General features: G+C 39.4%; 2 protein-coding genes across 2 annotated transcripts; both read left to right on the top strand.

Annotated features, from left to right (window-relative positions):
* Positions 1 to 317: 317 nt before the first annotated feature.
* obi1 (ORC ubiquitin ligase 1) lies at positions 318 to 7,787 on the top strand. The gene is made up of 6 exons (XM_028441595.1): positions 318 to 514; positions 747 to 882; positions 5,092 to 5,183; positions 5,293 to 5,514; positions 5,608 to 5,696; positions 6,035 to 7,787. The coding sequence occupies exons 1-6, from the start codon at positions 443 to 445 to the stop codon at positions 7,362 to 7,364; spliced, it is 1,941 nt and encodes a 646-aa protein (XP_028297396.1). The 5' UTR covers positions 318 to 442; the 3' UTR covers positions 7,365 to 7,787.
* A 1,634-nt stretch (positions 7,788 to 9,421) lies between these two features.
* On the top strand, positions 9,422 to 11,088 carry pou4f1 (POU class 4 homeobox 1). Its single transcript, XM_028441600.1, has 2 exons — positions 9,422 to 9,749; positions 10,011 to 11,088. The coding sequence occupies exons 1-2, from the start codon at positions 9,627 to 9,629 to the stop codon at positions 11,010 to 11,012; spliced, it is 1,125 nt and encodes a 374-aa protein (XP_028297401.1). The 5' UTR covers positions 9,422 to 9,626; the 3' UTR covers positions 11,013 to 11,088.
* The last annotated feature ends 49,860 nt before the right edge of the window (positions 11,089 to 60,948 follow it).

The raw sequence follows: 60,948 nt of genomic DNA, 5'->3' as shown, positions 1-60,948 counted from the left end.
TGGCAAGGAAGAATCATACATACAGAACTGAAAGAAAAATAAATAAATAAATAAATAAATAAATAATAGAGGTAAATTAGTCATTATTCATTCATACTTTCTTTAATCACTGTACTTGTTGTTTTTAAACTGTAAAGTGTCTGAGTGTCAAGAAAAGCGCTTTTAAATACATATTACTCCACTTCAAAAATACTATTGTATCGTCACGGTTTTGATGCTTTTTTGGTATTTGTAAGGGATATAGTTTGCAGTGCTCGGCCACCTCTGTGACGTCATATCAAGGTGCCGTCCAAATCTTTTCTTTGCGACAGTGCAACTCTTTTGGCCACGCTCGCTTTCCGTAGCCGCGTTTGTGCTGCTAAGCGGCGGTAGCACCACAACCTCTGTGTGTGTGGCGCCTTGGTGGGAAGTTTGAAATTTATTGATCTTATCACGCTTTGACATGGCTCTAAATATCCAGTCATCGACTCTCTCTCTGACTTTACCGATTTCGTGTCAGATATGCCTCGGAAAGGTAACCGCCGCGCACTTTTTTTGAAAATCAAACGACGTTTTTTTTTAACCGGTAAACAACGGTTTGTACATCCTGGGTTGGTGTGTGTGTGTGTGTGTGTGTGTGTGTGTGTGTGTGTGTGTGTGTGTGTGTGTGTGTGTGTGTGTGTGTGTGTGTGTGTGTGTGTGTGTGTGTGTGTGCGTGCGTGCGTGCGTGCGTGTGCGTGTGCGTGTGCGTGTGTGTGTGTGCGCAGGTTAGACAGCCGGTAATCTGTGATAACCACCACGTGTTCTGCTCGTCCTGCATGGAGATGTGGCTGAAGAAAGCCAGCCAGTGTCCCACCTGCAGGGTCTCCATCACCGTAGAAAACCCCTGCAGGGAAATCATCGGTGAGTGCCAGCAAACGTTGATTTATTCAGTCAAAGGGATCAGATGCAACTAAAGGCTTCACATCACAGTGAAGGCATCATGGCTTGGTAAACAAAGGATTTAAACAATGGGTTTTTGTGTTTAATCTGAGTGGATATTAGGGCTGGGCAATATATTGTGATTCAAGATACATCAAGTTTTCTATTTTGGCAATACAGAAATTGAAAATATTGCCTATACTTCTGAGATGCATTCATATTGCACAATCACACAGTACAAATCACATCATACAAGTATTTAATATTATTCATAGAGTACAGTCAAAAGGTGTCCTATACAATTTTCCATATTTTGGAGATATATATTTTATAACTTATTTTGTATTGAAATACTATATTATATTTCTTCCCCTAAACAAGCCATTCTACAGAACTCACTCACACGTGCTGTCCCTCAGAGGAGAAGTAGCACATTGTTGTGCAGCTGTTTGTTAATAAATATGCCTGTGTGGCATTTTTCTTCAGCAAATCTCACCCAGATTTGTCTTTCTGGTAAGACTTTGAGTTATAGAATATAGAGATGAATATTATACATCGTCATTTTGAGAAAAAAAATTGATATGAGTTTTGGCCTATATCACCCAGCTCTAGTGGATATGTGGCCTTATAGCAACACACGCTGTAAAGTGCACCTGAGCAGAGGTGTAAAGAGTATTGATTTATCCTCCTCAAATAAAAGTACTGTTACTTGAGTACAAGTAAGTCATACATAAAATACTCAAGTACAAGTAACAAAGTAGCTCAATTGAAGAGTATTCAAAGTAAAAGCTACTAATTACTTTCACCTTCATGTTTATTATTGGTAATAAATCTTGCCAAAGTTCCCTTGCATACAGTATATATCGCTAGGGATGCACCGAATATTCGGTGGCCGAATATTGCAAAAAAAAGCCACATTTGGCCTTCGGTTTAGTGAGTTAAAAGCAAGGCCGAATAGTAGCGTATGACACAATCAAACAGCGTGCAGTGATTTAGAGTCAAAAGTGTGTGCGCGTTGCTGCTGAACCAGAGGAGCAGCAGCAGCTCCCCATTCCGCACACAAACACAGCCAGACTCTCTCCTTTCTGCTTACAGCTCTCCGTCGTTCATCACCGCGTAAAAGTTGGAAGCCGTCCAATTCCACAACCGAGTTGTTAGCGCTATGAGCCACAAATCCGTAAACATCTCCATCGTTTCCTCCTCAGTTCACAAGCGATGTCGGGTCTCGCTGCATAGACTGGTGTAGCATTAGCACAGAGTGCTAACAGCTGATGTGTGTGAACAATGGCCGTGGCTCCAAGCAGTGACTCCCAACACGATTGGTAGCAGAAAAAGTAGTGCAGTTTGCAATTACATATATGACAATAAAGTATCATATATATTCTATATTAAAGTGTTTGTTTTAGCTGTTAGATAGTTGGAGAGGGAGGAACTCACATTCTAGGAGGCGTATATTATGTCCATGGTAGGAGGAGAGAGGATTTCCGTTAGGTGACGTCATCTGCCAACGCCGGCAAAATCCAACTCGTCCGTTTTGAGCTACTTTTTACAAAATGTGGAATAACAAGGGAGGGAGGAAACAGAACTTTAACTTTGTCCCTCTGAATGAGGCTAAAGGCATGTATATCACTGTAGCAAAACCATTATAGAGTGATATTTTTTTCATCATACCTCCCCTTTAATGCACATTAGTTTTTTTTTGGAATGCATGTTTTGTTTTATTTGAAGGCCTAATATAAATAAAAAAACTTTGTTTTGCTTTTTTTGAAAAGCAAAGGCTACTGGAATATTTAAAAAATGTCAGAATATTCAATAAACATTGACTTTCTTTTAAAAAAAAAACGTCTAAACATTTATTATTTATGCACTGTTAAAAAAATAATGAAAAACTTAACCGCATTCGGTATTCGGCCAAGCGTTTATATTTTATTCGGCTTCAAATTTTCATTTCGGTGCATCTCTAGATATCTCATGTATAAGCTTTAAAAGGAAGAGACCAAATCTTGCACAATTAGAACTTAATTTATTTTCCACAATGGCATTGTACAAAATATAGTTTGTCAAAATTTCCAATTCTCTAAAAAAAAATAATAATAATTTTTTGTGTTTCACAATAATTTACTTAGTAATGGTTGAGTGTACAGTAGAAATATAACAAATTACTTCTTTTAAAACGTACTTGAGTTCAAGTAATATTATTGATATTGATTTAGAAATATACTCAAAAAAGTACAAGTACCCATAAAAGCAACTCAATTACAGTAACGTAAGTAATTGTAATCCATTACTTTCACCTCTGCATCTCAGTGATTACACCTGTTTCTACACTTATCTAAACACTCTGCAACAAGCTCTTGGAAAGTTTTCCTTCCCCTCTGGATCTTCTCTGTTGAATAATTCATTGCTTTTATGGAGCTGCTTGTTTCTGGACATGACACCAGTCACATAGGAGCAGACAGTCCCACGGACACACCATAACATCACATCACAGCACTGCTTCCTCCCACACCACCATATGCTTGCAAGCCTTACTATGAGGCAGAAGTGCAAACCATTGCAACTTGGTGAAAAAAAGAGTTCCCAAACCAAAACAAGACTGAAAAATATATAAAGGAGTGAACTCTGTGCTTGTAGGTTAGAGTTTTTCAGCCAAATAATACTGTATATTGTCCTATTGATGGTTAGCAGTGGCATCCATTTTAATGCCGTCAAGTCCCTGATTATTACATTGTTGTTTTTTTGTATAGATTGTGTTGGGGATTTGTGTTTTATTAACCCAGCTTTTTTTTGCTACCTTACAGTTGTGTCTTGTTTGGTTGTTGGCTGCTGTATTTTGTCACATTGATTTGGCTCAGTTTGCATTCACATTGCATTGCATTTTTTGATTCGCTTCAAAGTGAAAACAATGTCAGTTGTTGGCGGTAAAAAGCAAATCAAGGCCTCACTCTCTGCTCCTCAGTGCGCCACAGTCATGTTGTCCCTGCAGGCAGCGCTCAGGGCAAACTCTGCCGCAGCATCTTCCTTATGTTTACACCGGCCCAAACAAAGCGAACAATGTGCTCTGCTAACTTTTTATTTACAGAAGTATTTTATTCAAGAAAGAGGTTTGGAGGAGACTCTTTATTTATATTTTGAAAATGTATTTTAAACAAAATGCAATATATAGCTATTAGAGAACTATAAAGATTTTGAGTTTTGCTAAAGAGTAAGATGCAGTGCACGTTCATGCCATGTTGCCCTGGAAGTTGTGGCATTGTTTGAAAAATGTCATTATTGCTCTTTTTTCTTCATGTTCAGTGTTGAGAGTTCTTTGTTATTGTGTTTGAAAATGGTGCAGCTATTAATGTAATATCTCCTTTCAAATTGCACATTTTTATTTTATTTTTAACCAAAGAACAGCGGGCACTTTAATACCAAGAGGCAAATGGGAGGTTTAATAAAATCAAAACTTGTTCTCAGACATCTTTCATCTGTAATTTGTTTTCTTTTTTAAAAAAATGGGAAAATTTGTTTTATGATTGTATTTTGGGGTTGTATCAGCGCAAGCAGTTAAAATGCTGCAGGATTCTTCTACTCGTGGTTGTTTTTATTACTGTCAGACGAGGACTGTTACCAAACCACTATTCTCGTCTTCGATTTCTTTCTTTTTTTTTTTAATAGACTAGTCCATTACACTAGGTTTTTCTGAAACCATTCAATTGTTGGACAAATGAATCTACAAGGGAAAAATATTGTCTTTAGAAATATTGAATGCACTGCACACTGGTGAGGTGTGCACACTGTGAGACAGACTGAAGGTATCTCCTCAGTGCTGAATCAAAGTAAGCAAATAACACTGAAAATAATTAAATTAGCACTGGACACAACATGTGGAATTTATTTAGTTTAAAGCACTGAACAACAAATGTTAAGACAGTAAACAGTCCAACATGTCAACAGGCAGTAGCAACATAATGATCAGTCTGATCAACAATTGCGTTAAACTATGGGAGCTCACTATACAAAAGGCAAGAAAATAAAGTATATTTAAACAATAGATTTGCCATTGGAATAACTGTTCTTTCAGCTGTAGATGAAATGGTTTAAATTGAGACTGGAGATTTACTTCAATGTGACATTTGTTTGAATATCACATTGTGTTTGTTACCCAGTCTGTTAAGTATTAGATGTATTTATATGTATCCATTTCAGGAGGAACTAATGAAGGAGATCATAGTGACAATCCTTCAATGAGGAAATGTCTCAGAAAAACCAGAGGAGAGCTGCTGCTACGGGAGTACGAGGTATTACCGTAATTCCTCAGTGTTTAATTAGGAGCATCAACAATGTAGTACTGTTGTGATAAACATACAATAACTGTTTTAATACCACGTGCTGGTTTTTCATTGACAGGATGAAATCGAAGGCCTCATGAAAGAAAATGAAGAGCTGAAAAACAAAAGTCAGAGTCTGGAGGCCCAGCTGAAGACGGCTTTGGATCCCTGCAGCATGAGTACAGTGCAATTGGATGATAAAAGTGTTTCTGCCGTTGTCCTTGAAGAATGGACAAACAAGTTGCGAGCTGCCACAGATGCCTGTGATAAAATAAAGCAGGACATGGATAAGCTGAAAGAGGTACAAACATGATTTAGTTCCTGCATTAAAAATGTTGAACAATTTACGACACAATGTTATGATAAATGAATTCACTTCCTCCGTCTACTATAGGCTAACACGGCCTTGCGGTCCCAAAACGTTGACCTTGTACGAGAGAATATGAGACTAAAAGCAGAAGTAGCTAGCAGGTCTCCACAGAAGTAAGTCACCGTCATTGATAAACCTTGTTGTTTTTCTGTTTATTTACCACCACCTTGTTTCAGTTTTGTGTTATTTGAAGTATCTGCTGCTGACATACATTTCCTCACAAACAGAAATATGCTCCTGTTTTGTTCTTTAACTCTTCTTTGTGGTTACTAGATGTGAAATTACAGAAAAGATCATTTACAAAAATGTATTATGGATTTTTATATATTTAACAATTTTTGAAATACAAAATATTATGAAAAGAAATGTTTAGCTTTTTATTGGGTAAAAAATGTGAGCCACCCATTGGTGAACCAATGTTATTTTAAAAAAACGCTATTTTATTCTCCAGGTTTGGTCGATTCACCGTGGCAGCACTGGAAGCAAAAATTCAGCAATATGAGCGTGATGTTAGCCAATTAAAAAGAGCTCTGGAGCGCAGTGACCAGTATATTGATGACTTGGAGTCTCGGATTACAAAGTCAGAGAAGAAGAGTCCCGAAGCAAAGGAAGTGTGTGGGAAAAGTAAGACTGCAGCGGAAACTCTTACACAACAGCAGAAAATCAGCATGATGATGAGGAGTTTAAGTGACAATGAGAGGGAGTTGATCTGCAGCAATCCAGAAGCAGAATGTCCCACCTTTGCCAGAAACCCCAGTGCTGTGTCCATTTCATCTCCAGATCACAAAGATTTTAACAGAAACGTTAGTGAACACCACAAACAGGATAACTCCGAGAGCACTTCCTCTGACTTTTTGCCCTCGACTCCTTCTGATGCCTTTCGTTCCCTGACTCTGAGAAGCCCAGGAATTAGGGAGAAGAAAGTTGCGTTCAAAACTGGGTCTCATCTAAGAAAGCTGGATTTTGACGCAACTCCTGAAAGCACCTGGCCTACTTCAAAGGCTGAGAACCCTTTCAGCTGTTTCCAGAGGTTTCCCACAAGCTTCCCTGCAAACTTTGTGGAGTGGTCCAGCCTTGCCCTTTGGGGTACTTTACAGAGACCCATCTTTTTTGACCCGTCGGGTCCCGGTCCAAGCTGGCAAGGGTTGCATTTAAAAGCCTCATCTTCTGACCTTAGAGAAGAGGATGTAGAAACAAAGATGTCCAGTGAGGCCTCTATGAATGCAGCCTACCATAATAAAGTTTCTGAGTTGGCTTCAATGATGCAGGAAGGAGAGGGCTCTCTAGGTATGGGGTCTCACATCTCTTTGCCTTCTTCTCCTCCAGAGTTGGAAAACACTCCTTCCCCAGATGCACAAACATGTCCTGATGTGTTAACCAACGTAGGGGGGCATTTAATACAATACACGCCAAACAACCAGCCACCATGTGACATTGTCGGTGGTATTTTGAGTAATGACAAGAGTCCTAAATGTTCAGCTGAAGATGGTTTTGCTAATCTAGTGTTAGGCACGCGTCTAGGAGGAGGCTGTGCAGGGCGAACTGAGTCTCCTCAGTCTGATGAAATGTCCTTTGATCTGCTGTTCGATCCACTAGATGAGAATAAGGCTGATGCTCCTGCCTGTCTCAGTTCAGCAGGCCACGACTATAGTCACCCCGTCTCTTCCTCCTCCAACTGGACTGGTGCTGATCCTGTGAACACGAGGGAGAGAAACGTTAAAAGAAAGTCTTACAGTCCCTTTACTGCTGGTAGCCCCACTAAACTTTCTAAGCTAATGTGAGTGTGAAACAGCCTGCCTTTTCACTGTAATGTGGTGGATTTGGTTACGCTTCTTGGCTGTATTGAAACGGATATGAATTTACATTTGCATCAAATTTGTATTTTGTGATGCTGAAGTTGGTTGTGCTCTATTGAAGCCAAACGTGAGCTTGATTGTCACTTCTCTGAGGTATTTGTAGATTTTGCTGGCAGTTAAATAGCTTTAAGGCCAGAAGATCTGTCATGTAATCACTTAAGTGCTTTTTTTTTGTAATACTGTTTTGCATTTGTCAAAAGTAACATGATTTCAATGACTTGAAAAGTCAAATGTTAGTGTTTAAGAGTTATCAACTGATTCCACCGATTGGTTGATGCTATCGTAAAATGTCAGAAAATACATAAAAATGCATAGTATGTTTAGAAAATAAAGCAGATATGAAAAGTTTATATTTGTGTATTTTTGCATCTCTAAATCACTGTCTTTCATATAGTGTTATTATCAATTAAACAACCGTACATTTTAAACTTGGTTGCAAATGTTTGTAGTACGTAAATAAATGGCTGTCACTAAAAAGCTGTTCATGTCAGTTTAACCAGGCGGCCTCTAATGACACACTCTAGACTTCTAGCATGAGTGCACAAAGCACCGTATTTATTATGCAAATTTAATGATATCGTGTATACTTCACATACCTCTAATCGTAACATGAAATTTTAATTGGGGGGGAGACCATTGTGGATTGAATCAATGGAATGTTAATTCATTGGGATTAATTAATTTAGGTAAAGACTGTACCACTAGGTTATGGTGGTGTATTAAATCAATTTGTTTAGTGCTCATCTGGTGATGATTGGTTTTAATGATAAAGAGGCGGAGTCATTATTTTCAAGGGTTGATATGGGGGTGGGTGCAGGGTAAGTACATGGCAAACCTAAGACATTTAACCCTTTCTCAGGTAAGTGGATACTGGGGCACTTTCTTGGATAGAATATTAAATCCACAACTTCTGATTTCCTCGCGTAAATTAAAAATTTTCAAAATTTCAAGTGTGAAAAGACAAAAAACAAAGTGAATCAGGAAGAAACATAACCTCATTCAAAACGTGCAAATGTTCAAAATCAATCTGTTTTGGTTACACTTAGAGTTCTAATAACAATAATACACTTATCCTTTTAAAACAATACAAGGAATTTCACTTGGTAGATGGTGTGGAAAAAAAAAAAAACCAGTAACATTGTAATAATAAATATAAAGGATGGGTATAACATATACAAGTAGCGCATTAACTGCATTAATAAATGTCTAAAAAGTCCCTTAAACAAATCTTCGCCTCCAAAAACCAACACTTCACATTCGGTTTTTGTTCCAACATAAAATTCATGTCTTGAGTTGAAAAATGTTTGCCTTTTCTTGACAGTTCACAGTTAAATATTTAGCATTTTTCCACCATACACATGCAACATTGTCACCATATCTATAAAAGAAATCATGAGCAATTATAGATTATGCAGAAAGCATTCTTGGTTATATTGAGAACTTTAAAAAAAAGAATTGTAATGTAAATATGATGCTGCCTTTCATTTATCCTCTCAGTGGATCAGAACCAACAACCTGCTGATCATCTTTGTAGTATTACTGTATTAGTTCACATATGGCACAGCACACAGACAGACAGTATTTTGGTTGAATGTGTTGCTCTTACTCCTATTTACTCAATTTATTTGCAAACACCTACATATTTTCTGTACTCTTCCGTATATTTCTGAGATCATGTGAGTGAATCTCAGACTAAAACAGAAAACCCTTCGTTAAGTCACTAGTTTGCGGCCTCTCAGTTAAAAAACAATGGCCCCCTGAAGGTATTGGGACCAGATCGCTTCTCAGAAAACCCTTAAAAGCACCAGGCGTCATGTCTCCAGATGTTCCCTCCTGCCCTGCGAGCACTGTTACATCTGTCAGCCACGCTCACTCTTTTGGCAGCTTATGTCTCGCGAGAGCAGCCGAGCACGGGCTTGACGAGATGTGAGGCGCTCAGGTGTAAGGGGCTCTCTCATCCTCAGCAGAGGGAAACAGTAGACGGATAAGTGCGTCTGAGACTGGAGGCATCCGTGTGATCTCCGCGCTCAAGGCTGCACCGACACCGGCACCAGGCAGCGCCGCACATAGCGCATCTTTACCGGGAGGATCAACCGCGTGTCGATGACTACTTTCTAGCTCTCCCCCTCACCCCCCTTTTCCTCTCCTTCCATCCCATTGCACTTTAACTGAGAGAAGCTCGCCAAGATGATGTCCATGAACAGCAAACAGCCGCACTTCGCGATGCATCCCTCTCTGCCCGAGCACAAGTACACCACCCTGCACTCCAGCTCGGAAGCTATAAGGAGAGCCTGTCTGCAAACTCCACAGGTAAACCATCCACTTTTAAACTTTCTCTGCTTCTTTTTCTTCTTGTTGAAGCGTCTGCGCTGGAGGCACATTCAGACAACTCTTAATGTGGTTTTCTTCTTCTCATGTTTTCCACACTGTGATCTTTTTTCAAAGCATGCTCGAACAAAGCCTTTGTGTTTCTAATTTTGGATATTTTATCTTTCTTTTTTTCAACTTTCTGTTCATTTTCTCTCCACATTCCCCACCCACCCTCCTCCTCCACCCTTTTTTTGATCGCAGCTGCAGAATAACATCTTTGCCAGCCTGGATGAGACGCTGCTGGCCCGGGCGGAGGCTTTGGCCGCCGTGGACATCGCTGTGTCCCAGGGCAAGACGCACCCGTTCAAACCCGACGCCACCTACCACACGATGAGCACCGTGCCATGCTCGTCCACCTCCACCGTCCCTTTGGCTCATCACCATCACCACCACCATCACCACCACCACCCGAACATGGAGCCTCCGGACATCATGGACCACATCAACTCACAATCCCTGTCCCTCATGTCCAGTGCGCACGACGGGGCAGGTGGAGGTGGAGGAGGCGGTGGAGGTGGCGGTGGCGGTGGTGGAGGTGGAGGTCTGATCTCCAGCTCCTCCGGTCACCCACATGCCCACATGCACGGCCTGAGTCACCTTTCCCATCAGGCTATGAGCATGAATTCCCCGCTCACCCACCACCACGGGCTCTTACCGGGACACCACGGAGGAGGTCAGGGGCCCCACGGGCTCACGAATAACGGGCTACCGTCTATCAATGACTCGGATACAGACCCCAGAGAGCTGGAGGCTTTCGCGGAGCGTTTCAAGCAGCGGAGGATCAAGCTTGGAGTGACACAGGCGGACGTGGGTTCGGCCCTGGCCAACCTCAAAATCCCCGGAGTGGGATCACTGAGCCAAAGTACAATTTGTCGGTTCGAGTCGTTAACTCTGTCCCACAACAACATGATAGCGCTCAAACCCATCCTGCAGGCCTGGCTGGAGGAGGCCGAGGGCGCACAGAGGGAGAAAATGAACAAACCGGACATTTTCAACGGAGGGGAAAAGAAACGCAAGAGGACGTCCATAGCGGCCCCAGAGAAACGCTCTTTGGAGGCTTACTTCGCGGTGCAGCCGCGACCGTCGTCTGAAAAAATAGCAGCTATTGCTGAAAAGTTGGACCTGAAAAAAAACGTGGTGCGAGTGTGGTTTTGTAACCAAAGACAGAAACAGAAGAGGTTGAAATTTTCCGCTACTCACTGATGGACATTAAAAAAAAAACACACACACACACAACAAAAACATGAAGATACAAAAAAACAAAAAGAAGAAAAAAAGTTGTGTGGCGATTTGGGACCAAGAGACACTATAAAGACACATTTTTCAGCCTTTTGTGTCTCCAGTGATTTTAAACACTGGTGCGCATTAGGCTCCAGACTTCGTATAACTTCTTTATTTTCACGTTATTTGTGAATGTGAAGTATGCAAATAACAGATTACAAGAATTTCGCTCAATTGAGGGAAAAAGTTTTGCGACATCGACTTTGCCTTTTTAAACAGGTGGACAGAGGTAATTTGCTTATGCTATAGCGAGTTATTTTCTCCCAATAGGCCTATTATTTAAAATATAGCCATTTACAGATTACCTCATTGATTGTTGAACTGTGTTTTGTTTTCGTTTTTTTTGTCACTGTCGGCATTTAATACTTCATAAATTATTTATTTATGTATTTATTTATTTACTTTTCGTGGCTGCTATAAACTCTGAGTTGCAAACTTTAATTGCTAAAGAAAAATTAATCAGGCCTGCATGAGATCCTAAGGGCATAGATCCAGCTACAGGCTGTCACATTTACAGATATATTTGTTATGAATTTGCACAAAAACTCTTTATTAGGTTTACAGATCGGTCCTGTTGAAATTATTTTGTATATAGACAAGATTTTATCACATGACAGAGGGGAGCTCCCGTGTGTTAGAAATGATCATGTTGGAGTCCATCGCTTCTATTGGCATCACTAGAAAAATTAAACTTCATCAGATGACAAAAATAATTGCAATTAAATACAAAAAAAAAAAGTATAATTTACTTTGTTTCATTTTGCAGTACAAACACTATGCATTGGGAGAAAAACGTATCACAGCGTTCAATGGAAGTCTCTATGATAGACCTTTTGTATGTGGATGGTGTCGTCACTGTTTAAATGCTTGTTTTCACGTTAGGATCACCACGTTGTTTGTCGTGTTAATTGTTACAGAATCGTTGTGTGTAAGTAATGTTTTTATTTATTTATCTATTTTTTATTTTGTGCACAGATATGTTTACAAAACTGCAGTGACGTGTGCATCTTTGGACACTTTCCCACTGTCTCTTTCTCTCTCCCTCTCTTTCACACACACACACACACACACACACACACACACACACACACACACACACACACACACACACACACACACACACACACACACACACACACACACACACACACACACACTGTCCTCTGTTACCCTCTTACTTTCATTGGTACTCTTCTTCATGTATAAGCCAAATTCAACAGGGAGATGTGTTCCAGCAATCTTACTAATAAATCAAAGAAAGACAGAAAACATATTGTTTGTGGTTGTGGCATGCACACTCTATTATGTATTTTTTTTTTAGTGGTGCAAGCAATGGTCCAACGTATTATTTATAATAACTTTATAGCAATGAAGAGGTGGTTTGCCTTGTTTAAAAATAATGTAAAAAAACAACTAAAAAGTCCTGGTTTGGAAAATAGGCTTATTATATAAAATCTCCACTAATACTAATGTTACTAGTACTGAATGCATGCACTACAACAACAACTACTACTATGAATAAAGTTGTTAGCTTGTCGCGGATAACTCAACAAAATTGTTAAAAAATTATATTTAGGAATACAATAAATCAGCGAGGCCTTAACTTCAGCAAATTTGACAACTTTAATTTCTGCAGTGTATAAAAACATGTTTTCATTTATCTTATTTATCTATTCTTCATTTACACACACACACACACACACACACACACACACACACACACACACACACACACACACACACACACACACACACACACACACACACACACTAATATTAATCAAATGCAATATATTTGTTATGTTTTTTAGCTTTTCATCTATCTATCTATCTATCTATCTATCTATCTATCTATCTATCTATCTATGGTATCTATCTATCTATCTATCTATCTATCTATCTATCTATCTATCTATCTATCTATCTATCTATCTATCTATCTATCTATCTATCTATCTATCTATCTATCTATCCACACGCATTGCCCCACACGCTCTACATGCAATCATTTTCAGCACCGCGGACAGCTCCGTTGGCGGCTATAGGACTAATGCATTATTGAAAGCCTGTATCAAACAGCTCTGGGGTGCTTTCTCTCTGCACAGGGGCCCAGGATAAAGTCGGACTGTCTGCTGCACAATAGCCTCTAATATGTTAATGGCCGTAGGGGAAGCCCGAGGTACCGTCCCCAGCTGCTTCGCCTGCCATATGTCAGCGCTACGACAGAGCCCTCTATTAATCGGGGAGGGGTGGGGGTGGTATTCATCAGGATCCTCACCGATATCATAACCCAGCAATATCAATAGTGGGCCTCAGCACAGTAGCACACATCATAGGCCTGCTACTAATATCTATAGGCCCAAACAGGCCTGCGTCCGAGTGACCCTTAAAACTCCCATGCTGTTCTCAGGTTGAGCCTTTTTTTTTTTACACTGGTAATTGACAAAAATCATAATTATTATTATCATTACTCACACATTCACTTCCAAAGCCTATACTAATTCAAAATTAATGAAACACCCTTTTTGGTGAAAACCAGAGGACCATGAAATCTGCACAAACGCAAGAATTTGTTTGTTCTCCCTAGAGAGAAAACATGGTAGTACCACACAGAGTAGGTAGTGTATTATTCATTAATTAGTATAATTATGAATAATAATAATAATAATAATAATAATAATAATAATAATAATAATAATAATAATAATAATAATAACAATAATAATAATAATAATTACAAATATAATAATATAATATATGTAATAATATATAATAGTGATAATAATAATAATATGTTCAGGGTTGCAGGATTTGTTGGAGTTTAACACAGCGCAACACAAGGTAACATATCTTATACATGTCACTCATGCATTCAATTCCGATGCCCTTATAGCAACTCAAATTAATAAAACATTTTTTTTTTTTTTTTGGGTGAAAACGAGAGGACCCTGAAAATATGCAAGCATGTTCTTTCTACAAAGAGAGAACATGCAAATACCACACAGAGTAGGTAGTGTATCAATGATAATGATCAATTATTTATTATTATTATTATTATTATTATTATTATTATTATTATTATTATATCCGCAGTACATTGTATCGTCCCTGCCACTCTTTTTCTGCACAGACCGTGATGGATTAATCACATACCAAAATATCTCATATCTTAATTCCTTCAGGCTACTGTCCGAGGGAGTAATTAATCTACACTGTGGATGTAAATAAAGGGAAATTGGTTTCCTGACAGACGAAATGAAAGAGTCTCTAATAATGATTTTATCACACGTTATGGTAACGCAGGCGCACTGAGATTTACGAGCGCTCGACTTTTTTTTTTTTTTTTACTACTTCTCTGAGCGGGAGAAAACGGGCCTATAACCTATAGCTGTTAGACGTTCAGGTTAATGATGGATATTAGATCATTCTCATTACAACAGGAGGAAGTTAAAATAGGAAAGAGAGAGGAATCACACTTTTTTTTTAAAACGCTATGTTCTTTCTTTGATTTCGTTCAATTGAAGGTATGTTTTAAAAAAAAAAAAAGTCCCATGGAAGGCTAGGTTGATCTAACAATACGCAGGGAGTTTGGCCTTTGGACGGAAATGTCAACCAGAGATGTGGATGGTAGATCCCCCAGATCTGCTCTCATTTCCTACTCATATTTGCTCAGTAATCCGTGGTGGCAGCCCTCCATCGCCCGGGATCTGGTTTGAGAGGCGATGCTGTTGACACAAGGGTATATTTCAATCACAGAGGGTTCAGAGTCAGACGCACAGCTTATTTGTCTAATAAATCCGTCATTTAGTAAGAAAAATATTTGATCTTGAGGGGCTGACCTCTTGTCATGTCGCTACAGACGGACAGAAATGGTATAGGGGTCTATGGCTCACTGGATATGCATGCCAAAAAGCCCCACAATTTGAATGTATGTGGATAGCCTACATAAACAGATCAAAGTCTGCCAGTGTAGCTGTGGCATTTGTTTAAAAAAGATGGAGCTGAAAGATAGTCATATGTTTTTTTTTGTTGTTTTTTTTTTTTTCGGAAGAAGGAATTGAAGATGAAAGTAGATGTTAATGCAATGAAAAGCAACATCAAATATTCATTTCAGCTGTTTAACACGCGTGAAGCTTTAAGCATCACATTTTACTTGCTTTTGATTACATTGATGGCTCAAAATTTTTACATCCCCAAAAGAGAATCATGTATTAGTTATTTGATCACCACACAATAAAATCTGATCAGTTGGAGGTCAAATAAATTATCTTTTAAAAAATTTTTTTTGTTAGATTGAGCCTTGAATAAATCCTCCATGGTTTCTGAATTTTGTATTCCAGGAGGGATACATTATTCCAACTTTTATTTATTAATTAAAAAAAATAAAATAAATCTAAGATACGATACAGATTACAATAAATTTGTTTAAAAAAAAAAAACAATTTACTTAATAAATATATATTTGCTATAAAGTTTGACATCTGATTGGGATAAAAGCGCAACACTTTTATTTTGAATAAAAAAAGGCCTTCGACGCAATAAACTTCCGGTCCTTCAAGAAACAGTTTGATAAAGACGTTGATCAAATGACGTTTTTCACAGATCCTGAAGCACACCTGCCGATAACTACCAGCTGTTTTAATTCTCAGGTTATTTCTAACATCTGGAGCAGCTCAGTATCACTGCATAGGCCATCAAAGACACGGACTCCACCAGTATATCTGCTGCTTTTTGATGTGTGTCCCCCCCGTTGGAGTAAAAACGGGGGGCGTAAATCAAAAGACATCTTCAAAACAAAAGCTGGCAGCTCTGTGTAACCCCCTCATTGTTGCGTGGCCCCGCCGTTTGACAACCGTACCGATAAAGTGCAGCAACTAAAACATCAAAACACTTGTCAACGTCCGCGCAGGCAGGCACGTGGCTGGGTGTTTCACCTCGTTTGGAAATTAACGGATAGCAGCTTAAATGTCACGCTATGTAAAACCGTCCGTGCTGCCTAAATGTCATTTATTTCCCTCATTTCCTCATTCCTCCCCGCGAGGAGCAGCGCGAGCCCCCCGGGTCGGCCTGCTCTTTGATCTCTGGGATCGCCGAACCCATTTTTCCTTCAGTCATTAGACCCACGCGCCGACAGGGACCGGAAATAACGTCAAAGAAAACGTCAGGAAGTGAGTTTTGTCACTTTGTACCTTTTCATTATTTATTTCACCCGCGTACGTAGCTTATCTGCACTCTGTCGGTGTCTATCCCAGTTTAAATAATGGTTATACACCCGGAACACTGCACCAGTCTGTCACAATGGTTCACACCATTAGAATCACACACTTTGTTTCCTCCTCAGGGCAAATTCACACTCCTCGTTCGAGACATGTGAGAACATGCAAAGTCCACACAGACAAACTGACAGGAGTCATCCTGAGGCGAAACCACTGCACCATTATTTTTCTATTTAAAAAAAAAATGGAAACGTTTTCAAAAGTTTGCTTTAGATAATGATGGGCAGCACAAATCAGAGTCATTAACTTTCATACACGCTCAATAAAATACATCAAACAAGGACTCAGAGAGAGCAAACCTTCACTAAGCGCTAATTACCCTCTTTGCCAGATATTGGTAGCTATCTGGATCAGTGATCCATGATCATTCACACTTTAAAGGCTTGAAAGAAATTTCTATCCTGATACAGAAGCTCCAAATGTATTTTTTTCCTCCTAAAAATTGCAATGAAATGCACAATCCATTTTTGATCCAGAAGAAACTTGGTGTGAATAACTGAGGAAATAACCAACTGAGTCAAATTTTTAAAGAAGAACCAGGTTACCCATTTTAATATAGGGATTTAATAATAATAATAATAAAAAAACTGATTCAGAATTAGTATATTGATACGGATCCTCTCCAAAATCTAATGAAAACTTCCATACTGTAAGGTCTGTCTTTGGTTAAAATGTTGTCAAAATCTGTTAGGCACTTTGACGTAAACCTGCTAACAGACAAACAAATAATTAAAAAAAAATGCCGATCAAAATATTACCTTTTTGTGTAGAAAAATACCTCCCTTACCTACAGTATACACTTTTTTTTAAATTATTTTTTTTGAATACTGCTTTAAGTAGTAAATATCAACTTTAAAGCTATTATTCATATTCTGCCAATGCATACTGTATCTGCCTCGAGGCCTTCAGAATCAGCAGTTCTAGTACCTGTAACCAATAAAATAGAAAACATGGAAACAGTTTGCTCTAACCTCGGGCTAAGGTTCTATTCATGGTCTTCTGTTATTAAACTCTGCCTTTGTTACTTGTTGCACTTAATAATTCTGTTGATGGAAAGAAACTAATGGAAGCTATCGCTAAAATGATAGCAATGGTGAGCTTCCTTGTATAAGCGTTTACTCCAGTTTTTCTATGTGGAAAGAATAATGTGATTATTTGTTGCTGGCCATGGTGCTGAGCATTCCTGTACATCTATCCAGGAAATGGCCTTCTACGCTTCCTATTCCACTTTTGTATTTATATGTTGTAAATTTAAAAGCCCAAAATGAAAATGATTGATTAAAAACAAGGATTATATATATATATATATATATATATATATTTATATATATAGTACATTGAGAAGTTAGTAATATGCAGTCACAATGAAGTCACAAATGCAGCAACAGCCAACGTGCAGCCTCCTCTTCACACATTATTTAGAATTTCATTCAAGTGGACTTTTTCCCCCAGTTAATGAAACTTTTTACAGCATCAAATAAGATCTGCTTTTCTCCTCCTGGAGCAGTTGGGGCATTTATTGTGGCCGAGAGAGACCATTTCCCCATCGGTAGATATTGAATATCTTCCTCTGTACACATGGACTCCAATAATGAGGAGAGTGTTGGCCATTGCTTGCCCGCCACCACGGCATCAAATATTCATCACTGTTGATTAAACAGCCGGCAGCTGCTGATCGGTTGGGTGTCAAATTTGTACCCGACTCCTTCAGCACCCAACCAGTCTGAATACATCGCATTAGAACACTGAGAAATCCCTCATACAGAACCGTGAAGGTTAGAAGCTCACCAAGTTTTTGAGCTTCATTTGCTAATATACACGTAGAGCTGTTGCCATTTCAACAAAAGCACATAAATAGTACAGTGCACACTTACATTATCATCCAGTGACTATATCAGTTAGAAAAGGGTGTGTGCGTGCATGTGTGTGTATGCATGTGTGTGTGTGTGTATGAGAGAGAGAGAGAGAGAGAGAGAGAGGTTACTGTGAGGCACATTAAATATTTCATGAGTGGTTGGAGGTTGGAGAGATGGGGAAAGCTACCCAGCTTGGAAAGACTGGTTCAACTCATGTGCTTTTGAGCTGAAGAGCAGGGGAACAATTGTTGATGCACACACACACACACACACACACACACACACACACACACACACACACAGGCACACACAGGCACACACACACACGCTCTTTATTAGCTCAACAGGTACCCCCATTGAATGTCACTGACAATGTAAATAATCAAAGAGCAGCAGGTTTCCACACTTTTCACAGACCTGGACTCAATTCTCTGCACCACTCCCTACAACCATGGTTCAATAAGTGAGACGATAGAAATAGGTGTGAAATAGGGTGTCCTATACAAGTTTTTTTTAAATCTTTTTTTTTTTTTTTTTACTTCCGACACAATACCAATATTGCACCCTTGAGGATGCATAATCAGCACGAGTCATATGAACTTTTAATACTTATTATGTAGTGTGGAACGTTAGAAAAGGCTAGATGAAGTACTCAAACAGAGAACGATAGTCAACAAATGTGAGAAAAAAAATGAAAGCACAGCGTCTAAAATGGACCGCTTGTATAGGAGTGCTTATACTGTGTCAGATATTGTGGATGCAAGGCCATATAATCCCATACTTATGTTTTTTGCTGATATTGGACCAACATCCAATCAGGATTCCCCTGAAAATTAAAAGTCTTATTAAATTAGTGTTTCTCAAATGGAAGTACGTGTATGATGGAACTACAGGGGGTACTTGAGAGGAAGAGAGAGAGAGAAAGTGGAACAATAACAAAATTAAAGTATTAAAAAAGTGGGGTTTAATCATGTTTATTTTTAGGGTAAAAATGTTAATCATATCAAAGATGATAGAAATGATATTGATGAGAACATAAACTGAAAATACAAGGGTGAGTCTTGGTCCCACACCAGGTGGGATTGACCGGAAATGATAAAAACTATAGAAATAAATCTATGAAATACTGTTTCATTTTAAAATTAGATTCTTTAAAATGTGCATGATCACTCATCCATTCCATCATTATGCTCTATAGTTGGTTGATCCACAGTATTCTGAGCAAAATGTAGTAGTCAGACAAAGGCGGTACTTATAAAAGAAGAGAAAGGGGGTTGAGAACAGTCAAATCACAGTTTGTTATTCTTGCATATCTGTATAAAGACTGTGTTGCAACTAGCTAGTGTAAATCCTTTGATACTACCAAAACTTTATTAAAGCCCTGTTAACGACACATTAAATGGTGTCTTATCAGTTTGAAATCAGTGTCAATACAATAAACAGATTTAACTATTGAGTGGTCCAAGCCTTGAAGAAGTGACTCAAACTACATTTAGCAAATCTGAGACTTCACAGAATTTTATTTAAATTCCTAATAGTAATTCATACTGATTAATATCGACAGTGTTTTAAGACCACAGTAAAGGAGCAGCTTGGCTCCCTTATCAAGGCTAGTGACTGGTGAGTGCTATTTAGAGTAGTCATGCAAAACCAGGCACCAGCCAAAGGAAGTGTCTCAGAATGTGGGCAGCAAAACAAAAAGCGAGCTCATGTGACAGCAGGTCATTGATCTTTATTCTGATCTTATAAGCTTCTTGTTACCCAGACTGGAATATCATCCTCTAGATCCTCTTACTGGAATATCGGACTCATGGTAAAACTGTCAGATCAGATGCTCAACCTCACTATCACCCATTGACCAACAAACATACTTGTGCTCAGGGGTGGACCGGGACAAAAATGCAGTCCTGGCATTTTCTGTCCAGACATTATCAGTGGACACAAAGTAGAAGTCATTATTAATGCTCAACATGGCTCTTTATGTTTTGATTTCAATTATTATTGCCCCAGAAAACTTTAAAAGGGGGAAACTTTTGAACCCCTTTTTTACTTATTTCCTTTGGCCATTTTGCAACTTCCTTAGTCCCATTTTTCCCCTTTTGACACGTATTTCAGACTTTAGCTATACTTTTGATAAATATCCCTTTTTTCATATTTATTGTCCATTTTTGCAAGTTCCTTTTTTGACATTTTTATCCAATTTTTGTCCTTTCTTTAATTTTTGTGGCCACTTTTCATCCAAATTAGATACCTTTTGACCATTAAATACCACTTGTTTCCTTTTTTCCCTACATTTTGATGCTTTTTGTTAAACATTTTGGCCTTTTTCCACTATTGTTAGCCACATCTAAGCTACCCTTCGCCATTACATACCACCGGGTTCATCTTCATTGGCCCATTTTTTGGCCACTCGACTGCTTTTGGCCCATTTTAGTCACTTTTCTCTTTTTTCTTGCCACGTTTTTGCCACTTTTGGACCATTTTTGACCACCTGTTACCATGTCTGCCTCTACTCGCTCCTCAAAAAATCAAAAAATGTAGCGCACCAGACCAGCCCACTTCACTATAGTGTGGAAGTTAAAGAAACAACTGTGGTCTGCTATGAGGAGAATCCAGGATTGTGTAAATTGTCAGTAACTATATCACTTCTGCACAGACGAACACACAGCCCTGCAATGCACAATGTACTGTATAATCATCTGAATCACACCCCAAGAGAGAGCCACAGAGCGCCTCCAACTTTCAATGTAAATTCCACATGTTCTAAAATTGATTATTATGTCCTCAGTGTCCTGACTTCACACTTTGCAGGTCGTATGTTGTGTAAAATCAGCTCCAAGGTTGATTACACAGGGGACGGCCTCAGCTCCTCAGAAGACTGACAGCTTTGACAGGTGAAGCTGGTTTCTACTGTGCTAAAGCACTTATTAGCCTGTCACTCAAAACGGAGAAAAGCCACAAATTATGTCAAATTCATTCACTTGGTCCCAGTGAGATGGACACGTTAGCCGCCTGGGCACATCCTCACACGGCGTTAAATACATTGTGATGGCTAATTGAACTTGAACTAAAACAGTCACGTTGATGAATCAGTGCAGCACTTTGGGAGTAGTTTGGTACAAGCCATGTAGTTAAATAATGAGTTATAATTATCAAGCATATTAACAACGTGACTTATCAACCTGTCCTCTAAACGGCCACCATTGTAAAAGCTCATTTGTGCATTGTAGTTGTTGAGCTTGTTTTACATGCTCGAACATAAATTATAGTGGCTGCGCAGCAATGGTCGGGGCCAGGCAATTTTAGGCAAAACAAGACAGCAGCTGTTGACGTGTCAGGGCAAGGTTTCAAACAACTGTTGAAAATTCACTGAAGACAAAAATACAGTAAAACACATATAGTTCTCCTTGTGTTTGTGTAGTTTCTCTCCGATTAGTTTGGTTTCCAATTAAAACTAGATGAAGAATATTTACCTCTGAAGAAACGTCTAAATTAGAACAGAACTAAAAGGATGACGGTCAAAAGTCTTCATTTTACAAATTCATTGGACACAAATTAATTGATTAATTAATAAATCCACACCTTTACAGCAAAGTTCATTCATCTACAAATGGGGAAAATTAAGTGGTCCTGAGAATAGCATGAACTTCAACACATCCTTTACCTCAACCCTCAGAAGACCAGACTACTGTTGATACCTGCTCTAATTACCATGATTGACTGTTGTGCAATATTATCTGTCTGGCCCTCCCTTCACTCTGTCCTCTCTCCTACATCCTGCGAGTAACCCTTACCCACTCAGTCAGGATCCAAATATCACCCACTTATTGACCAATGTGACAAAATGCTGTGTGGAGGGGAGGTGGTGCAGTAGTCTGGGGAGGGAAGAGAAGGTGAGGAGATAAAGTGTACTGCTGAATAATTTACAACGAAAACACCCAGGAAATCAATTGCAACACCAAAATCTGATATTAATAGCAAAGTACTAATGACAGAGAGAGAAAGGGAGTCACTGGGTCGACTAATTTAGTGTCGCTTGCATCAAAGTCACTCCGTGAACCCAATTGCCTTTTATTTTACGACTTTTAAAATAACCATTTGCAACGTAGTGTGATGTCCGCGCTGTTAGTTGGACACTTAGGAGTTGCAAACTAATTAGCGGTACATTAGATTTATAATTGCCTATCATGGGCTTTTATTGGTCAATTATCCAGTCCAATCGAGTGACTCAGCCAAATGTAGCAGTCTTATTATTACTCAATTAAAACAAATGCTCTCTGTGGTAGGTGGTCTGAGACTGAAGGAAGGAGGCCGGGGGTGGGTAGGTAGGCTTCTCCAGATTTCCAATATATCATCAGGTAATTAATATTTTCATTAACTCGCTCTCTGTTGAGCAGCGACCTGCCTCTGATCATTTCATTTCCCCTCTATGGGTTCGATACTGTAGTGGCTTCATAATTAGTTTGATTTATACCCACCTCCGATAATGAAGTACAGCGCTCCCTCGCTCCTTCCACTTCTGCCACTGCTGAGCTCACACTCTGCTAATGCCCAATGAATACAGTGAGCTGGATGGCCATAGGGCCTCCCTAACCAACAGGCCTGAGCTCATAAACAACAAACACAGACCACGTTTATGGAAAATTACCATTTGGATCTGTAAGTTCAAAAAGCAGGGCTAAAATTAAAAAAAAAATCTGGCACATTTAAGATTGAAACACAAAAATGGTGAAACGTCAGGCATTGGAGCAGACATGGGCAACTGGCGGCCTGGGGGCCACATGTGGCCCTCGGTTTAATTTTTTGCGGCCCCCAAAGCTAAGCCCCAAAAATTGTAATTCAAGAAGCTGGACGGAATATGAAGCCCAAAGTACACAAAAACACACAAAACATTCCAAAAATACACAAAATGAGTCATAAAACATAAAATGACAACAAAGACAGACACAATCACTTAAACACAATAACTACAAAAATCAAATTTCATAAAGATCGGTCAATTACCAACCAAGATATTGATTTTTGAAATTTCGCCAATAATGAAATATAGGAATTTTGGGATTTTTCAAACTGATCCAGAATCAGTATATGGATCTGGATCCTTCATAATTTAATGGAATCCTCCAAAGTGTAAGGTCTATCTTTAATTCAAATTTTGTGGAAATCTGTGTAGGGCTGTTCATGTAAATCTGTTAACAGGCAAAAAAAAAACTCAGGTGAAAATATTACCTCCTTGGCCGAGATAATGAACTAATACACTTTACAAGGAACATAAATATTGTTATATGTTTATGTAAGCGATGGGTCAGAACATCCATCTTCCTGTAGGTTTATGTTATAATATAATCCAGTGGATGTAAAGCTGTGCAAGAGCTCCATGACTGTTGTGGTTGTAGAGCTGGAGAGCATATGAATGATTTCAGCATTAATAATGCTCCATTGATTATTGCTCTACTGTTTAAAGGTGAATGGCAACGCTTTCAGAGCAGCAGGGAAGGAGAATGCCTCTGTGTGTCTCTGGGAAAATCTCATTTACATTTTGAGAAGTGCAACTTATTCCCTGAGGCTTTTGTGTGTTGTTTTCAGTCAATAGTGAATGAGAACTTTCTTTGTTGTGAGACATCCACTGCCCCCTTACTCAGAGGCAACACACATGGTCGCGCCTGTGAAATTAACACGTCGACTAAAGTGTAGCTTCCAATGCATGAGGAAAATATTAAAGCACAACGCGGTGTTTAATCATTATCTGTGGTTGTTTTTTTTTGTTTTTTGTTTTTTTGCCGAACAAGCTGTTCAAAAGCATGATTGTGCTGCAAACGATTTTTGGCCTATTTCAGAGGCACATTTTCTCTCCTCGAGAAAAGAGCAAAAGCTGTTGCCAACAACAGCCCTCCAGCTAGCTCTGCATTAAGGTTATCTCAGGCTCAGGATTTCTGGAAAGGTAAACGTCAGCATAATATACATAGTACAAGAGAGGAGGGAATAAAGGAGAAAGTTTCTCTTGATGTTTGCTGCAGGAGACATGGCCTACTAAAATTGTGCAAACGTAAACGTTTGTATTTTTCTATAAAAACATGAATAAATGGGTAATAGATAGTCTGATCATTTCAATATAAGTAGTATTACTGCAGACTGATATATATTTAGTTCTGGTTCCTGTTGCATCAGGACAATTATAGCATTGTTCATGTGCTCTATTAAAGTCAGGTGCTCTTATCCATGATTAAAGCTTGTATGCCCAAAAGGACGAGGCATGCATTTTACTTAATGTTGTTTTGATGCTCTTTGGGATCGATAAGTGCCGCCAAACGAGTGATAAATGGCAATGACAGGCACTATTGTTTGCTCTCTTCCCTTGGCTTCATAATAGCCAAAAGCTAAGCGGGTGGAAACATAAAGATAATCTTCAGTGCCACATAAAAAGGAGCCAAATTAGCTTGCTAGCCAGACTGTCCATCTCAGCATCTCTCAGGCACATTTAGTGAGCACTGAATGCAGCTCTCTGTACCATTTCCCCTTACTCAATTATTGATGCTAATTATCATGGCATGCTTAGCTTGCAACATAACAATATATCCTTAAGAAGACAAGTCAGTGGGCATTCTATCAAATTTTTAGTGCATTTCCATTGACACTACTTACTCTGTACTGCATACTGGTTTTGTCCTTTTCCCGTTGACCTAAAGTAGGTCAGAGTGGTTACTTTTGGGTACGATTCCTTGTGCATTCTTGCCGGCAGAGCCAAGTATGGCCGTGTGATGACAAAATGTGACCATTGGTGCATTCAGAGACACACACAACGAGATCAAGCTCTTGCCATTGTTTAAAGCTGGAAGCCTCAGTAATGTTTGCTTCTATTCACCCAACACAACTGAAGGCAGGAAAGTTACTCCATGGTGATGATTTCTGGACTTTCGTCACATTGGTCACTGACAGAAACCTCCAGCGAAAGCTTGACCATTCGAGAAGTGACAGTGGTTTTATACAGGACTGGAATAAACAGTGGCTGTTGTTCACTGTGTTACTTGTCATTATTACCCCATGGATGGGTGTGTGTCCGAGCGCGTGCATCAAGGCTGTAGTCGAAGCAGGATGTTTTCATATTAAAACTGCATTTCCTTGCGACTCGGCTCAAAATAGTCCATGGACCAGTATCGATCCACTGCAGCCCAGTGATTGGGGACCCCCTCCGGCATATAGTCCCATAAGGCCACAGTTTGATATTGTGTAGTAGCAAAGCAATGATTAAAAATCTATGAATAATTTATTCATACAAAGGTCCATATTTTGACAAAAGAAATGCAAAATACAGTGTCTTTTTCATTTATTTTCTAAACCGTTTTATGTGTCTCTGGTGAGTCTGCAAATGCATTTTATGCCACTATGACAAAGTGACAGCTTTAGTATTAGTGTAGTTTTTTGGGAGATGTAAAAGTGATGGAGACAAAAACTACAAATGGTGTTTGTCGACAACAATCAACACTAATTTGAAAAAATCTGATTAGTCATAAATAATCATTAATTGAATATAATAAATTTATTAAACAAAAATAGTCTTATATATTTTATCTGTGTATTTGGTATATTTGCCTTTTGAAAGGCTGTGTTATGGTGTTCAGGCCTTTTTATGTTATTGTCATTTGGTTTCATGTGTCCTATTTAAGTGATTTATGCAAATATATAAACAAAAAGCATCAGCACAGGATAAATATCTGCTTACTTTAGTCCATACCATTTAGTCTATTTAGTCCCATTATCTATCAAAGGAAATCCAATCCAAGATGGCTGCCAGCACTGTCCTTTGTTTCTCTGCTTGTCAGTATGCTCTGAACTCACATCTGTTTTAGTGTGTTTTTAATAATCTTAAAGGCACACCATGGACTTTTTGACCTAAAGAGTTGACCCATATGAGTTATTTTAAATGATTCCTCAGCGCTTGACGGTATCAATGCTCCGAGCAGGGCTTCCGTCTTGAAATACAGACTATGTAAGTTTGGAGGAGATGGACCGTCTTTCACCAGGTCATGTGACCTAGTGAATGCCTGGAGAATGTTTCACTTTACGACAGTCACATGACCACAGGCTCGGATACAGTATATATACGTGACGTCACAACATACGGGCATTTCCCAACCTGGCGCCATTGTTGTGGGCAGCTGAAATGAGTTAGCTTATGTTTACAGCCAAATTAGCACAATATGGCAGTTTTGTGTTGGGTTAATAGTGCACTAATCGCCGCGATAGTTCAGTTAAACGTGGATTCTTTAGTAAGGGAAGTCGGCAAGTCAGATCCATAACTTCGGGATAAGGATTGGCTCTAAGGGCTGGGCTCGCACCGCGGCTACAGTTTATAGGCTGGAGCAGTAGCCGCCACCGCCGCACTCTTCTCCCTGCCACCGGAAAAACGCTCCCGCCTCGCCACGTCGGGGAGAGGAGGGCGGTGGTGGCGGCTGCTGCTCCAGCCCATACTCCAACCCATAGATTGTAGCCGTGGCATGAGCTTAGCCCTTAGAGCCAATCCTTATCCCGAAGTTTCGGATCAACTACTGCCTGCATACACAATCAAAAGACTAAGAGAGGCTGGCTCGACTGACTGACTGTTGATTTTTGCAATAGTGCTGCAGCGCTTGTGACCACTAGGGGCGCTTGCGTGAAAGTTACCGGTCTAGCACCCCTAGTGGCCAAAAGTCACACAGTGTGCCTTTAAGTTAAATAGTTCAATTAAAGCTGCAATGTGTAGAAGTGTGAGACTTGTATGGAATCAACAACGCTCCCCCATCCCTTCCTTGTTTTGAATCCACCAGCATTTTCCACTACTGTGGAGATGTTTCCAGTGACTTTGTAGCTAAATTTTATTGACTTTTTTGGTTGGTAAAAAGATCTCTGATTGGCTGAAAAGAGCGTCACGCTCCTGGATTTCTAAAGCTTGTGTACAGCGCCAAGAGAAGGAACAGAGGTCCAGAGTCTTCTCAGAACACTTTGGATTACAATATGCTCAAAGGTTATTATGGGTTTTTGAGCAAATGATGCCAAAAAACCTTACATAATGCAGCTTTAAGGACGGATGTTTTCTCAAGTCCTTTCATAATTTCTGACAACTTTTTTTGAATTATAGTCTCCTGGCATTCCACCTTGCTGCAGTTTGGTCCTCTGCTAGCCTTAGCCTCGCCTTCCACCAGCTAAAGCCTGGATCTCTGCTAGCTACCCTGGCCCCCCACCATACTCCACCTGAGAATCAGACAGACAAAGTCACACAAAGCCTTAAGAGTAAGCGATGTCATTCGACAACAAGGCATGTAGAAAAAGCACCATGATTCAATACCACGAACCAGAGTAAAGGACAAAAGTAAACTAAACCACTTTCTACCTCCTGATTATGATCTTGGCCTTTCCTGTCTTTCTGTTTCCACTTCCTTTTCAGTGAAAGGCCCTAGCTTGCCTTCTTCCAGTGCCGCAGGGCATGGAGCTAGCCGGCGGTGAGTTTCCATCAATTAGTGCACCCCTGCGGCCTCGTGGCAGAACCCACCTTTGACTGCAGAGAGATATTGATTAGTTCAGCTGCACTGTCAGGTCTGCAGCGAGCAGGGCCGGGTGATCCAAGGCCTTCACCGGAGACAAGATCATGTCGAGTTTCTGACACATGTAAGCACACACACACAAACACAGACGCAGACAGGCACATGCATGTACACAGGCATGTACACACACAGACACACATACAAATGCATTGGAATCTGCTGTCTGATGGCTGCAAGGTGAAAGAGGAAAGATAAGAGGAAGGGTCCACGTGCTTGTCAGAGAGTGATGGTGGAGGACTCCGAAGAGCTTGTTAGTTTTCCTCATCCTGGTCAAGTTCCTGTGAAAACAACAACTCAGAAAGCCTCCAGACTCACAGAAAGACGTATAACACTGGGAAAAATCTGATTCAGCTGTATGTTCAGGGACAAGCTACACTACATTTATTCTGTGTAAGCTAGGAATGCCAGCTGAAACAGCTAGCACTCCCTGCTCATGTATTGTATCCAGGCAAATAAAGACAGGAGTCATTTTTCTCTAATGCAACAAAATAGGCTGCACTTGCATAAATGAATAGCACTTTTACTTTTACAGTGGCAGCTCCATGGAGATGAAAAGCTGCACATGAACTCATATCATAAAACCATTGTTAAGAAAAAAAAAACTATCTGACAGCCAGGGGCACAGGGAAAATAAGTCTGCATTTGCACACCAGTAAATGTGCTTCCGGATGTTTTTTGTGTGTTTACTTTGTGAACACTAACAAAACTTGTGTATTATGGATTTTTACAATGATGCAATCACCGGCAACTCCACAGGTATTCACCTCTAAAAACAAACATTTCTTTTTCACTACAGAAAACCTTGACCAAAGGAAATCCTAAAGTAAGCTAACACCTCATATCTTAATTAATAAACAGCTGACCTGACTTTCAGTCTAAAGAAAGGACAGATTGATAAAGATGACTTTAAAAGAAGAAAGTCGGACTGGGATCCAGTCCAAACAAATTCTGACAGCAAAAACAAAAATGTTGCAACACAAACAGTTTGGCAATAATAAAGCAAAGCAGTGCAACAGATAAGTAAGATATATTTTCTGTTTATGGGAACTTCTTAAACAGCGCACACAAATTTCAAGACGTGATAAATAATACACACTGCATCCGCAAAAAATCACCTGATAACCAAATGATAACCAATTGATGATAATAATAACTAATATAAGGGTGACAAAAAAAAAAAAAAAAAAAACTTTCAGAAGACTAGTAAACTTGCATTCAAAGTTGTAATAATTTATTGTTTTAATTTGAAGTGTGCGTTTATGTCCATCTGTGTATGTTTTTCCTCAGCTAAAGCTCACAAAGACACTTTACTCAGGGGTGTCAAACTCATTTTAATATAGGGGCCAAATACAGACCAGTTTAATCTCAAGTGGGCCTCAGATTATAGGTGATAAAACAAGCAATTGTACCATTCATGTGTCCTAGCTTCATGTGCCCTATAATTTAAAGTATGTAAGGCACCGACAATATCCCAGCAATAAGTGATATATCAGTACCTGCAAGATCTTAAATTTCCTTCATTTTGTGACCAATTTTTATTTAATTTAGAGACATTTAGGGGAATAATTTGAGGAAAATAGGAAAAAATTGAAGTTAAAAATGACTGCCATACTGTGATTTTGGCATGGGAAAACTATGAGCCCTGGAAAAGATCTGCAGTTTCAATGAATGTGTCTATTTGGAGGTACTGAGATATCTCCAACTGAACTAGTTGGTGATTTACACAATGAATCATGTTTTCGCTGCTTCTACTTTCTCCTGAAGGCCGAAATAGGAGCTTTAAAGGGCCAAATTTGGCCCCTGGGCCTTGAGTTTGACACAAGTGCTTTAACTGAAATGTCCCATTGCCCTGGATTTATCAGTTTTTGTTTACAGACTGACGATTTGTTGCTATATTTAACCTCAATCTCCCCCTGATGTGCCAATGTGCTCCGATTTATATTTTTATATTCATATATATATTTTTCTATGTCCAACTCATATGGGATGGTAGCACCTAATTTGTTGATTTACAATATTTAGTTTTTTTGAAATTTCTTTAAATGTACCCTCTTTAATTGTTTAGTTTCTTGTTCTATGCTTTTGAAGAAGTTAGAAGTTGAGTTTATTATCCTCATATAGAGTTTGTACTTTTGAACATTTAAAATAATAATAATAATAATAATAATAATAATAATAATAATAATAATAATAATAATAATAATAATACATAAATAAAAATATCTAATGATTTCGTCACGTGTGCGTAAAATTACCACAGTGACTTGCTGTAAGGAGCAACTTCTTAGCTTTCAGAAACTGGTGGAATTTCAGAAAATGAGCAAATATAAGCGGAGTTACGCTGTCATGGACTGAGTGCGCGTCGTCCTGAGTTTGTATATGCGCATGCGCGCACATGCGCATTACCGGAAAATTAAATGCGAAAAAATAATAAGTTATATTTGTTTATTTTTGTTTTCAAAGTGAACGGACATGTGTTTTATTTGTTTATTGGATTATGTAAGGGTTAGGGTTACAATCTCAGCACGGAGGTAAACTCAGACCGTGTCTTTTAAATTAACTGTTTCCGAGATGCGTTCACCGTCCCTGGGAAACCCCGACATTTTGACGAGTTTTTAAAATCCGGCCGGACGGAGGAGACGCGAAAAGAGGGGAAGAGGACATAAAACCGGATGTATGGTCACCTGTTAAATTTCTCCTGCCTCGAGTCACAAGGCTGCTTATTCAGCGTACAAGGTAGGATATACACTGCTCACACTACTAGTCTAAGGCATGGCTAACAATTACAAACTAGATAATCACCTGTGGTTAAGATTATCACACGTCAGTGGGAGAAAAACTGAACCCACAGACAAATCCTCAATGGAGAACGTAAAACTCAGGGCCCAAAAAGAGCTGAAATAGTGTGAAAACAAAGCCCAGATGCTCATTAAACACGATTTTGATGAGATGAGCGTTTAAAAGTAAAAAAAAAAAAAAAAAAAAAAAAAAAAAATAATAAAATGATGTCATATACATGTATTAAGTGCTGCTAATATCACATTTTGAGGAACTTGTTGTCAAACTTTGGATATTATGAGCTAAACAAGAAATGTTTAACTTTTCCTGCCTTTAAAGCTGGAACTTGACTTGTAAGATCACACATCTATGACATTAGATTTAAGTTAGGCAATATATCCATCTAGCATTTATGTATTTACATAACTCTCACTCAGCTCACACAAACCGTCAAGCTATTATCCTGAAATATTCCGAGTACAGATGTTACAGGTGTTCACCTAAGGTGTTTCTGATGCTTTATGTCATTCAAGATCTGTACAAAACATAGTCTTTATAAAAAGAACACTTGTTTGGAACTACACGAGGGACTTTTAGTTTTTACGGAAATTTCAAAGATTGAAGTGTGAAGGAGCATTTACAACTGATGAGATTTTTGGATCTGAACATTTTTTTGAACATATTTCCCCCCCCCAAAAAAATATATATATTTAGAAAAAAGTATTTTGTTTTCCCTCCCCCCTCACCAAGGTGTAACACTGCCCTCTCTTTTTTTATATCCTCCCTTTGATTAAGTGTTTCTTACCCTTCTATAGTGAGGGATGGTGATGGTCACAATTATGCAATAAAATAAATTCATTTATTTGTTTACAATAATAAAACATACATTGCTGTCGCAAAAAGATTGCTCTACGTATAGTGTTGACCTTCGACAGCGTGGAAGGATGGAATTAATTCTCTTTTTGGGATTTATATTTGATGAAAAATCATTTAAGTATAATGTTTATTAAAGGAAGTATATAATAAAAAAGAGGGTATGTTATACCTAGGTGAGGGGGAAGGGAACAGGGAAGAGGGAGCCAGGGTAGGAAATGGAAAGGGTTGAGAAGAAGTGACTGCTTTAAAGTGAGAGTGAGATGTGATGTTATAGTTGTGTATATTGTGCTTATTCTGTTGTGAAATCCATTCAGCCAGTCTGGTGACAAGTGTGGAGATTTATGATTATGCCCAACGTTTTTAGGCTGCACATCGGTGTGGCAATATATGTTTTTTTTTTTTGTAACGGGGGGTGGGGGGGATGGATCCCATGATCTGCAGCATCTGGATGGTGTCATTTGGTTGACCAAAATGTATACCCAAGCTGAAATTGATTGTGCCGCCTCATTGCCTCCGAGGCCAACAGGGCAGACGAATGGTCATAAATGAGTCCAAATTAGTAAACCCTTAAATATATGGCAGGTGATATATCATTACCCATAGACTTGACCTTGGCTGACCCCTCCCTCTCCCCTGTGGTCCCCCTCGCGGGGCTGCCGCGTGGCAGACGTTGAGGCCCATCGTCTCTCAAACAGCTAAATCAACAGTGTCTGGCTGAGGCTCGAGCTGGAGTGTTTTGCTTGAACGGTTTCATGAAAAACTAATCATCTGTTCATCATGGAGATCAAACATCCACACCGTGCAATGATTAGGAAAAGCAATCTGATAAACCTGGAAGAGTCAGTAGTCCAGATGTAATAATTTCCAGATTAGAATTGTCCCCCTCCTCCTCCTCTTTCTCCTCCTTGTCATTTTCACCCTCACCCCTCATGTCACTTCTCATATTCTCCTCAAAGTAAGCAAAACCGATGTCTTGTTTGTAACTGAGAACTCATTTATCTCCACGACAGACAAAGATCCTCAGCATTTGTCCAACACCCATTTGTGTCAATACACATTTTTTTTAAGTTCCACACTTTTGAATTATCAATACATCCTTTCAAGAAGAAAAAAACAATATTAATATCTACATTTTACCTGATGCCAAGTCAAGTAAGTCATAATTACACCAAACAAAGCCACTGCGTGTTCTCAAAGATGACTATTAGAATTTCTGTTATCTGCACACTGGCTTTAATCTTGTGTGGTACAATTTTCCTCCTTATTATAAAGAACGCATGCAGTAATTAGAACCGACTTCTTCGACAGGCAGACCACTCACTTATCTATTTCCACTTCTGAAGGCAACATATAGAGTAAGACAGGGGTCAAAGCAATCTTCTTACTTCTCTAATAGCCTCCTCCAATAATATAAAAAAAGGAAAATAATTGGAATGAGAAAGTTTCCCAAAGTGACTGAAGAAAAGTTAAGTCGTTCCGATGAAGCCATTTAAATTTTTTCCACTGTCAGAGTTCCCAGGAGATCAAAGGAGGAAAAGATGATTTATTATGAGCAGGAACTCTCTCAAGCTTAAAACAATTACCTGAAGATGCCCCTGTGTTACTTAGGCAAATAAAGGGAAAATAAATAGTAGCGCTGTAATGTTTGATACACCCGCTGAACATAATAACATTTGGTCATTTCCACAAAGTGGACTGGAATGAAATTAGAGGTCCCTGAAGCCCGTAATGAAACGCTGTGTCTCCTGACTGTAATGCAGTTTGTCATCACGTGGACGTATTAATGCTCTTTTCCAACTTCCTTCTGATTGATGTCAGCCTCAGAAAGAGAAAAGTAAAGAACATACTTTTTAAAAGATAGAAACTTTAATAAAAAACTAAAACTGCATTTGTTTTTGGCCTAAAATTACCTTACATAGATACTCCCATTGTGATCTGTATATCGTCCACATTTTAAAACCAATAAATCCCAATCACAAGGTCTTGTGGTTGAGACTATCAGCAGGCCCTCAGAGGTGATTTGAAACATTTATTAGGATTATCATTATTATTTAAATCCATTTCCCATCCATCCATCTTCTGTCTCCGCCCCTCAGGGGTGCAGGACCCTGGAGTTGATCCCAGCCCACTCACAGCACAGGCGGGGTGCACCCTCTGACAGGTCCCCAGTTTATGGATCACACATAGATCATTGTTCCTCAGTCCTACTCATGAATAATACTTTATCCAGTTTTTATTTATTCTTTTTATGTCTCATGGCTCTATTACACCAGCTTGTGTTAACAACTCGTTGACTCAACTTAGGAGTGTTAATGGGGCATCGACGACTAGGAATGCGTAGGGCTGCATGATTTTGGCCAAAATGATAATCTATAGGTTATTTACATAACCCTCTGAGAAATATGAGTGAGATGTCTCACTATGGGATATACTCCTCCACATCATATCTTAGAAGCGATATCTCATTACTGCTGGGTGAGACATTTCACTCATATTACTCAGAAAACCAGAGTTATGTAAATAACTTATAGTTCTCTTACATAACATTCGTTTCAATGTCTCACGATGGGATATGGAAGCTCCCTTATTGCAGACAAGCTTATCGCGCGATACACCAGCCCGCAGGGCAAGCACTGTACCAATCAGGACAGGAGACCCGCCCGTGCCACACATGGAGCGGAGTCATCCAGTCGGTAAAACCAGACAAAAGTCAGGGACGAGGACCAATTCGACGCAGCACAAATATCCTGAACAGACACTCCCCTGAACAAGGCCCAGGATGTGGCTAAACCCAGAGTCGAATGTGCCCGCAAGTCAACAGGCGACTGCAGACCCTGACACGTATAAACCAAAGCAATCACCTCCATCATCCAGTGTGACAGACGTTGCTTTGTAACAGGCTTCCCCTTATGAGGTAGAGCCAGGGAGATGAAGAGCTGATTGCTCCTCCTGAAGCTCCCTGTCAAATCCATGTAAGCGCGCACAGCACGTACTGGACACAACCAATGAGGCCGCTGCTTATCCTGTGAGACAGAAAAGGCCGTGAGGTCAATAGGAGAACTCGAGCCCAACATTTTTGGCACAAACGCCGGGTTGGGCTTCACCCGGGAAGAACTGAGCACACAATGAGTGCACTGACAGTGAATGGATGTCACTGACACCCTTGGCTGGTGCCAAAGGCAACAGCAACACTGCTTCCAGGGACAGATCCGGTGGATACGGCTGACAGATTGCGCTACTCAGGGGCCAAGCCCATAGCGCTAGGCACTCTGGGCGAAGATGGAAGATCGAGCCCCCTGCCTGTGACAATAGGTCTCTCCGCAATGGGAGTTGCCAGTGGGGCGCGCACAGCAACCGGTAAATCTCCGCCAGCCAGTGCACAGCAGGCCAATGCAGAGCCACCGGGATCAGAGTGTGCCTGTGCTCTTTCACCCTGGCAAGGGTGGGGGTATCAAAGCCAGCAAGGGAAAGGCGTAGAGCAGCACATGTGGCCCTTCGTACGCTAACGCGTCTACCCCGAGGGGAGCCATCGAGCTGTGAAGGGAGTAAAACGGCACGCACTGTGCGCTTTCTTCCGCGGCGAATAGATCTACCTCGGCCCGTGCTAAACGGGCCCATATCTGTTCCACAACCTCCGGGTGAAGCATCCATTCCCCGTAAGATGGTGCCCCCCTGAACAGCAGGTCGGCGCCTGCATTCAGGGCTCCCGGGACGTGTGTTGCTCTCAGTGAGAGGAGGTGACCACACCTCCACAGGATCAGCCTGCGGGCCAGCAGATGCAACTGACGGAAGCGCAATCCGCCCTGATGGTTGATGTACGCCACCAGGGCCGTATTGTCCGTCCTCACCAGGACATATTGGCCGGTGAGGAACGAAAGGAAAAGCCTCAGAGAAAGAAATACCGCTGAGAACTCCAAGTAATTGATGTGGGAGTGCTGGAGGTCCACCTCCCAACGACCTCTCACAGATCGCCCCTCGTGCACCACTCCCCAACCCGTCAGGCTGGCGTTCGTGGTGACCACCTTCCTGGACATGACGGTGCCCATAGGTACTCCCTGCTTCAGGAAAAACGGGGTGCGCCAGTGGCGCAGAGCCCTGGCGCACTCTCGTGTTACCAATACCCTCCATGCGCCATGACGCACCGGGTCCAGCCCACATGCGGCTACCCACAGCTGAAATTCCTGCATGGGGAGGCAGCCGAGTTGGGTCACAAGGACGGCTGACGCTATTAGCCTGAGCTGCTGAAGACACGTAGTGAATTGGACAAACCTTCCCAGCCAATCACCGATCCCCCAAAATAAGGGAAATGGGCACCGATCGATCGGTCGGCCGATTATATTAAAATAATTTGTTGTGTTAGGAAAAAAATCTGTGGTTGTTTAAAGAAATTTACCAACTAAGCATATCATCTTTTGATAGAGCTTGCATTTTAAATTCACTGCATGTACCCTTTAAGATTATTCTTTAAATATATCCTTTCACTATAGGACTTGTTATCCTATAACCTTTTCAGAGAACACCAAAATGAGCAGCTTTGGCAAATGTTAGGCACCTCATCAGTGCCAAAGAATGCAATATTCATGGCAGCAGACTCCGGTTTACTATCCATCTTCACCCTCCTTGATCTGAGTTCAGCCTTTGACACCATTTCTCACCCCATCCTCCTCAATAGACTCTCCTCCATTGGCGTCACTCACACTCCTCTCCACTGGTTCCACTCCTAGGTCGCACTCAGTTGATGCAACTCAAAACCTTCACTTTCCAGCCCTCCCCCGCCATTTCTGGTGTTCCCCAGGGCTCTGTCCTGGGCCCCCTTCTCTTTATCAACTATCTCTTTCCACACTGCAATATCTGATACCAGATATCACCCAGCTCTATCTGTCCAGTAAATCTGACTCCACTCTCCCCCCTCCTCCCTTACTCACTGCCTTTCAGAAATTAAAAACGGGTTCACCTCCAACTTCCTCAAACTTAATTCCAATAAAACAGAACTCCTCCTTTTTGGCACCAAATCCATCCTTTCCAAAGGTAACTCTCTCCCCCTCACCATTAACAGCTCCTTTGTGCCCCCCTCCCCTCAGGTCAAGAGTCTGGGTGTCATCATCGACAGCTCGCTATCTTTTCACTCCCACATCAATAACATAACCCGGTCTGCATACTTCTACCTACGCAACATAAACCATCTCCGCCCCTCCGTCACTCCTCACTCCACTGCCATCCTGGTTCACAGCCTCGTCACTTTCCGGATAGATTTTTGTAACTCGCTCCTTTTCGGTGTCCCTCACAAATCCCTCCATAAACTCTAACTGGTCCAGAACTCTGCAGCCCATATCATCACCGGAACCCCCTCCTCTGACCACATCTCCCCTGTCCTTCAGCAGCTCCACTGGCTCCCCATCAATATCAGAATCAACTTAAAAATCGTCATGTACACTTTCCAAGCCCCCCCCGCCACACCTGTCTGACCTCCTTCATATAGTCACTCACTCTCGTTCCCTCATGTCTTCATCCTCCATCCACCTCACTGTACCCACTGCCCACTTCAGTACCATGGGGAGAAGAGCTTTCAGTTGCTCTGCTCCCATCTCTTCCAATCTGCTCATTCTCTGTAAATTTTCATCCCTAATTTTACCGTCGTTGCTTTTCTTTATTCTTTATTATACTGTCTATTGCACTGTTTTTATTTTTCTGTTTTTATTGTAAAGTGTCCTTGGGTGGCCTGAAAGGCGCTTTTTAAATAAATTGAATTATTATCCTACTGGCATTTTCAGTGAGAATTTTTTTGATCTTTTTCATCACCCTGAAACTGAAATACAACTTGTGACAACTTTAATGAGAAGAGTGAGGTTGAGGGGATAAACGTCACTCAGCAATGTGAATCTCAGTTTGTGAGAGTCTGAGTCTTTTTTCGCCACTTAAAAGTCTTGTTTGTCAAAGCTGAAAATCCACATTCACACAAGTACGTGATGCCAAAAGTCTTTAAAGACTTGACGGCACGTTCGGCTAGCGTAAAGCAATGTAGCTCTTGTCATATTTCCATTTTTTTGATTAGATTGTTTCTCTGTCACCATTAGAGGGTAGCCTTACGGAGGTCAATGTGTAATTTTTTTTGCAATGCAGGGAGGCTTCTGACTGCTGCTTTATTTATATTTTAATTTCCATTGTTGTCGCGCTGTTTTTCATTTTTATTCACGTACCCCGTTTGCATACACAATTTGCATATCCCTGGGGGTACCTGTACCCCAGTTTGGGAACTTGGGATGTAGAGGAAACTCTTCTTAGTTATATTTCACCTAACAAAAATAAGGTTTTATGATGATATAAATACAGTAGATAGCCACAATATGATGACTGATGGGTGAACTTAAAACTCTGTTAATAAAGGGATGTATTAGGCACCAAATTACCATTGTTGTTCTTAAATGAATAGGGAAAACTCTGCTAGGTAGGCCAGGTATATTATTGAGTAAGTCAGTCAGTAAGTAATCAGTTTTGAATCTACAGTATTAATCATGATTCGATTTTAATTCAGTATTGATCTTTCACATCTATTTGGATAATATTAAGATGGTTTCAAACTTCTGACTTAAGTTACCCAGTGGAGCTTTGCTTGCCATGTTTGCACTAAATTAAATGTACTCTCACGCGGTACATAGCTTTGCTTATGCTATACTATAGCGGGAAACTACAGGGGTTAGATTGAGAAAAGAAAATCGATTTCAGCCCCTATCAATCAATTTTGGAAAATTTCTATTAAATCGATTTTTTTTTTACTCAGCCCTATTGTCTACTGCAGGTAAACAAACTGTGTTCTGTAGGTCGGCAAAGTGACAGAGGTAAAAAACAATAATTAAGTTTAGTAACTGCGATGGAATGGGTGTGAATGGTTATTGGTTTGAGGCAGAGATCACACAGTCTTATTGTTGCAAAGAGCATGTACTCAGGGCAGACCACAGTGATTTTTAAATAAATAATGCACAGTTTTGCTCATATGTTAAAGATTTGACTGATAAGTTATTATGAATAGACTTGTGTTTGTTGTTTGGTTTGGTTCCTGCAAAGCATTTTGTGGCTGGAGCTGAAAAAACATGGCTGATATATTGCATTTAAATGTAAATGTGTCATAGTTGGTCCTATATTTTCAGTGACTCCAGTTTTAATTTACCTCACACTTTAATGGTTATTTTTCTGTGGACGCAACTGATGATAAACTCTCTCCTAAGCAGAGAATGGGCCTGAATGGGCCACTGGACATCCCATTGGGACCAGGAAAGAAGAAATACAGTCATGCCACAATAAAGAACACAACTATAAATCCCCAATCCTGCAGTATCACTCACACTTTAGTGTTTTACTCCATTACAAAATACCCGCCTCAGGGCAAAAGAGCTAAATACACATTGTATACTTTGTCTGTGTTCACAAAGTCTTACATAATGCCTTCATCTGTTGGCCGTGGGTTCATGTGTAGCGATAGTAAAGTGGAAACAAATTAAATTAAAGCTTGCTTTGTGCATTTCTGCTGTCGCTCTTCAAAGTGGGCTCAGAGGAGGTGTAAGGGAGGTCATTATCGGGTGATGAGGAGGCGTTGGCTAATCTGTGAATAATGTCAAGGGTGAGGGTGGAGTGATGTGTGAGGGAGGGGTGCTCGGATTGTGTCGTCTGGCAGCTCATCTATATTTTATGCTGCTACGCAGACAATGAAACAGGAGCCACTCAGAACAAGGGGGGGACCCTCTGACACTTCAAAGGGAAGTCCTATGGGCGGTTTCTTATTGAAGCTGGGCCTGTACGAGCATAGGCTCACATACATAACCCCCCCCCGATCCATGCTGGGATGCTGCTGGGGCCTCATTAACCCTTAAACAGCCTTGTGAGGGGGTGCAATGTTCTGAAGACTAATTACCCCTCCAACACACTGGAAGCAACGCTCCTGATCAACACAAACACACTCCACACACACACACACACACACACACGCACACACACACACACACACACACACACATTGTGCTGGTAGTGGTAGTGCTGGATGCCCTAAATGGAAACCCAGATCCATCTTCCTCGTCTTTTTTTTTGTTGTGATTAGCACTTTCGGTGCCTTCCTTCCCCTCCCCATCTCTGCATGCCCCATCTTTGCTGTCATACAAAAGCAGTATTTTATGATTTGCAAAATCTGACAGTGGTAATGAGGAGATGGGGAAGATGAAAGGGGGGAAATAGAAGGGGACACAGGATGAGAGGAAAAAAGAGGCATATATCAAAGAAGGGTCTAATTGAGGTAACAGTGCCAGCGAAAACCTCCAGCCCCATTTGCATGAACCAGTGCAGCTTCATTTGGCCATCTCTAACCACGCTAATGTCTTAACAAATTAATTGCGCTAATTAGGCACGCCCAGTGGAGCTCACTAGCAGATTAAGCAGATTAAACAAACAGATGCTGTTTACCCCAGGGTGGGCTAAGAGGTGCACATCTCTGGGCATGTTGCTTTGTGTCTTGGGCAACACCAGGATCAGAATTTCAAGTTTTAACAATGTGACAAAACATGATGGAGCCGAGGGATGCCCTTTCATGTGCAACATGGGTAACGGCAGGAATTATAACACAGCTAAAACATACGTGTACGCACACGCACAAAACCCATAATCTAATAATATTCCACCTGTAGGGAGATATAAATATATATGTAGGACTATTTTCTTTTGTGTATGAATATTTAATACGGAAGGTAAAAGTCCTCAGAGGAGAGAGAAAATGAGAATGGTGGTGGTTCACTCATCTCAGCGCTCTCATTTGAACTAAATATTATTGGAGAGTAAACTGAAATACATGCTGAATAGATCACAGGATGTGCGTGCATATTGTTTTTTTTATTTGTATAATAGTTTTTAACGTTTCCCAGAATGCCTTTAAAAAAAAAAAAACCTTTGCAGTCTCAGTTTATGAAAAAACGAATGGCCACAAGTGACAATATTCTACATCCAACATTTGCCATTCCACATTTAATAACAATGTATACCCCATTTAGAGAATAAACAGAGAACATTCACTTTTTAAACATACCTTCTAAAAACAATTTTTTTAATTGCATAAATTGGAAAGAAGAATTTAACAATTAATGGTTTTGTAATCACTGACGTTCATTCCTAGATTACAGTAACACACGTAACCTACCAGCATAGCCTGAAAAATTAAAGCTTATTTCTCTTATGTATTCATTGAAAACCCACACAAAAACAACAACATACTCGTTAATCACAGAAAGGTCCTTTACGTAACCAAATAAATACAAACCATGCTAGCATTTAAAGTTTTAGATCTTATTTGTAATACATGATACAGAGTCAGTGTTGCTTTATCTCTGATTTACGTAGACTTTTGTATGTTGACGATATTCACGTTCAGACTGTTGCACAAAAAACTGTGGGACAAAGATGGGCAACTTCTATCAGAGCAGTGTCTGATCAGAGGGCCACATTATCAACATATATACTAGTATTTAGAATAACGAACAATCTGTGCATTAATAATAGGAACAATGTGTTTTGACTTTAGTCCTTTTGTGTGGGCTTTCTTGGTGTTTTTTGTTTTTTAATTCATTTTGACTATTTTATTGTCAATATGACTATGTTGCCTGTTTGTGTGTTTTTGTCATATTTTCTGTGTTATTGTTGTTTATTTGTGTATTATTCTGTGATTTTTGTGCAATTTTGTAGGCATTTTGTCTGTATTTGAAGTCCTTTTGTATATATTGTATGTGTAATCACTTTGTGTCTAAGTGGTTGTTTAGTGTCTTTGTTATCATTTTTTTCTACTTTTGTTGACATTTTGTGCATTTTGCGATATTATTGCAATATCATAAAATGCGATTTTCTAATCGCAAAAGCTGCAATTTCTTTTTTTATTTTCAATTTTTAATTAAAAATTAAAAATCAGATTATTTTCCAAAATCGTTCAGCCCTAATCAATAGTCATAAAGTCTCACCACTTTACCATATGTAAGAGACATTGAGAGGCTTTTGACAAAACTGTATGTGTACCCTTTTACCTCAAACTGTCACAAAAACATGCTTCTCTCCAACAAGTCTGTGAGCTCTGAGACATGCACCTCCATCCCTGAGCTTCAAACACTAAACAATACAAAACAAAAACATTCTCACCAAGCAATATTTTTTAGTTTTTCAACCAAATAACAAAGAAAAAAAAAATCATTCACAACATATACTCAACTTTAAAATGATCAAGAAGTGATTTATCGATGCTATATGCTCTGATTCCTCTTAGATTTCTCACCCTCCTCATCATCACAGGCACCAGCTCCCATTTCCCTCCACCAGTCCCCTGGTGGTGTGTTGTGTGACAGCTGCTGCTCTCTTTGACAGTGGCGAAATGAATAGATTATGAGCACTAATTAGGTATACAGCAAAATCAATGTGCTCTGGAGCAAGACCAGGGGGTGGAGTAGGTGGTAGGTGGTACACAGTGAAGGGGTGTGTGAGGGGAATAGGGAGGAAAGGGGTGGTGGTGGTGGGGGGGGGGGATCCAGGAAGAGGCCGCTGGGGGGGCAAGAAGGCAGTGAGTGCAGTAAACTGTTATGACATGCTGATGGAAACAATCAATATGGGTGTTTCTTGTAATGAATAATAATAATAGTAATACATGTTAGCAATAAAAACAAAGGAAGTTGAATTTCTATCTATCTATCTATCTATCTATCTATCTATGGTGGTGTGATTGATGCTGGTGGAGTCAGCTGGTGTTCTACCCACCCTCAGCCCTCGTTATGCCCCCAGGTAATGCATTACACTCCACCCTGAGTGGCAAAGTGCTGAATGACCCACGTGTGATCTCTTTCATAATTAACATATGCTTGTTAGTCATGGTTGGTTGGAGGGGTCACACACACACACACACACACACACACACACACACACACACACACACACACACACACACACACACACACACACACACACACACACACACACACAGCTTATGTTTTACCATTTACAGTGGAATGAGTAATTTATATAAAACTCCTTTTTTCCTCCAAGAAAGTATTGACCGTTACAGGATTAACGCAAATGTTCAAGCATATCTCCCACTTTTTGGCTTCACTTTACGGGTAATAGCTCCTAAAACCACTTTCACTTTTGTCTAAGGTCATAGAACGATGATCAATGTCAATGTCTCAGTTTTATCTGATCAAATTTGCTCTGAAAATGACTCCAGACTCTTTTGATGGGGGTCATGAATATGAAGTGCTGAACGAGCGTGTGTCGTATTTGTCCAATTTCTCCCAACCTCATTTGGACATAATGAAGACATGCCCCTACTTCTGATTATTCTTTGTATTTCCCAGGGCTCTCGACCTCCCGGTGAAAAGATAAATAGAATCTCCTTAACCTATCCGCTCGGCAAATGAGAGCGATTGTGTTTGTGGGCTGAAGGATAGCAATTCATTCCCCGCAAGGAAATCTCAAACTGTTTTGTCACCAATTACAACATTATCAAGTGCCTGTGTGTGGTGACACAGCCTCACTATTAAATAGCTTCAACTGTCATCTGAAAATCTCCGTTAAGCGATGAATTGTTGCTAAGGGTAAAAAAAAAAAAAGAAACAAAAACTGAGAAAGGAGGATGGAAATATGGGAAACTCATGGCTCTGCAACCATAAGTGCAATCATTGCATGTGTGTGTGTGTAGGGGGCTGAAGCCAGCTGTCTAGTTAGGTAGAAGTGTCTAGTCAATGCATGTGTCTGTGTGTGTATGTGTGCATTTGCTCTCACAGCATCTCAATGACATCAAAGCTCTGTGCAAACGGAGCCCCTGGCAGCTCTTTAGACTCCCATCTCCTCTCTCTGTTTAAAAGCAGGCAAGACAGAGACGACCCAAACTAATAAAAGAGGTGTTATTCAAAAGAGGAGTCGACTGCTGAAAAGTGTGCCATGTTTGTGCGTGCACGTGTCTTTGTGTCCACGTGATTCAGAGAGACGACGACAGGAGGGTGAATTATTGGGGGAGAAACAGCGATAAATGGGTGAAAGTCGACAGGAATATTGCAAAAGCGATGGTGATGGAAAAGAGAGGATGCATGAGGTAAATGAAGGGGAGAAAAAGGTTTCTGTGCAGTGACAGCTTGTGAATCTTCACAGAACATTGACCAGAAAGCTTACAATTTGTCTTTTTTGTGTGTTCATGCCCTCACTGATGGTTTTGTGCTTTGCCAAACTGGGAGATGACTGAACAATGTTTAACTCCCTAATCCGACTAACAACAAAAAAAAAAAAGAACTATTTTCAGTCAATATTTATCACAAAGAAACAGAAGCAAACTTTCCTTGAGAAATCCAGTGAATTCCATCAGCTTTCAGTAGAAACCGTTACAGTTCTTTACTCGCTTTGTTTTTTTTATGTCTTGTTTTTTCATTAATGGGTGTCATTCAGCTGCATAACCTGACAGATTTAAAAAAAAAAAAAAACTGCTTTTGTTGCTTTTAACAGCTCTGGCTTGGGAATGTGAGCGACAAACGGAATGCAAAAGATAAAGGAAAAGCAGAGGGGAGAGAGGCCTGCAACTGCACTGATGTAGTAAAATAAAATACTTTGTAAAAGGGGAATAAACGCTGTAGTGAATGGAAGATTCATGCTCTCAAATAAACTGGGGCTTTTGAATTTTTAATTAGAGCGGGCCTAATTATGGCCATCAGACAGTGCTTCTAAACACACTCTCTGCACTCTCTCCCCATTGCTCTTTCCCCCAGCCTCTCCAGTTTGGCTCTGGACGATGCCTAAGTCCGGGTGTATTTTTCCATGCCATTAATATTTGATGAAAATGGGCCAGGCTGCATCAGCTGCTCATCGCCACTAAGAACATGGCCTCCATTATGAGCCCTGTGCTTCCTCTCAGCCGCGTACACATTAGCTGGATGACAGACTGCTACCAAACACAGAGAGGTGCGAATGCATGTGCGCACGTGGGTTAAATTATTGGGTGTGTGCGCGCGCGTACTGGCTCGTCAACCATCCCTGTCGATTGATGCTATTAGATTTTGAGAAACAGTTGGGTGTGAGCTATAATTGAGCTGACACTAATAATGAAAGCAGATACTGTCAGGAAGCCCTTGGCAATATGCTAAAGATATTGATGCTCCTAATAATTCAGGGGCTTGACAGAATGAAGGAGAAACAGTATTACCTTCTTTTTTTCCCCCCTAAACCATGCAGTTTAAGCATGAAAATGAGATTTAAAATGGCTTAAAAATATTTATTTTAATGCTTTATAATGTAATATATTCAGTCACTGAAATATCTGTTAAGTCCAGCCAGTGAAGATTCCCATGTGTTGGTTAGGTTCTACCCTTAATGTTGAATTAGGGTGTTGCTGTCATAAACCAGGCCCCAATGGTAAGCTCAAACTACACTAGTTTCAATAGCTACAAAACACAGAAACTAAATAAACCAGTGATTCTCTACTGGTGGGTCGCGGACCTGTACTGGGTGTGATGCCTCCACGCAATCCAAAACCTATGTTGGTTGATTGGTGCAGCTGGAGAGAATGAGTGGTTGTCTGTTGCTGTGTGTCCTGTGTGACAGTGGCCCTGACAGTGGCCCCCAACCCTTGCATGGACCACTATCCTACCAGACCAAGTTTCCATGACCCGTGGGTGTGTAATGGTTAAGGGTTTTGCAGGGGTGCATGCATTAACGAAGTAAATACGCTCCAGACAACAGGTACCTCACTTAAGCGCTGAGTCCAATCAAATGCGTTAACGGAACATAAATAAAAATGAAATGCAAGTAATAGAAAAAAAAAATTAAAAAAAATTCTTCTTTGCAGCCCGGTACTTAATAATCTACGGACCTGTAGCGGTTCGCGGCCTGTGTTAATTTTGTTCAATGTTTATCGAATTTTCATCATAGTTTTCGTACAATAACTAGACTATGATTTAAAAAAAATACATGTGAATGAAAACTATATCAAAATATACTAATATTATCCAATCAAATCTACTTTCGTTGCTTAAAAGGCAGGAAAAACCGGTAAGTGATCCCATAGGGAGAAAGCTGATTGTGTTTGTGGACGAAAGACAGAACATGTGGTTTTACGCATTGATCACCTCAAATCTGTCTGTGTATTTACAAACATTAATACCATCCAGTATTAGGTCAATACGTGGTCATTGATTCTTTTAAAAAGAAAGGTGTACGTTCAGATTTAGTCGACAAAAACTGAATGTCATTAGTTGACTAAAACTAGACTGTCCTGATGACCAAATTTTGACCAAATTTGAACTAAGCTGCATTTTAGTCAAAAGACGATGACAAATATAAAAATACAAATATAAAAGTAAATCAAAATTTGCTGTCAAAAGGAACACCGTTGGGGATTACTGGTGTGACCACCTGATGTCCTGTACATAGTAAACACTGTCTTACGCTTAAGCACCATGTGACCCATAAAAAGAATAAGCAGGTATAATGTAACCTTTATTAATCACCGTAAGTGAAAGTCTTCTCTGTGTTTTACCCATTTTAGTATGAAGTGTGAATGGATGGACAGATAAATATAAATACATTTTTTAAAAAAAAAATCCTACTCTTTCTGATGACGTTACTATCAATTGGGTTTCAAACCCTAGTATTGTATTACATTGGTTTGTAGGACAAGTTCTTCACACACACACACACACACACACACACACACACACACACACACACACACACACACACACACACACACACACACACACACACACCTGCGTGTATCATTCACTTGGGGGTGCAGGAGGCCAATGGTAGAGATTGTAAGTTTGTGTTGAGCTTTTGTCAAGGACCTCCATAATGACCAACTCAACCTTGTGACTTCTGTCTGAGAGCTGGGTCCCTTGGGAAAGGAGGTTGTGTGTGTGCGTGTGCGTGTGCGTGTTCGTGCGTGTGTTCAAAAGGTGGTTGACCCTATAATCTGATGATAATGCCCATTGGATCTGAGAAACAAAGCTGAAAAAAGGCAGACTATGGGTCCAACAAAACCCTCTTCTGTTCTCATTTAATGAATCCCTTTCAGTTTTGTAACTTTATATGTAATGTTTGTATGCTATCTGTTAGGCCTGGGCGATATATTCATATATCGATTTTCAAGGCATATTGTGTTTTCCATTTTGGTGATATAGAAAACTACAATATCACCTAAATCAAAAATCAAATCAAGTTTTATTTCTAAAGGGCGCTTACAACAACCAAAGTTGACCAAAGCACTGTACGCAATAAAAAATATATCATTAGACACTGACCATTATCACATTTAAAACAAGTGCCACAGAACTATGTATCAAACACCCTTCTAAACATCTGAGTCTTTAGTTTTGCTTTGAACGGGGGCAAATCTTTGATGGCGCGTAATTCAAGCCTAAATTTATATACATATATTTTAAAGCTATATTTGTTTTGAAATACTCGTTCTAGGAGTCGCTGCTTTCATTACTTCTTTAAACAATATGAAAAGCACAGTTGGATGCATCACTGAGTGCCTAAACAAGCCACGCTACAGAACTCACTCACACGTGCTGTCCTTTTATAGGAGAAAAAGCCAGAAGTAGCACATATTGTGCAGATGTTATTAAATGTGGCCTTTTGCATCAGCAAATTTAACCCACAATTGTCTTTCTGCTAAGACTTCATTGAATTTATATTATCATGAGTTATATCGTATATGGCAATTTTGAGGAAAAAATATTGAGATGTGAGCTGTGGTCCATATTGCCCAGCCCTAGTATCTGAGTAATTTTCCCTTTTAGTGGTACACAAATTCAACATCTTTCATTTTTTTTCCTTGCCATTAATCAGTTAAATTATTCAACAGGGCCAGAATCAGTCACAGTCATGCACTTTCGCCCAAAACCACAAATGCTGCTGAAACATGAAATGAGTGATTGATAAGTTCCATTTGACGGGGCTAAAAAAGGCGAACTCTGTGCCAGAGCTCAGCACTGAGGCCAAATGGAAAGAGACTGGGCTAAGTAGAGTAGAAAGCACCTGTCATCTCCAGCTCTCCGCTGCCTTGATTAACATCAAATTTTAATTTTTCTCTCAGAGCTCTGTGCTGAAAGGTTGCTGGGCTCCAGCTGTACAAGCACCCATTTCCTTGAATTTATGAGTAATACGGCTGCTGCAAAGAGAGGAGTGGGTGTGTCTGTGTATGTTTGACCATGTAAATCTACAAGACAAGCAGTGGGAAAAAAAAGCCTGGCAAGAATACAGCACCCTGAAACTTTTTTATTACACCTACATATTTTTGACGACTACAACGCTTGTTTATATGAAATGTACATTTGTGAATTCCATATCCATCTGTTACATACTAATAGAACCAACATCATTAAAATAAATCTCCCTTCCACTCTGAATTATGGCTATTTGTGTTCAACTGTTTCTCAAAGTGTAAAAATTAAAACCCTATCTTGGGAAATATGAAGCACAATTACTTCAAAGGCGTCATCAAAGGCACAAGACAGAACTACATGAATGCAGGAACCCAAACAAGTGTAAACGGCTTCGGTCCCAACATGGTGACTGTAATATTTCTTAATTGGGTGATAGAAATCACACGGGCCTTTTGTTTAGCTCCGTGCACCAGGAACACCAACACGCAGCCCCCGCTCCCCTCACTCTCCCTCTCATTCACATTTACATATTCATTGAGATATCAATTATTTATCCACGCCACAATGACTGCATTAGTATGTATGTCCATACAGTATACCGTGCTGGTATATGCATTTACTGAATAATATATTTAATAAGTGGAATAAATCATTGTGTAAAAATGCAGAATAATGCGATGATTGTGAAAAAAAATGGTACAAGATATAGATTTGTATATATATTGTAAAGCAATGGTTGCTCATATTTATGTATTATGTTTCTTTATATAATTAAATCAGGAAACTTATTTTTAATTGAATACACTTTTTCTTTTACCTCAAAATATTTTTATGCAGTACAATTTGATTACAATAATTGGTAAATAACTATTGTGATACTTTTGAATTTCGTAAAAAAAATTAAAATATGGAAAATAGAAACAAGTGTGTATAGAATGTAGATTATGGAACATATTTAAAAAAAAATATTCATTACACAAATAATAACAATTTAGCTTTCATCTAAAAGGGACTGAAAATGGCGGGAAATATTAACATCTTTTTTCTGATAATTTTTGCCCATCTATACACACACACACGCACACACACACACACACTTAGACGTTTACAACTTAACATTTATCCCCTAGCACACAATATATGCATGTTTATATCCAGTGAAAACAGGACACAATAATCAAAAACAACCCCGCCCCCCCGAGACACATTCCCATTTACATCCTCTGGCCCCAGTGAGCTGTTTTCTCCCATTATTATTACTATTATTATTCCTAACATTGCACGGACTAATAGAAATATTTTTTTCAGCCATGCAGATGACTACTGTATCTCGCCCTACTGTGACCCGAGGAGGGGGGAAAAAAAAAACAAAAAAAAAAAAAACATGGCCTCACCAACCAATGCTCTTTCTGCTTCAAGCCAGGTTGAACACACACACACACACACACACACACACACACACACACACACACACACACACACACACACACTGGATGCCCACACTTACTTTATGTCCCGTGAAGGGAAGTTTTCTGATAGTTTCCCTCTCTCCTTCCCTGGCTTTCCTCAGACCATCTCCACTCCTAATGTCTCCACAAATTGGAGCCGCCTCGGCTCCCATCTGCTGCCTTCTCTTAACAGAAATCTACTAGCTAAAGAAAAAAAAAGCAGGTGGCTTCCTATACCATTTTAGACATTTTCCTCTGTATGCTCTTCTACCTTGCGCGGATGCAGACTGTGCTCTCTGCATCTGGTTGCACAAGCACAATCAATATGGAAGGGGAGAGCTATTTTATGATTGGAGAAGTTGTTGTGTTTTTGGTGGTGAAATTCATTATTTAGTATCTGAACCTTCAGCAATTCAGTATCATTTATTCATAAAGTCCCTTTTTGCCAGGAGGAAATGGATACAGCTGCAGCAACTGAGCAGGAGAGGGAGGAGAGAGGGAGAGAGAGGGAGAGGGAGAGGAGTAAAAAGGGAGAACGATGAAGATAGACACCATGTTGGGGGTGGGTGGGTGGAGCAGCAGCATGCAGGTGGTGGTGGATGGATTGATGATATTGATCAGGCACCTTTTGAAATAAAGGCATTTAGGGCTTTGTTTTTTTTGTTTTTTTTCCCCACGAGCTCACTTGATTGACAAATAAAGAGAGGCGATGGGTATGGGGAGGAGGAGACGGCCTTGAACATCACACGCCAGCACCCAGCGATTAAAGAAGCTCCTCTTGACAAGCACAGGCGAGGCAGGCTCAAGCACACTACAGAAGAGGCACAGGCTTTGGATTGGGAGGAATCACTCGAAATGATGTTTGTTTACTTCGCAAAAAAAAAAAAGAAGACAGGAGGCAGAAGGGGAAGGTTGTTAAGTGGTGGAGTTGTGCGACTGTGTGCAAAGCTGCTGCTTTTTCTTTGTGAATGTGTTCCTCTGAAGCTGAGGCTATGGACTGAACAAATGCTGACTAATGTCGCGGCTTCTAGAAAGAGAGAGAAAACAAAAACAAAACCATCAACACAACAGCACCAATAAAAGCAAGAGTTAAAAAAAAAAATAAATAAAAATGGCTCTGCATCTCCACTATATAACAGAAACAAGAGGAGATGTATGAAATCATTTAGCTCACAATTTTTTCCCAATGTTTCTGCCTGACAAGGAAATCTTTCTGCACCCACAGAAATGGAAAACTCTGTTTTTTTTTTTCATTGTCTGTTTTGTATTCCGTTTCAAATAAAAGCAGTGGGAGAATTGTTCCAGGTCCTGAATTATTTAGATTCAACTTAGCACGACACAAGCACCAGAAATTGCTAAGATCCATCTCAGTCAGGCCGTAAAGGATGAGGTGCACCTGTAGCTGCCATGGCCTTTAGGTTTAGCACTGCCTTCTCAACACATGCCTCAGCTTGCTTTTGCTGTGTAATTAAAAAAAACAAAAAACAAAAAAATGAATGCATTTTTTTACCTTTTGTTTTAAATACATTACATTCTTTCTGTTTACACTGTAATATATATATTTAAAAAAAAAAAAACATATTTCATTGTTGTTTCATTGTTGGCTAAACAATCATTAACAATTATTAACTAAACAATTGATTGTTTAGATAATACGTGTTTTTTGTTTCATGGTCAAAAGTTTTTGGATATTTCATGTCTATGGATTTATTTGTTAAGAAAAATAAAACATCAAAAGTGAAATTACTACAACAATGATTTGCAGAGCCCTACTCAAAATAATGTGTCTGTATTGTTGTAGTTAATGGTACCTTTAAATGGAAAATAACAAGGGTGCAAATGGGACAATACTGTATATATTATATTGCAGGGCATATTATTTATTTATTTATTTATTTATGTGTTTACCTTTAAATTGGTGAAACTGGGACTCAAACCCAGGACTCTTCTTGCACTGAGGCCCAAACTGCTAACAAATGAAATCATTTTGCTACATATGGAATATTTATTTACAAATACCTATTGCATTTTTGTGTTTTCCAAACCAAGGTTTTCATCATGTTTACACTAAGTGCTATTCTGATGTTAAAGTGACAGCACAAGGATTCAGGGAGATAAATAAAAATTCAACCCTGATAGTTGAGAAAACAGTTCAGAGTAATAGATTAAAGGGCAAGAGAGTCACAATTATAGTTTAAGCAATAAAAACAAAAACTAAATAAAAATGAACTCAGTACAAACACAAATCTGTCCAGTAAATCTAAACTAATTGATCTAAGTGAGCTTATTTCCTGTTGTATTTTCAGTCTACTCAAACGTGAGACTTAAGGATTCGCTTCCTTGAGGAGATCTAAAAGCTGTAGCAGAGATGGCTTTTTACTCACTGTCAGCAGACAAGCCTCAGGGTCTCCATTTGTCTCTGTCGTTGCCTAATGGCGCTACGACTCGTACCTGACAGGTGAACAGATTCATTGGCTAATGGACGCATGCGGGTCGTGAAAATTTTGACGTCAAGATTTAGTTCAGCCGTGTGTCACAAAACACACAGTTTAAAGATGTATCTTTTCTTTGACCATGCTTGTTTTGTGACTGAAAACCAGGGTTGGGGTCAATTACATTTTTCAGTTACAATTACATTTTCAATTACCCATGTTCGATCACAATTCAATTACGGTTACAGTGACCTGCATTTTTTCCAATTACAATTAAATAATTATTTTCCATCCTCAGAAAGTCAATTACAATTACGCTCTTCATTACTAAATTTCTGTAACAATTAATCACAATTACTGAGCCTAAAATAAATTCCCTAATAAAAGTGAACCTTCCACTTCTGTTAGCTTTCTGTTAGCATCTCTCATGATAACGGGTCATAAATCAGCATCTTAGCTTTTTTTTGGTGTCAGTATACCCCTCAATTTAAATGTTTTATTAAATATTAAAATGTGGAAAAAGTTGATACAAACACATTTTATTAATTGTATACAACGCTAGTTTAGCGTTAAATTATAATTGGCAATTCTTATAGATATTTCATGGCAATTACAAACACAAAGTCAGAAAAACAGATTTTTTAAAATCACAATTATAATTATAATTACACCATAATTGTAATGAACAATTACAGGATTATAATAATAATAACTGACCCCAACCCTGCATTAAAAGCCTGTTTCTATACATACTTCAACAATCCTGTGTACAGTATATTCTGCATAACAAACAGGATCCTGACATCTTAAAAGGGTCATTTCATCAGAATTAGTTTACCTTGACAAATGGTTATTGTTGAACAAGGGCAAAATACATATTGATCTCAGGCCATTCTACTCCAGATTAATAGAGCGGTCATGTGATTATTTATTTTTTTTAGTCCGTCTGCATTCTGAAGCTCATGGGAGTCTGCCGCCGTCTCTCCGATGTTATGGAGTAAGTTAAGACAATGCTAAAGAAAGAAACTCCCAATTTAACATCTGCTCTGATGATTTATTACGTCCATCTGGATGTAAGAGCACGTTAAGTGTCACATGGTCGAATGAATAATTAAACGCCCGATGTCCAAGCTGATTTTTTTAGTTGCTCTGACAGACTACGGTCGTTTTCTTTCTCTGGACTTTTAGACTGAAAAAGTTTCCTACAGTGAACTTTCCCAGTGTCCAGAAGATGCTGTTGCAACATGGAGCTGATCACTCCCACTGACGAAAACAACCGTGTGTCTTTTGAACCTCCTCGCATGCGTTGGGTCAGTATAGCAACACAGGAGACGTTCTCGGCAGCTGTCAATCAACCTGTCCTAGCGCGAGAAGCTTATCCCTGAGCCGAGGACCGTGTACATTAAATCAATTGCTTTAGGCCTTTCATTACCAGCGAGACACAACGGCTCTGCCTGCCAACACCCTTGTGAATTCACACTCTGTCAAAATTACATGTACCTGCAGACCAGTGTGATACAATTAGGAGTTGATTATGTGTAAATCAAATGATGACAGCCTGACCGTGTGCAGGCTGTCTGGCATGTTGTCACTCCCGTGTAGCCAATCCCTCGCCTCTGGAGAGTTGTAATTGATTCCCAAGACCCCTGTTGGGAATGCCACTCTGCTCATCTCACAAAGCTCCAAGTATTCATAACACCACTAGATTTATAAAAACCACGTGTGTTTGCTGCCAAACTGAATAAACTTTGAACCTGCGACAGGTAAAAACTGAGCAACACCCACAGATATCAACATAATATCATATCATATATGTTTTTTCCCCTCTATCAAATATTCTACTGTTTGCCAATCTAGATGATGTCTTTAAATAATGCACTTTGACTCTAGTCTTATTTTTTCTTATGGACTTTTTACAGTATTTACTGTATTTGATCTAAGTATTGTATTGTATAGTATTTTTCTACTTTGTATTTTATGTGGCATTTGTTTGTTTGTTTGTTATTTACTTGTTTTTATGTCATATACTGATGTTGATAGTGAACTCTGAGCTCTGTGCACCTTATCTTCCAATCAGGTCACAAATGCCTAATAAACTGAATCTCAACTGAATGTCTACTGTATAGGAGAGCTGCATTAAATACTTGAAAATAGTATATTTTTGCACATTTTTATTAGAATCAACACTGCGTAAGTCATCTTTTGGGCAGTTTAACCCCTGTATGCATTAGCTGTGGCTGTCTGCTGCTTTTTCTGCCCAATTGTAATGATTCTAATGAATTTAATGGAATTTTACACATCAGGAACCGGAAAGAAAATCAGCTTTTCTGTCTTCTCTTTCAAACCATCATGATTTCATGTAATTGGATTTGCTTGAAAAAAGTCTTTACATGTGCCATTACTGCTTCCTTTGAACACATACGTCATAATGTTCACTTCCTGCGACATTGAACTGAACTACCAACAGGTGCATTTAATATTAAATACATTTTAAATTCAGTTATTCAGTTTGTTGCACCACATTTGTAAAAAAAACAAGAACAAAATATTTTGGATGGTAATAATGATGATAATGGTAATAATATAAATTATTATGGGGCCTGTCTCTCCAGTGCAAAAAATGAAGGCAAAAAAAAAAATCAACATTATGACTGAGACACAACGGAGTGAGATAAATAAGAATGGCATTATCCACACTGTGACCTGTGAGTGTGTCAGAAAGTGCATGTTGTTGTGGGAGCACTCCAGTTACCAGTGTGAGAGCTGAGAGGGCTGCTTCACTAAGGATTAGGTCTTTCAGAAGCATTCATCCACAGATCTGTGCCAGTATTCCCAGTGAGGCTGATTATCTGGGCCTGTCACAGACACAGAGGATAATTACTGGGTCTCCCTTAGGTCACTGCTCGCTCTCCATGCCCCTCCAATGGAAATGCACTGGTGAAATGCCACCGATGACTGGGAAGCAACACAGGATGCTCTCTCACCCCAGAACCAGACAGACACAAACAAATGTGTCACTTTCTTCTTCTCTTTAATTCTGCACTGTACGCCAGAGTTGGGGTCAATTACAATTTTCAGTTACAATTACGTTTTCAATTACCCCTATTCAATTACAATTCAATTACAATTACGGTGACGAGCCTTTTTTCCAATTGCAATTAAATTTACAATAATTTTTCATCCTCAGAAAGTCCATTACAATTACGTTCTCAATTACTAAAATTCAATTATAATTAATCACAAATACTGAGCCTGAAATAAATAACCTAATAAAAGGTAACCTTCCACTTCTGTTAGCTTTATGTTAGCATCACTATGCTAACAGGTAGTAAATCAGTTGTAAAATACACTAAAAACAAATATCTATAATCTAATTTATTTACTGTCTATTGATTACTTGTTCCTAATCAATGAAAATATAGGTTTTAATATTTTTGGTGTGAACATCCGAGGCTTTTTTGTGTCAGTGTACCCCTTAATTTTATTTTTAAATGTGGAAAAGCTTGATATGAAACATATTGTCATCATTGTTAACTACATATGTGAAGAACTGTACATAGAACTGTAACATGGTTCCTCAGTTTTGCGTAAAAATATAATTGACAATTTTTGTAGAATTTTCATGGCAATTACAAAGTCAAATATCTGAACTCAATTACAATTTAATTAAGATTATGACAGCAACAGATTTTTAAAATTTCAATTATTATAACGCCATCATTGTAATTAATGATCAGTTCCGCTGTTACAGTTATAATTGACCCCAACCCTGCTGGATATCTCACACTACTTTTCCTCACTTCCTCCAAACTATTTCACATCTTCTTCTCTGTCTTCAACTCAGACATCTTCTTCTCACTTTCATCCATTTCTCCTGTCTTGGCTCCACTGCTCTCCCTGGTGGACCATTCACAAATTACAGAGTAGTAAACTCAGGACACACCAACAACAACAACAAACATGTTTTTTCCATCAAGTCCCAGAAGCAAAAGGCATTTCTGTCGGTGGACGATTGAGAGCTACAGGACATAGGAGAATAAAGGGGGTGGAGAAAGATACCCCTCAAGGACAAAGTGACACTGGAAGAAATCCTAGAACCTAGACTGGTCCCAGAGCTCAGACAGGAACATGACACCAAAGCCCTCTTTTCTTCCTCCTCAAAACTGCCTCCAGACTGAATCCTCTTACAGGACTAACCACAAAAACGCCACAGTGCTGTGTGGGAATAAAGTTTGACTTAACACCCACTTTTTCTAGAATTTTTTTTGTCCGTCCTATTGTTTCTGACAAAGTTTTATGACTTAAACATCTGATTCCAGTAAGTTTATTGTGTCTTCTTTTTTTAAATATATGTTTTTACAAGGTTTTTCAGGAATTTAGTTTATTAAAAAATCCTGAAAAACCATGTCTGAATAAAGGAAACATCTGTTTATTCAGACAAAGTGTTGTGACTTAAACATCTAATTCCAGTAAATGTATTTTGTCTTCTTTTTTTAAATATATGTTAAAGTTTTGTTTAATCAGACAAGGTTTTTCAGTAAATTTCAATAACATTAATTCCTGAAAAACCTTGTCTGAATAAACAATACATCTGTTTATTCAGACAAGGTTTTATGACTTAAAAATCTGACTCCGATACGTTTTTTTTGTCTTTTTTGAAATATATGTTAAGGTTTTATTATAAACAAAATGTCTATATTAGCAAAAGGTTTTCTGACAAAGTTTTACGACTTAAAGACCCCATTCCAGTAAGTTTGTAAGTTTATTTTTGCCTTATTTGTTGAATTATATGTCAAGGTTTCTTTTATTCAGGATTTTTTAGGAATTTCTTCAAAATAAAAATTTCTTGAAAAACCTTTTTTGAATAAACAAAATGTCTGTTTATTCAGACAAGGTTTTCAGACAAAATTTTATGACTTAAAAATCTGATTCCAGTAAGTTTATTTGGTCTTTTTTTTTAAAAAAAGGTTTAGTTTCTAAGTTTACAACACAGCGTAAAAGCGTATGCAGCCACAAACTGAATAAAAATGCAACGCTAACACATCACTACTGTTTTCCTCAGTGTTGTTCTGATAGCCGAGCTCATAAATAAATTACAGTGTGTAGACTGGCACAGGCTGGGGTCACATGGTGTTCACAGGAGAGGTTTGACCTGAAAGACGTCTTAGAGATATCTGTGAAAACCATCAGTAAATGGAAATCCAAAGCCAACAATGGAGCATGATGGAAGAACGTGATTACACAAAGAAACACACGTTAAAATAAGTTTTTGGAGTTTTTCCATCTGCAGTTCAAAGAAAATGTGTCCTGGTTTAAATTTTGTCCACTATAGATAAAATGGCGACATTTAGGAATGTTTTAGAGCCAGAACCTGTGCACCATTCAGGAGCCCACCCTCCCACTCTGTGTGTAGCTGCTTAATTATTGATGCTTATTGCTGATTTTGGTCTTTGTGTATCCCTGGTGGATGCTGTAGTATAGGTGGATGGGGGTATTTATCTAACTCAGAAAGAAAGGTTCTATTCCTCATCCTGTCTGCACAACCATCCAGCACCTCCCAAAGGATGTGACCTCAGCATTGCTGCACTCAAAGCACATTCCCACACACACACACGCACACACACACACACACATGCAATCTTTCAAAAAGTCTTAATATCAGACACAAGCTGACAAATATACCAGTAGTTTTTCACATGTTGAAATTACATCTAATAGAAAAAAGTCACGTGGAAATGTTTTTCATTTAAACGTTCATAAGCTATAAATTGTGTTTTCTTGGTTAAAAATCAGATTATGATATTTCTACTATGAAAAGATGTTTGGTGAGTGTCCTCACGTATTGAATAAAAGCTCAAATTGAGTTCATGCTCGTCATAACTGTCACCACACTGACCCCCCCCCCCCCCCCCCCCCCCCAACCCAATTCCTTTGATTATCATTTGCATATTGTTGTTTTTTTCTAATTTATGTCTGACCTACAGTTCTTACATTTTATTCTTGTATTTATTTTTGTTTCTTACTGTCTGCTCTTTTTATCGTGTTGCCACAAAAGTGAATTTCCCCTCTGGGCATCAATAAAGGCGTATTCTATTCTATTCTATTCTATTCTATTCTATTCTAAATAATATTTTATTTGATTGTGCTGCTCTGAGAAAGCTCAATGGCGCTCTCTTGTGGCTAAACCTTCTCAGTGCCACTATTGGTGCATCTTGTGATGAACTGAATAGAATAGAATAAACCTTTATTGATCTCCATAGGTGAAATTCACACATTGCAGCAACACCATAGAATAGCAAAAGCAAACGAACACAAATGACTACCAACATAGGATAATAATGCAACTGCATCAAATGATTAGGTTATTTCTAGAGATGTTTGATATTAACTTTTTGCTGGTATCTAATTTTATCAAACAACAACAACCCCAACTTTTACCTAAACATTACCACTGTATATATATATATATATATATATATATATACAGTGGTGTGAAAAAGTGTTTCTTACTTTTTTGCATGTTTTTCACACTTAAATGTCATCAAACAAATTTAACAAAGTAATCACAAGATGCAGTTTTTAAATGAAGGGTTTTATTAATGAGAAGTGTTGCAAAGAGGCCTTTACAATGCTGTGGAGGAATTTTGACCCACTAATCTTTGCAGAATTGATGTAATACAGCCACATTGGAGGGTTTTTGAGCATTAACTGCCTTTTTCAGGTCATGCCACAGCATCTCAATAGGGTTGAGGTCAGAACTTTGACGAGGCCGCTCCAAAGTCTTCATTTTGTTTTTCTTCAGCCATTCAGAGGTGGACCTGCTGTAGAGCCCACGTTGGCTTCAGCTTGAGGTCACGAACAGATGGCCAGACATTCTCCTTCAGGATTTTTTGGTCGACAGCAGAATTCATGCTTCCATTTATCACAGCAAGTCTTCCAGGTCCTGAAGCAGCAAAACAGCCCCAGACCATCACACTGACACCACCATATTTTACTGTTGGTATGATGCAGTGTTACTTTTACACCAGATGTAATGGGAGACAGACCTTCCAAAAAGTTCAACGTCTTGGGGATCTTCATGATGTTTTCTGCCTTAAAGGGGACATATTATTCAATTTTTCACCCTTCTCTATTTGTTCTAAGAACCCAAAAACATAGTATTTGAGGTTTTTTTCCCCCAAACTCGCCTGTTTTCCAGAGTTTTAGCCCTCTGAAAATTCACTTTCATAGCAGTTCTGAAATTGGGCCGTTTTGGGGCCTACTTATGCATATCAGAATCAGAATCAGAAATGTTTTAATGGCCATGTACAGTATTAGGGACAGTACAAGGAATTTGTCTTGGTAGTTGGTGCACAAAAAAAAAAAAAACAACCCAGCAACAATAATAATAATGATAAATATTAAGGATGAGGGATAAATAAAGGATAGATAGAGAATAAAGGATAAATAGGATAAATATAAATATATATATATACAGTGCAGCAGATAATGTCATCATGGAGGTGGTGATCGGGTGGGGTCGGGTGGGGTGGGGTGGGGTGGGGTGGGGGTGTTCATGTGGATGGTGGCAGAGGGAAAGAAGCTGTTTTTGTGTCGACCGAAACCTCCTTCCAGAAGGGAGAGATTGAAACAGTTTCATGTTCATGAGTGGGCGTGTCTATAGACGCTCACTCTCTTCATGTCTACATGTTTCAGGGGGATCAGTGATCACCAAAGTGATTTTATTTTTGCTATCCACACACTTATTGTTTTCAGCCAAAAAACTGCACATTACTGTAAAACACTGTAAGACAATCCATCTCAGCGCTTAGGGTCTCACAGCAGCAGCAGCTGTCACTCAAACTCACTGGAGTGTTAAGCTGCTAAGTCACTTTTTCCTCCCCTGCTCCTCTAACTGCAAGAATAGTGCATTTAATGTGGTAATCTTTTGTTTTCTCCAACCGCTGCATCGCATTGTGTCACAAACACGTCATATCAGCGATACGAGGTCATATAACAGGTTCGCCAATGCACCGAACCACAAGAGTGGAGTACACCTCCGTATGAACAAATAGTGCTTACACTACAGTGTACGTTCACTGTGGATGCGTGGCACCGGCACCAGGCAAGTTCTGTATTTAGTTTTACCAGTAGCTCACTCCTTCACTAGCGAGAAAAACAATGGTGGACTTTGGCAAAAGTTTTCTTCAGGTTGGGGGTGGAGTCCATGGGTGGAGTTACCAGCGAAGGGGAGGGTATTTTCTTTCTCAATTTCATTTGTGACGTCACAAAAAAGACTGCAAAAGTGGATTTTTTTAATAATATGTCCCTTTTAATGTTCTCGTCTTGGAACTCTGCCATGCAGGCCATTTTTGCCCAGTCTCTTTCTTATGGTAGAGTCATGAACACCAACTTTAACTGAGGCAAGTGATGCCTGCAGTTCTTTAGATGTTGTTGTGGGGTCTTTTGTCACCTCTTGGATGAGTCGTCGATGCGCTCGTGGAGTAATTTTGGTCTGCCAGCAACTCCTGGGAAAATTCACCACTTTTCTGTGTTTTTGCCATTTGTGAATAATGACTCTCACTGTTGTTCGCTGGAGTCCCAAAGCTTTAGGAATGGGTTTATAACCTTTTCCAGACTGATAGGTTTGATTTACTTTTTTTTGTCATTTGTCCCTGAATGTCTTTTGATCTCGGTATGATGTCTATAGCTTTTGAGAATCTTTTGGTCTACTTCACTTTGTCACGTAGGTCCTATTTAAGTGATTTCTAGATTAAAAACAGGTGTTTTCAGTTTTACGCAGTTGAGAAAAAGAGTGCTTTTAACTTTGATTTAAAAATGTTTACTGTGAACTCTGGGCTCTACTATCCGACCTGTATCCATAGATCTCAGAGACCTGCTGGGTACCTAACATCTCACTGATGTATTCTGGACCAAACCCATTCACAGATTTATACACCAACAGCAGAACTTTGAAGTCTATTCTGAGGCTGAATGGGAGCCAGTGTAAAGACTTTAAAACTGGAGTAATGTGCTCTGACCTCTTTGTTCTGGTTAAGACCCGAGCTGCAGCGTTCTGAACCAGCTGTAGCTGTTTGATGCTCTTTTGGGGGATTCCTGTTAGAAGACCATTACAATAGTCCAGTCTGCTGGAGATAAAAGCATGGACCAGTTTCTCCTGATCTTTCTGAGCCATTAAACCTTTCACTCTGGAGATGTTCTTTAGGTGGTAGAAGCTGTTTTTGTGATAGATTTGATCTGTCTGTTGAATGTAAGATCTGAGTCAATCAGAACACCAAGGTTTTTGACTTGGTCTTTAGCTTTTAAAGATCGAGACTCAAGATACTTGCTGACAGCTGTCCTCTTTTCCTTGTTACCAAAGACAATCACCTCCATCTTGTCATGGTTTAGTTGAAGGAAGTTTTCACTCATCCAGCAGTTTACTTTTTCTAAGCAGTCACACAACACCTCA

The sequence above is a fragment of the Gouania willdenowi genome, chromosome 3 (genome assembly GCF_900634775.1).
Source record: "Gouania willdenowi chromosome 3, fGouWil2.1, whole genome shotgun sequence".
NCBI classification, from domain to species: Eukaryota; Metazoa; Chordata; class Actinopteri; order Blenniiformes; family Gobiesocidae; genus Gouania; species Gouania willdenowi.
This window is presented reverse-complemented; position numbering and strand designations above follow the sequence as displayed.

Bases quoted from the DNA above. Each gene is read 5' to 3' on its own strand.
- obi1 (XM_028441595.1), top strand. From the start codon at position 443: ATGGCTCTAAATATCCAGTCATCGACTCTCTCTCTGACTTTACCGATT. The intron at 515-746 runs GTAACCGCCGCG...GTGTGTGCGCAG, and splicing joins GTCAGATATGCCTCGGAAAG to GTTAGACAGCCGGTAATCTG. The intron at 883-5,091 runs GTGAGTGCCAGC...TATCCATTTCAG, and splicing joins CCCCTGCAGGGAAATCATCG to GAGGAACTAATGAAGGAGAT.
- pou4f1 (XM_028441600.1), top strand. From the start codon at position 9,627: ATGATGTCCATGAACAGCAAACAGCCGCACTTCGCGATGCATCCCTCT. The intron at 9,750-10,010 runs GTAAACCATCCA...TTTTGATCGCAG, and splicing joins CCTGTCTGCAAACTCCACAG to CTGCAGAATAACATCTTTGC.